Source organism: Amphiprion ocellaris, chromosome 20 (assembly GCF_022539595.1).
Source record: "Amphiprion ocellaris isolate individual 3 ecotype Okinawa chromosome 20, ASM2253959v1, whole genome shotgun sequence".
In the NCBI taxonomy this organism is placed as follows: Eukaryota; Metazoa; Chordata; class Actinopteri; family Pomacentridae; genus Amphiprion; species Amphiprion ocellaris.
Window position 1 is genome coordinate 32410031 of NC_072785.1, and position 72089 is coordinate 32482119.

The window sequence follows — 72089 nt, forward strand, 5'->3', positions numbered from 1 at the left end:
CTACGTTTCCTGAGATGAGAGAAGTTTTCAGGGTTTTTTGGAGAGCTTGGAGGTTTCTTCTCTCAGCTCCTGAAGGGCCTCCTCAGCTGTGAGATGAAGACGAAGATGAGGGTCCTGGTATTCAGATGAAGACGAAGATGAGGGTCCTGGTATTCGTGTCACTCGAGTGTTTTTCTGTGTTTCTGAAAGGAGAGCTCGTCAAACGCTGACAGCTCGGCCTCGGGGTCGCCGCCTCGCTCCGCTGTTCCTCTTTGGGCCGCGGGACGCCGCTTTGTCCACCACCACAAAGGCTGAGGAGACGCCCGGCGGGTTGTGGATTTAACCCCCAAACACCCGCTCAGCCCAGGTGGAGCTGCACATAAAGAGGCAGCAGGAGGCTTTGCAGCGAGTCAGGACTCTCAGCTGATCAGTCAGCTGTAGGAGAGCTCAGCAGAAAAATAAAGTTTACAAGGATTCACTGGGACGAGAGGGGACATTTGAGGACAACACAGAGCTGAAAACAAGAAAGAAAAGGACCACGAGATGTAAAACAACCACAAAGACATTAAAAACTGTCACAAATGTTAAAAAAAACACACTTAAAGTGACTGCAGAGAGACAAAAAGGAAGTAAACCAATCAAAAAGAGACAAAAAACAATCAAAGTGACCAAATAGGCATGAAAGACACATTAATTACACAAAATGTGATCGAAAGTGAACAAATGCAGACATTAAACAATTAAAAAGAGACCTAACTGAGACCTAAAGCTGATGTAACATAGCCAAATAGTGACCTAAAATACCCCAAAGATACTAAAATGACTAGAAATTGACATAAAACTACCAAAAAGTGATTTAAAATAGCCAGATTCAGACATAAAATTCACAAAAAGTGATCAAATAGAGATAAAACAAAAAAGTGCACATAAAGAGATGTTAAAACAACTACAAATAGACACAAAACCACCAAAAAATTATGTAAAATGACCAAATATAGGCTTAAATAACCACAGAGACTGAAAATGATCATGAAGAGATGTAAAATAACCCAAAAATTATGTAAAATTCCCACATGGAGACCTAAAACGACGAAAGGGTGACTTAAAATGACCAAATAGAAATAAAATTAGTACAAAGAGACTTAAAATTAACATAAACAGACATAAAACAATCAGTAAGTGATGTCAAATGGCCACTTAGAGACCTTCAATGACTATAAAATGATGTAAAATGACCAAATATAGACCTTCAATGACCATAAAGTGATGTAAAATGACCATAAAGTGATGTGTAATGGCCACATGCAGACCTAAACTAAACAGGAAGTGTCGGGTTGTGATCCAACTTGTGCTGTTTGTTTCCATCGTGTTCAGAATCATCCGTTGCAGGGATCTGATCGCAGATGGACGTCGTTACTCCACATTAGCAGCTCACCTGCAGACTCAAACCTCCCTCTGAACTCTGATGGACACAAAGACACAAACTCATTTCCTCCCCCAGAGCTTCCTCCTGTCGGCCAATCTGAGGCGGCGCCCGGCTGCCAGCAGAGACGCACAAAGCTGCTAATTAGAGGATGGCGATCAGTGGGTCAGTGGCACGGCAGGACACGCAAACACACATAAACACGCACCAGCAAACACCTCCTAACACCGACACACTGGGACCTGCTGAGTCTCTGCGTCCTGTTAGGGGGAGGAACAGGAAGAAAAGGTGGAATCTGCCGTTAATCTGAGCTGCAGGTCGGCGGAGGTTAAACTCTCCTGCAACTCTTTTCTTCTTCTGTCACTTTAAAGTGTCGCAGCTCCTCAGACTGACGTTAAATCACCTCGTTTCTGCTTGTAGTCAGAACGCACTGCAGTTAGAGGTGACATTAAAGAGACAAATATCAACCACTGAGACATAAAATAACCACAAATAGACATAAAGCTACCAAAAATAGACATAAAACTACCATAAATAGACATAAAAGAACCACAAATAGACATAAAACAACCTCAAATAGACACAAAACAACCACAAATAGACACAAAACAACCAAAAACTGATGTAAAAATGCCAAATATCGACCTAAAATAACCACAGAGACTTAAAATGACCGTAAACAGACATAAAATAACCACATAGACATAAAACAACCAAAAAGGATGTAAAAAAAAAAGAGTCAAATATAGACCTAAAATAACCACAAGCATACCTAAAATGACCATAAACAGACATGAAACTAAAAAGTGATGTACAGCGGGGAAAATCAGCATTTGATACACCACAGATTTTGCCAGTTTTCCCACTTGCACAGAATGGAGAGCTCTGTAGATTTTATCGTAGGTAAACTTCAACTGTGAGAGACAGAATCTAAACCAAAAAATGCAGACGATCACATTGTATGAACTTTAGTTAATTTGCATTTTATTGCATGAAATAAGTATTTGATAGAACAGAAAAATAGAACTTAATATTTGTTACAGAAACCTGTTTACAGTTTCAGAAGTCAGACGTTTCCGGTAGTTCTTGACCTGGTTTGAATGCTGCAGCAGGGATTTTAGTCCACTCTTCCATACAGAACTCCAGATCTTCCAGGCTGTTGCTGGGCAACACGGAGTTTCAGCTCCCTCCAAAGGTTCTCTACTGGGTTCAGGTCACTCCAGGATCTTCACATGCTTCTATGGAGCCACTCCTTAGTATCTCTGGCTGTTGACATGCTGGAAGACCCAGCTGCAACCCATACTCAATTTTGTTCTTGTTGAAGTGCAGGTTTTAGGCAAAATGGACCATCGGAACAACGGCCAAATGGAAACTTGTAGAATCAGGAACGAGTCGTCGGATTTTTCAGAAAAATGGCGACAGAACATTTTGGTGTTTTTTTTAGAGAGATGACTGCTAGAAAAAGTAAAACACACACAACAATTTCAAGTACAGATTTCTCTTTTTATGAGAAACAGACGGGTCTAACTTCAAGGCCGAACTCTTGGTCTGGAGCACCAACGTCCTTAGGAGCGATACCAACGATGGGCAGGCCAGATGTTTTCCATGCCTGGAAGTCAAGGACCGTCTTGGGATTGGACTCATCCTTCTTCCTCCAAACACGGCGAGTGGAGTTTCTACCAAAAAGTTCTATTTTAATCTCATCTGGCTACATGACCTCCTCCTATACCTCCTCTGGATCATCCAGATGGTCGTTTGTGAACTTCAGACATTCCTGGACATGTGCTAGCTGGAGCAGAGGACTTTAATCCATGACGGTGTAGGTTGTTACTAACGGTAACCTCTGAGACTGTGGTCCCAGCTCTCTTCAGGGCATCGGCCAGGTGTAGTTCTGGGCTGATCCCTCACCTTTCTCGTGATCACTGATGCTCCCCGAGGCCAGATCTTCCATGGAGCTCCAGACCGAGGGAGGTGGACGGTCATTTGGAGTTTCTTCCATTTTCTAACAATTGCGCCAACATCCCAGCCTGGTACAGGTCTACCATTCCGCCCCTGGTGTCCTCAGACAGCTCTCTGGTCTGGTCCATGGTGGAGAGGTTGGAGTCTGACTGCTTGGACAGGTGTCTTTTATACAGGTAAGGAGTTCAAACAGTTAATCCAGGTAGTGAGTGGAGAACAGGAGGGCTTCTTAACCCTCCTGTTGTCTTCATTTATGGGCACCAAAAAATATTGTTTCCTTGTCTGAAAAAAAAATCCAAAACTTTTGCAAAAAAATTCCCCAAATTTCTGAAAATTTGCAAAACCTTCAGGAAGAAAATTCCAATAATTCCTGAAAAGTTTCCCTTAAAAGTTTTAAGAAAAATCCCCCAAATTTGGCAAGAAAATTCTTGCAAATATTTTCAAAAAATGAGTAAAAATCTTCCAAAAAACATCCTAAAAATATCTAGTGATTCCATGTATATCAGTAAAACTTCTAATATTTTCTTAAGAACATTCACATAAAAATCAACCGAAATCCAGTGAAATTCACTGGATTTTGGTTGATTTTTATGTGAATGTTCTTAAGAAACATTTTTAACATTTCTTTTTTTTCCACCAAAAAATGTTCAAAGATTTCCCAAAAATGTTGAAAATGTGGACATCAGAAGTTTCACTGTGAAAATATATTTTTTTCCACATTTTCAAACTTTAAAACGGGTTAATTTGACCTGCAGGACGACACCAGGGTTAAAGACCAACTAACAGGTCTGAGAGGCAGAATTCCTGCTGGTTGGTGGGAGATTCAATACGTATTTCATACAACAAAGATGTGAAAATGATCAGAATCTCATGTGAAGTTACCAAACTAGCATAAATTTACAGCATCAGGTGAGTTTGTATTGTGTTCGGTTGAGTTAATTATTTCAAAGTGTGTTTAGTTGGACGTTTGCTTGATTTATTCCGTTTCTGCTACAGTTTAGTTTTTACCCGTCCAACATTATTAAGTCCCTGTTCTTTAGAAATCAAACTGGTTGAAGTAGTTTAGTTAAAGTCACAGCTTATAAGTGACATGCTGAACTATTAAAATCACAAATCAAACATTCAAACTGTCAGAATTTTATTTGTGTGGAAAAAATTACAATCAAATTAAATTTAAGTGATTTTTTTTATTTCTTTCAGCTGAGAGACAGAAAGTCTAAAACATCGAACTTTTTTACTTCGAGTAAAATGGAAGAAAAAAAAATCACTTTGACACCGAGTGTGACTTCACACACACTCTAGCACACACTAAAACACACACACACACACTCTAGCACACACACACACACACACAGTAACACACTCCGTCAGCGAACGGCAGCAATCGGCAAATCTGTCACTTTTCACCGCAGGTAGAGAAATAATACAGACTGATTAATTTAAATGAGACACTATGGAGGAGGAGGAGGCGGAGGAGGAACATCAGAAGCTTTGATTTCAGTCTGTCAGTTATTGATAATTAATCAGGATTTTATTTTGACAGCTCCAGTCTCATTTTCTCCTTTTAAAGTAATTAATAATCTAAATATAAAACTTAGAATATTATAATAATTAATTTTATATTTATTAAAGCTGGACGCTTGGATTTAAAATATAACTATTTTTTTCCCCCCGTGTCGATATTTTTATTTTTATTTACTTGGTTTTATTTTTAAATTTAAATAAACTTGCCTGATATTAAAAATTATTTTAAAGGAACTTCTTTTTCTATTTTGTAAGACCTTTAGTTTTTTCTTTTTTTTTTATAATTTATGGTATTTTTATTCCAGTTTATTTGAGTTTTATTTTATTTACTCTTTTTTTATTTTCATTTTTTAAATTCCACTTGCTTGATATTAAAAATATTTTATAGTTACTTCTTTTCCTCTTTCAGAGCACTTAAAGGTCAATATTTTTATTTAGTTTTGTGATTTTTTTTCTATTTTATTAATTGAGGAATTAATTCTTATATCTTTTATATATTGAATTATTTTTTACATTAATATTATTTTAATATTATTTTGAATACCAAAAAGTATAATTTATATGTAATTTATTGAGCACCATTATAGCACTGTTACATTACAACACTATTTAATTTTAGGATTTATTTCTATTTTTTATTATTATTGTTGTTATTGTTATGTTCTTTTTAAAATTATTTCTTTTTTTAAAATTATTTTTGGCATTTTTAAATTAATTTTTTCACCTCATTAAGGATACCAACAAATGTTATTATCATAAATATCATTTCCATAGTTTTATAAACATTGGTGTCCGTCAGTCAGTTTATTTTACTGTTTCCATCGTTTTTATCAGCTTGTGAAACATTTTAAATTCCCCTGACCTTGGGTATAATTAGCACGTTAGCCTGCATGCTAGCATGTGTTGGTTGGTTGTCATGGTGATGTTTAGTATGAAGCTCTTCTGTTAACGTGCTGACATTAGCATTTATAAACCCAACACGTCATTCTGAGATGAGGCTCAAACAGCAGAAATCTACGGTGACCCTGAGAGCTCAAAACTCACATGTAGAAGAAACGGCGGCGCTAAAAGACGGAGGACAAACCGTTAAAGAGACTCCGGCTCGGTCTGCTGGAGGTAACAAGAACTCTGGAGGCTTCATGCAGAGTTTCCACACTTTCCGGGTAAATTAGTAGCACCGCGAATGGTAATTTACAGCCAGACAAAGATGTGTTAAACTCGCTCTAATTACCGACAGAAAAGCTGCAGCAGGAAGCCTCGAAGAGCTGATGTTAATCTGTTAGAAACCAAGAGTTTAGTTCCAGAAGAACTGATGTTAATCTGGTAGAAACCAAGAGTTTAGTTCCAGAAGACCTGATGCTAATCTGTTAGAAACCAAGAATTTAGTTCCAGAAGACCTGATGTTAATCTGTTAGAAACCAAGAGTTTAGTTCCAGAAGAACTGATGTTAATCTGGTAGAAACCAAGAGTTTAGTTCCAGAAGACCTGATGCTAATCTGTTAGAAACCAAGAATTTAGTTCCAGAAGACTTGATGTTAATCTGTTAGAAACCAAGAATCTAGTTCCAAAAGACTTTAATGTATCAGCAGTTCAGTCTGTTGGTGAAACTAAGGGCTGAATTCAAGTTTACTGAAGTGGAGATGCACAGAGGTGAGTTTAGATTGAATTAGATGGAATTATGATGAGTTTAGGCCAACTTAATTCTAATTTAGTCTGGTTTAGTGAGACGTTTGTGGTCTTGAGATGCTCAGAGTTTAGTTTTAATTGAGTTCCATTGTGGTGCGATGAGTTTAGTTCAAGTTTATGCAAATTTTGTCTGGTTTAATTCGACATATATGGTTTTGAAATTCTCGAGTTGAGTTTTAATCTACTTTAGTTGAATTTAAGTTAGTTATTTATAATTGAGTGTGGTTTAATTGGATAATTGTTGAGTTTAGAGATAAGTTTAGTTAAGAATAGGCCAAGTTAATTCTAATTTTGTCCATCTTAGTTGGACATTTGTTGTGTTGAGATGCAGAAAGTTGAGTTTTATTTGACTTTGAGTTATGATGAGTTGAAGCTCAGTAAAATCTGTCTTAGTCTGCTTTAGTTGGACGTTTGTTGAGTTGAAATGTTCAGAATTGAGTGTTAATTTACTGTAGTTGACTTTCAGCTTTGTTATTTATGATTGAGTGCAATTTAACTGGATAATTGTTGGGTTTAGAGATAATTTAATCTGGTTTAGTTGGACGTTTGTTGTGTTCAGATGCAGAATTTAGAGTTTTATTTGACTTTAATTTCAGTAAAATCTAATTTAGTCTGGTTTAGTTGGACGTTTGTTGAATTGAGATACTCTGAGTTGAGTTTTGCGTTCCATTGTGATGTGATTAGTTTAGGCCAAGTTTATTCTAATTTAGTCTGGTTTAATTGGACATTTATGGTTTTGAGATGTTCAGAGTTCAGTGTTAATCTACTTTAGTTGAGTTTAAGTTAGTTATATATAATTGAATGTGGTTTAATTGGATGATTGTTGAGTTTAGAGATGAGTTTTTCTTGACTTTGGTTATGTTGAGATTAGGTCAAGTTAATTCTAATTTAGTCTGGTTTAGTTGGACGTTTGTGTTGAGGTGCAGAAATGAGAGTTTTTTTTGAGTTTGATGAGTTTAGGTCAAGTTAATTCTGATTTAGTCTGTTTTTTTGGACATTTGAGACGTAGAAAGTTGAGTTTTTATGTACTTTAGTTGAGCTCTGTTGAGTTTAAGAACCGTTATAATACTATTTTAGTTTGATTTATTTAAATATTTAAGAGCTTGAGGTGAGATTTCATTCACTTCAATTGAATTAAAGCGTGAATTAATTCTAATTTACTCTGTTTTACTTGGACATTTGTCATGTTGAGTTGCAAAATGTTTAATTTGGCATTGAGTTTTGTTGAGTTTGAGCGAAGTTAATTCTAATTTTTGTTTGTTTACTTGGACGTTTGTGGAGTTTAGATTCACGGAGATGACTCGATTTGTTGAGTTTGAGCTGAATTAATAATATTTAAATCTGTTTTAATTGGATATTTGTTGAGTTCAGATGCAGAGTTGAAGTTTAACCAACTTTAGTTGAGTTACGAAGAGTTTAAGTCAATTAGAATATTTTATGTGGAGTTGAGGTGCGGAGTTCCTTTTTAAATTTACTTCAGTTGAGTTTAGTTCAGCTGAATATTTTGGGTTTGAGTTAACTTTAGTTTATTTCATGTAAGTTGAAAATAATTTGAGCTTGAGGACTTTAATTAAATTACATTCAGTTTAAGCCAAATAAATTCAAATTTAGTTTGGTTTAGTTAGACATTTGTGGAACTGAGATGCAAAGTAGAGTTTTAATTGGCTTTAGTTGACTTTATTACAGTTTAGTTAAATTTAATTTTGCTAAATTGATTATATTTTGAGTTTGGATTGACGTTAGTTACATTTATTTGGACTGAGTTGATAAAATTTTGAGTTTGGGTTGACTTTAGTTGGTAAACTTTGAAGCTGACCAGAGTTTCAGGGACTTTGGTCCTGATGGTGCGTTCAGGAGCGTCTGGAAGTTTTAATTTCTTTGAAGCTGGGGAAGCTTCAGTCTCCGGGTCGCCTGCAGGTCAAACCTTTGTTGGCTTTCAGACTTCTGACCGTTGGTTCGACTCATCCATTGATGTGAAGTGTGAGGTCAGCTGACCGACAGGAAGTGATGATGTCACCACAGTGGCGGAGGTTAATCCTTCCGTTGACCCTAAAGGTTCCTCCGACAGCCTGAAGCCGAAACCTGCAGCTTTGACCCTCTTCAGCAGCAATCGAGCTCGAGGCCGAGTCGCCGACAGACTCAAGAGTCTCTGAGGGTCTGTGGGGGGTCGCTGACGTCTCTGAGGGCTTCTGAGGGTCTCTGAAGGTCATGAGACCTCAGTTTGTCGCTGTTTAACACGACTGACAGGAAACATCTTCACTGACTGGTCGAAGTGAGGAGAAATGAGCTCTTTTAGATCTCGTTAAGAACTCATTCACATACTTTGTTTTGTAGTGAACAATAAACAAAGTCTTCACAGAAGGACACTAAATGACCAAATTAGCCACAAAAGCACATAAAAATATGTCAAATGACAACAGGTTTCAAAATTACCACAAAAAGTCACAAAATTATCAGAACAAAACACATAAATGACAAGAAGACACTAAATGAACACAATAAGACGCTAAATTACCGCAAAAACACACTAATTTAACAAAAAATACACAAAATTACCACAAGAATACACTAAATTAACATGAATGAAGACCCTCCTTGGCATCATTCTGCTGCTGAATATGAGATACTGAATCTATACACCAGTCAGATATATCATGATAGTCTTCGGTACGAGAAGTTAGATGTTGTTTCTGTGTTGAAGGTCCTTTATTAGTCACACCAGGAGAAATTTGCACACAAAAACATGTAAAAAGTCACAAATTGACCATGGAAAGATGTAAAACTACAACAAAAAGCCACCAAATTATTAGAAGAAAGCACTAAAATGACCACAAGACACTAAATTAACTTAAATGAAGAACTTCCTTGACGTCATTCTGCTGCTGAACATGAGATACTGAAACTACACATCAGCGTAATTTTATATATATATTAGTTATATGGTAGTCTGTGGTACTAGAAGTTCAGGGTAATAGAGATGAAGGTTCCATCCTGGTCTGTTAGAACCTCATGAACCTCCTTGACATTGTTCTGCTGCTGATCTGAACATGTGACTCAGTCAGTCACATGGTTGGTGATATTAGTAGAAGAACCTGAGGTTAAACAGCTGACTTACAGTTCAGTTTAAAGGTTCCATCCTGGTCTGTTAGAACCTCATGACTCTATCTGACGTTGTTCTGCTGGTCTGACGGTAGATGGTAGTCAGTGGTTCTAGAACATATAGATGGTAGTCTGTGGTTCTAGAACATGAAGGTCTGTGGTAGTCTGTGGTTCTAGAACATGAAGCTAGATGGTAGTCTGTGGTTCTCGAACATGTAGATGGTAGTCTGTGGTTCTAGAACAGGTAGATGGTAGTCTGTGGTTCTACAACATGAAGATGGTAGTCTGTGGTTCTAAAACATGAAGATGGTAGTCTGTGGTTCTAAAACAGGTAGATGGTACTCTGTGGTTCTAGAACATGTAGATGGTAGTCTGTGGTTCTAGAACATGATGGTAGATGGTAATCTGTGGTTCTAGAACATGTAGATGGTAGTCTGTGGTTCTAGAACATGAAGGTAGATGTAGTCTGTGGTTCTAGAACATGTAGATGGTAGTCTGTGGTTCTAGAACATGAAAATGGTAGTCTGTGGTTCTAGAACATGAAAATGGTAGTCTGTGGTTCTAGAACATGAAGATGGTAGTCTGTGGTTCTAGAACATGTAGATGGTAGTTTGTGGTTCTAGAACATGAAGATGGTAGTCTGTGGTTCTAGAACATGAAGGTAGATGGTAGTCTGTGGTTCTAGAACATGAAAATGGTAGTCTGTGGTTCTAGAACATGAAGATGGTAGTCTGTGGTTCTAGAACATGTAGATGGTAGTCTGTGGTTCTAGAACAGGTAGATGGTAGTCTGTGGTTCTAGAACATGAAGATGGTAGTCTGTGGTTCTAAAACAGGTAGATGGTAGTCTGTGGTTCTAGAACATGTAGATGGTAGTCTGTGGTTCTAGAACATGATGGTAGATGGTAATCTGTGGTTCTAGAACATGTAGATGGCAGTCTGTGGTTCTAGAACATGAAGGTAGATGGTAGTCTGTGGTTCTAGAACATGAAGATGGTAGTCTGTGGTTCTAGAACATTAAGGTAGATGGTAGTCTGTGGTTCTAGAACATGAAGATGGTAGTCTGGTTCTAGAACATGTAGATGTAGTCTGTGGTTCTAGAACATGAAGGTAGATGGCAGTCTGTGGTTCTAGAACATGAAGGTAGATGTAGTCTGTGGTTCTAGAACATGAAGATGGTAGTCTGTGGTTCTAGAACATGTAGATGGTAGTCTGTGGTTCTAGAACATGAAATTAGATGGTGGTCTGTGGTTCTAGAACATGAAGGCAGATGGTAGTCTGTGGTTCTAGAACATGAAGATGGTAGTCTGTGGTTCTAGAACATGTAGATGGTAGTCTGTGGTTCTAGAACATGAAAGTAGATGGTAGTCTGTGGTTCTAGAACATGAAGATGGTAGTCTGTGGTTCTAGAACATGATGGTAGATGGTAATCTGTGGTTCTAGAACATTAAGGTAGATGCTAGTCTGGGGTTCTAGAACATGAAGATTGTAGTCTGTGGTTCTAGAACATGTAGATGTAGTCTGTGGTTCTAGAACATGAAGGTAGATGGTAGTCTGTGGTTCTAGAACATGAAGATGGTAGTCTGTGGTTCTAGAACATGAAGGTGGTAGTCTGTGGTTCTAGAACATGAAGGTAGATGGTAGTCTGTGGTTCTAGAACATGAAAGTAGATGGTGGTCTGTGGTTCTAGAACATGAAGGTAGATGGTAGTCTGTGGTTCTAGAACATGAAGATGGTAATCTGTGGTTCTAGAACATGTAGATAGTAGTCTGTGGTTCTAGAACATGAAGATGGTAGTCTGTGTTTCTAGAATATGTAGATGGTAGTCTGTGGTTCTAGAACATGAAGGTAGATGGTAGCCTGTGATTCTAGAACTTGAAGGTCTATGGTAGTCTGTGGTTCTAGAACATGAAGATGACTTCTTTGGACTCTGCGGTTGGTTCTGCGGCTGCAGATCTGATTGTGTTTCGTCGTGTTTCTGTTGCTCCTGGATGTTCTCCTTGGTGTCTCCATCCCGTCTCCTCTGATTGGATCAGCCGGATCGAGTGTCGGAGCCGAGGAACCAGTTATCCGCTGACACTGACCTTCCTCCTCCTCCTCCTCACGGCGTCTTGGTCTCCACAGCTGTCGGCGTATTAGCCATCCGCCGCCGCCGCTAACCGCCCCCCTCCCACCTCTTCCTCCATTAAAAATGAATGTGGAGGGGCTTTTAAAGTGGTGGGGGAGGCGGGGGGAGCTGCTGTTTCCACAGAAAATATTGTTATTGATCTCATCCCGTCGTTTTAGACGTAAACCGATCCGGCCTCAGATTTTTCTCCAAGTGTCTCCTTGTGGCGTCCATCATGGCAGAATCCGATCCCTCATTAGGAATCCTGGACCTGAGGGGGGAGGAGGCGGGGAGAGGGGGAGGCGCTCCATCCCACGAGAGCTCATCAGACTGTAGTCACGGCGACGAGGACGATGGAGTCGAGTTATGAAAATGAAGTGGGCGTAATTGATTGGCCCGGTAAAGTTTTTATTCCTGCTTATTGATTCTCAGGCAGCGAACAATATTGATACCAGCAGAGGAACAACTCGATATGAAGTGAAACATAAACACAACGGCACCAAGGGGAGGCGGGAGGGAGGGAGGAAACCGAGGAGGAAGGGATGGGACACGAGGACGGAGAGAGGAGCTAGAAGAGGAGGACGGACGTTAAGATGAGGACAAATCTGAGAGGAAGAGGTGGTTAAATAGAAAACGAAGCAGAGAAAGTCCCAACAACGTGACAGAGAAGCAAGAAAACAGCAAGAAAAACGGTCGTAAAGGACAGAAACCGACAACAGAAACACAAAAAGACATCAAATTGACAATAAAAACACACAAAATCACCACAAGAACAAAATACAAGGACTGGATAAAAGCAAAAAAGGGCCACAAATACACATAAACAGACACAAAATGCCAATAAAATGACACAAATTGACCACAGAAACACAACAAAACTAAATATTACAATAAAATGACCCACAAAGATGACATAAAGACACAAAGTGACACTAAAATCTGACTGGAAAAGGTGATTAAATAGAAAACGAAGCAGATAAGGTTACAAGAACACGACAGAGATTCAAGAAAACAGCAAGAAAAATGGCCAAAAAGGACACAAACCGAAAAAAAGACAAGTAACTAGTATAAAATGACAAATATTGACAATAGCATGAAAAATCACCACAAGAACAAACAAAAGGACTGTAAAAAGAAAAGAAAGGGCCACAAATACACATGAACAGACAGAAAATGCCAATAAAATGACCACAAAAACACAAGAAAACTAAATATTGCAATAAAATGACAAGAAAACAACCAAAAAGATGCAAAATGATGATAAAATCTGAGAGGAAAAGGTGATTAAATAGAAAATGAATCAGAGAAAGTTACAGCAACATGACAAAGAAGCAAGAAACATCAAGAAAAATGATCGTAAAGGACACAAACCGACCACAGAGACATAAAAAGACAAAAACGTTACTGTAAAATGACACAAATTGACAAGAAAACCACACAACAGCATGCAAACACACTTTGAAGAGTAAAATGAAAACAAAAAATGACCATGAAACACACAAAATCAACACAAGAGCACACAAAAAACACAAAAGAAACTGGGCACAAAAGAAACAAAATGGTTACAAAAGGCACAAAATAGCCACAAAAAAGATGTAATGACCTCAAAAAGAAACAAAATGAAACACAATAACCTCAAAAGGAAACAAAATGACCACAAAACTAAACTAAACAAGCATAAAAAGTAACAGAATAACTGCAAAAAGAAATAAAATGACCACAAAACTAAACTAAATAACCAAAAAAAGACACAAAGTAGCAACAAAAAGAAACTTTATGACCACAAAAAACACAAAATGAAACAAAATGGTCAAAGAACGAAACAAAATAATAACAAAAAGATAACGAATCATTTTGAGAAAGTTCACGAGTAACAAAATGACATGAAAAAGAAACAATGTAGCAACAAAAATAAACTAAATATCCACAAAAAGAAATAAAATGACCGCAATAGTAACAAAATAACCACAAAACGAAACAAAATAGTAACAAAAGAAAAAGAATGAACCAAAGCAGAAACAAAGAAACAAAATAGCCCAAAAATAAACTAAATCACCACAAAATGAAGCAGTGACAAAAAAAAACTGATTAAACACAAAAGAAACTAAACAACCACAAAAGAAACAAAATAGTAACAAAAAGAAACTTAACCACAAAATTGCAGAAAATTACCACAAAAAGAAACAAAATGATTACAAAAGATGCAAAATAGCCACAGAAAGAGATGAAATGCCATGAAAATGTAACAAACTAAACACAAAAACAGAATGACCTAAAGTAGAGACAAAATAGCAACAAAAATAAACTAAATCACCACAAGAAGCGACAAAATAAACACAAAAGAAATAAAATGACCACAAAATGAATTTTATTAATCACAAAGAACTAAACAACCACAAAAACAAACAAAATAGTAACAAAAAGAAACTTTATGACCACAAAATGGTCACATAAAGAAATAAAACAGGAACAGAAATAGAACGAGTCATTTTGTGAAAATTCATGAGCAACAAAATAACCAGAAAAAGAAACATTTGATTGATTTTTAATGTCGATTAGAAGCGTTTTATGAAGTGTAAACAGTAAAGAAATCAATATTTAAGGTCTGAGAGGAGGAAAACATTCCTTCCTGAGAGTCTCCAGATCTACTTCCGCCTCCTCTGACCTCCTCATCTTCATCCTGATCTTCATCCTCTGACCTCCTGATGTTCTCAGTAACTACCGTTTGTTTTACCGCTGACCTCACCACCGGTTGCCATGACGACGAGGCACAACAAACACTCAGAGATGTGAAAGCAAGTTGTCTAGGAGGAGGATGAAGAGGAGGAAGAGGAGGCTGTAAGGCGAGACGTAACGTGAGAGACTGAGGTGTGAGTTAATGTGTCTATTTATCCATCAGAGGCAGCGCGAGGCCATTACAGATCTGGAAGCTTCGGTTTCACGGCGCTCTGCTCGGCCAAACGGCGGTGGGTTTGATGGTTTTAGTGCCTCTCCGCTCGATGCAAATCTCATCAGCGCGTTTTAGACACGAACGCTGGGAAGCGACAAACAGAAACCGGAGAGAGGCCGCATTAACGCCGTTCAGCTCCTTCAAGAAAAGAAAAAGGAAACCAGAGGCCGAAAATATGGAGTCGGGTTTCAGCCGTTTGGAAAATATCCTCAATTTGATCAAAAATTTATAATGTGACTGAGAGAGCAGCTTGGGTTTCCTGCTGCTGCGCATTATACAGCTCCTTTAATGTGGTTAACACACTTTAACACTCTCTGCATGTGTGTGTCTGCAACATGACTCTGCACCAGCATGGAGTTAGACCAGGAGGTACACATCTACACAAACAGACACAAAACGACAACAACTCTATTAAAAATTACCCAAAAAACACAAAACGACAACAACTCTGTTTAAAATTACTAAAAAATCCTCAAAACCACAATAATTTAGTTTAAAATGACCGGAAAAACCCTCAAAACTACGGTCACATGACAGCAGTTTCAACCAACATGGCGGCTCGGCTGCAAACTTTCTCTTTTATTTCAAAAACAGTGAAAAGTATTTCTGAAACCATTTGACGCAAGAAATAATCTGTGCAGCAGATGAATCTGTCCTCGTTTTAGTTCACCAACGGCTACAACTGTCCCCAAAAACACACAAAACGACCATAAAAACACACAAAATGACATAACCCACACCATAACCACAAAATCACACAACATGAACACAAACATCCCATAAAGGGACTACAGACAGGCACACACTCACTGAACTTCCTCCATAAAGTTCAGATTTAACCGTTTAAGGAGATTTTATCGCTGAACTTCTGCAGGTTTCCTCACAAACTCTCACACTCAGCCTTCCGTGCACGGACTCAACAGCTGCAGCTCGTCGCCACGACAACCTGACATCATCACCACGGCGACAATCAATCAGTTCGTCAATTAATCAGTGGACATATTTGGTGTTTACAGCCGAGTTAGTGACAACGGCTGCTAGAGCTGTGTGTCGACGCCGACATCAGTCAGCAGATATCACACACACACAGAGGTCACTGTGTGTGTGTGTGTGTGTGTGTGTGTGTGTGTGTGTGTGTGTGTGTGTGTGTGTGTGTGTGTGTGTGTGTGTGTGTGTGTGCAGTCCGCTGTGGATCGACGACGGAGCTTCATGTTTTAGAGATGTGGTGTGTTAATAAGAGATGAGTGTTTACTGCACAGCCTAAGTGTCTTCTACCAAAACACACACACTCAAACACACACACACTCAGACACACACACACTCAGACACACACACACGCAGACACACACACACTCAGACAGACACACACACACAGATGCTGTTTACAGTTGTTTGCGCGCTGCGTTCAGGAAACGTCGGACTGCAGAACTGTGACATAAAACAACAACAGTTATACAAAATAAACACAAAGGAGCATAACGTGGCCAGAAAATGTATACAAAATGCAACCAAAAGACAGACACACAAAATAAGCACAAAGTCACAAAACATAACAACAAAAGGATGACAAACTGAGACAACATATGTAACAAATAAAACGACAAAAACACACAACTTAGAAATTAGCAAAATAAACAAATGACAACAACTTTGTTTAAAATGACCAGAAAAGCACACAATCTGACAATTTACAAAGTTTAAGTTAAATACAACAACAAAAACACACAAAATGAGCACAAAGTTACAAAACGTAGCACCAAAAGGACAAGGTAAGACAGCGTTTGTTTAAAAAAAATGTTGAAAGTTGAATGAAATGACAAAAACACACAAAGCAAAGACAGTTTAGTTTAAAGTCTCCACAAAAACACAATATGACAATTTAAAAAGGTAAATAAAACAGCGACCAAGTAACACAAAATCTAACAAAATAATAACAAATAGGTGGAAAAACACAACGTTATGCAAAATGAGCACAAAGTCACAAAACACAGCAGCAAAAGGACCACAGGGTGAGACATCCGTCCAGCAGGCAGCAGATGAAGCAGGTCATTCCAGATGTTCCTCCTCCCAGCAACACTTTCCAGCTCTTCCTGGGGGATCCCGAGGTGTTCCCAGGCCAAATGAGATATATAATCCCTCCAGAGGGTTCTGGGTCTACCCCGGGGTCTCCTTCCTTTAGAGGTGAAGAATCAGCAGCTCAACTCCGAGCTACGAGCTTCTCCCCCTATCTCTAAGGCTGAGCCCAGACACGCTACAGAGGAAGCTCATTTCAGACGCTTGTAACCATGATCTCATTCTTTCAGTCACTGGCAGGTTGAACTCCCATGACCTCCTCTGCAGCTCCCATCCACTGTTCCACGACCAGGACAGAATCCACATTGAACCTCCTGATTCTGAGGTTCAACAATCGGTCGGAGCCTTCCAGCACCTTAGAGTAAACTTTCCAGGGAGGCTGAGAAGTGTGATACCCCGGTAGTTGGAACACACTCTCTGGTCCCCCTTCTTGAAAATGGGAACCACCACCCCAGTCTGCCACTCCACAGCACCGTACGCGATGTCCACACTATAGAGACGTGTCAGCCAAGAAAGTCCAACAATGTCCAGAGCCTTGAGCATCTCAGGGTGGATCATCCACGCTTCCGAGGAGCTTCTTCACTACCTCGGCAACCTCTGACACGGATATGGATGAAGATCCCCCCGAGTCTTAGGGTCTGCCTCCTCCATGGAGGATGTGTTTACCGGGTTCAGGAGTTCCTCAAAGTGCTCTTTCCACCATCTGACAATGTCCCCATTACGGGTCAACAGTTCTCCACTCAGAATGTAAACAGCCCGAGTAAAGCCCTGCCTCCCCTTCCTGAGGTGTCGGACAGTTTGTCAGAACTTCCTTGAGGCCAACCAAAAGTCCTTCTCCATAGCCTCTCTGAACTCCTCCCACACCTGAGTTTTAGCTTCCACAGCTGCAGCTGCAGCCCTTTTGGCCGACCGGTACCCATCAGCTGCTTCAGGAGACCTCCGAGCCAACCAGGCATGAAAGGCCTCTTTCTTCAGCCTGACAGCTTCCCTCACCGCTGCTGTCCACCAGCAGGTTTTTGGGCACCAGTGACCTTCAGGCCACAGCTCCTAACAGCTGCTTCTGCAATGGAGGCTTTGAACATGGACCACTCAGACTCCATGTCCCCAACCTCCCCTGGATGCAGGAGAAACTCTTCCAGAGGTGGGAGTTGAAAACTCCACGGACAGGATCCTCCTCCAGACGTTCCCAGTTCACCCTCACAACACGTTTGGGTTTACCAGGTCTGTCCAGCAGTCTTCCATTGGATCCACCTACCACCAGGTGGTGATCAGCTGACAGCTCTGCTCCTCTCTTCACCCGAGTGTCCAAAACATCCGGCTGCAGGTCTGATGATATGAAGTCGATCATCAACCTTTGGCCTCAGGTGTTCTGGTACCAGGTACACTGATGAGAACCTTCTGCTCCAACATGGTATTTGTTATGGACAATCTATGACTAGCACAGAAGTCCAACAACAAGAGTCACCCCACTCCAAGTTTCTCCATCGTTGCCCACGTCAGCATTGAAGTCCTCCAGGAGAACTATGGATCTCCAGGCGGTCCCCCTTCCAGGAAACACCCCGAGACTCTAAGAAGGAAAGAATACTCTGAGCTGCTGTTGGTGCATAAGAACAGACAACAGTCAGAGTTTCCCCTCAGAGAGGCGACCCTATGGTTCTCCTGGGAGAACTCCAACAAAGCGCTGCTCAGCCGGGGGCTCATGAGTATTACTAAACACAGCAACAAAATGACTAAAATATGGGCTAAATTGACTGCAAAGTCATTAAAACAAACACAAAATGATGCTAAGTGTCACAATAACAGACCAGAAGTGACACAAACCGTCTTTGGGTTTTGTGCAGAAACTGATTTTTAAAGCTCTGATCTGGATGAAAGCTGCTACACAAATCAAGTTTGATTAGCTGATTGTATTTTTGTGTTTCTGTTTCATGACAGAACTTAGATTTCCCACCTTTTTGCTGCATTTGAATGTAGCAACAGATGATGTGTTGTGTACGTGGCGACACACACAGACACACACAGAGGCGTGGGTGAGGCAGTAATGTGGTTGCAGCCTGGTTAGGATTGATTTCCTGCCCGCTCGCTTTAATAAATGTCTTCCCGAGTCGTTAAAGGAAGTGAATGCATCGACCGTCTCAGTTCATCATCAGGATTTATTCATGGAGGAACTCAGGAGGAACTTCAGTCTGCTGGTCTCTCAGCTGATCTTCATCCAAACCTCCATTCATCAGGGAAAAACTGCAAAACTACAACAAACTGTCAGACTCCCAGTCAGCCGGAATCACTCACAACAGGATGCTTCTTTAAGGTTCTCAGCTGATATTCCTCAGTGCTGCAGAAAATGACCCACAAACATTGACACAAACACAACGTGATGGGAAAATATGCAATACAAAATGCATTCGATGAAAAAACATGACGTAAAAGAGGATGAAAAGTGCCACAAAGCAACCATAAAGTTGTGCAAAATTACCAGAAAAGAATCTTTAAAAGAATAATGGCCCCAAAATGTCCACTAAGTAATGAAGAACAACCTTGGACAAACCAAATGACATGAAAGGCAAACCACAAAATCGCACAAAATGACACAAAACAACCGCAAAGTTGCACAAAATGACACAAAACAACCACAGAGTTGCACAAAATGACACAAAACAACCACAGACATGCAGAAAATGACACAAAATGACACACAACCACAAACATGCAGAAAATAAAACAAAATAACCAGAAAGTTACACAAAATGACACAAAACAACCACAAAGTTGTACAAAATGACACAAAACAACCACAAAGTTGCACAAAATGACACAAAACAACCACAAACATGCACAAAATGACACACAACAACCACAAACATGCAGAAAATAACACAAAATAACGAGAAAGTTGCACAAAATGACACAAAGTTGCACAAAATGACACAAAACAACCACAAAGTTGCACAAAATGACACAAAACAACCACAAACATGCAGAAAATGACACAAAATGACACAACCAACCACAAGGTTGTACAAAATAACACAAAACAACCAGAAAGTTGCACAAAATGACACAAAGTTGCACAAAATGACACAAACAACCACAAGGTTGTTCAAAAAAACACAAAACAACCACAAAGTTGCAGAAAATAACACAAAGTTGCACAAAATGACAAAAAACCACTAGAAAGTTGCACAAAATGACATAAAACAACCAGAAAGTTACACAAAATAACACAAAGTTGCAGAAAATGACACAAAACAGCCACAAACATGCAGAAAATGACACAAAATGACACAAAACAACCAGAAAGTTGCACAAAACAACCATAATGTTGCACAAAATGACACAAAGTTACACAAAATGAGACAAAACAGCCACTAAGTTGCACACTGTGACCACACACTGACGATGCAGCAACATGTTGTGTCTCGGCTGCAGACAGGAAGTTGTGTTGTTGTTGTGCTGTTTCATCACTTAGATCGAAGCTCAGTGTGTAACTGAAGGTTGGAAATAAAAACCAGCTTCATGGTGACACACACCATCTGGGAGCAGCTGAAGGAGTGAGTGTGTGTGTGTGTGTGTGTGCGTGTGTGTGTGTGTGCGTGTGTGTGTGTGTGTGTGTGTGTGTGTGTGTGTGTGTGTGTGTGTGTGTGTGTGTGTGTGCGTGTGTGTGCGTGTGTGTCTGTCTGTGTGTGTGTGTCTGTGTCTCTGTCTCTGTGTGTGTGTGTGTGTGTGTGTGTGTGTATATATATATATAGTTGGCTGAGTAGAAGTCTGTGTTAGTTTAAATAGGCTTAATTGTTTAACAGAACATGATATGGATGTAGACATTTAGGCTATGTGTGGGATAAAACCTCTGCACAGTCAAACAGCCACTTAATATTTAGGCTACTTTACAATGTAAAACATGATCAGAATGAGGAAGCTCCATGAGATTATGCCGACTTCTTACCTGTTTTAAAAATGTTTTTATATTTCATCTTAAGCTTCTCCCCTGCAGGATTGCACCTAAATGAAATAACTTAATAATCTACTATTCAAACAGTTTTCCCCTGTAATATTATTGTGATTTAAACTTACGCATTGACCCAGGCAGCAATGTTCTCCCACACCGTCTCCCTCTCTTTTACAGCTGCAGGTGTTGCACTTCTTTCTAAAAATGTGTTCAAACTCGCTATATAAGCGCATTAAGATTTCCAATTCAAACGGTGTAGTCCTCCGCTTCCCCGTTGCCATGGTGACTCGTCGAATCGGCGCTCCATTGATACTGTCTTTTCAGAGTTGTGGTGCACGCGCTTAACTCCGGGTGAAACTAATCCGAGTTGATTAAACCAACTCAGATCAGCTGTTCTGGAACCAGAAACTCAGAGTTTTCTATCTCAGAGTAGATCAACTCAGAGTTCAGGGTTAAACTCAGAGTTTGTTGAAGCTGCTTCGTGAAACGGACCCCTGCAGCCTGTTGTTGTGTGTTTGTTTGTTTGCTGACTCTCCAGCCTGCTTTCCTGTGAGTCGATCATCACACACACAAACACTCTGTCATTTCTGCCCTCCGTCACTGTTGTTCCCGTAATTGTTGCCTAGCAACAGGTTGGTGCCCTCTGTTATTATGTTTACCGGGGATGTTTGTGGTAAACAGGGGGAGGAGGGGGGAGGACGAGGAGGTGACGGAGGACACAGGAAGTGAGGAGACGTTAAGGAGGTGAAGCGAGCGGCGAAGCGACCCGCCGCTAAAATCTATCATTATCCCAAACAGAGCGCTCGGCGGCCGGCCGGCCACGCCCCCGCCTGATCCCAGGACTCACTCTCCCATAATTCCTTTGACCCCCGGCCGGGGCTAAGTGGCATTTGCCAACCAGTTTGTGATAATTACCATGTTGAAATGCCAGCGCTGCCACAGGGCGAGCCGGGCGCCATGCTAGGGCAGCGAGCTAGCGTATGCTAATGGCTAAACAACATGATAATCCGATCAGGGTGAAGCAGAGGCTGCAGGAAATAATTAGCGGTTAGCTGCCGATGGTTAGCTCGTAGTGGCGGCTCACTGGATTACTGTAGAGGTGCTCATATTAGCCGTTAGCTTCCATTGGAAACATCTTTGGAGCCGTAATTAGCAGTTAGCATTTTTACTTCCAGGAGGCTGTAGGTTTATGAACCTCGAATGAAGACTCTTTACCTCGTTGGGAGTTTTTCTGGTTGTGTTGTGTGTCTTTGTGGTTGTTTTGTGTCTCTTTGTGGTCGTTTTGCGTCTCTTTGTGGTCATTTTGCGTCTCTTTGTGGTTGTTTTGAGTCTCTTTGTGGTCATTTTGTGTCTGTTGTTTAGCATCTCTGTGGTCGTTTTGTGTCTCTTTGTGGTTGTTTAGCACCTCTTTGTGGTCGTTTTGTGTCTTTCTGATATTATTTTGTGTCATTTCATGTCTGTTTCTGGTTGGGTTTTTTTTTGTCTCTTTGCAATCATTTTGTGTGTTTTTGTTGTTGCTTCTTTTCTCTGTGCATAAATATATTTGACTTGACCCAGAGGAAAGACATTAATCTCAGTGTGATTTGTGAAACTGTAGTTTAACAGGTAGATGATTTGTAGTAAATTACCTGCGACACACACACACACACACACACACACACACACACACACACACACACACACACACACACACACACACACACACACAGTGTAACAGGTGAGGCGGAGCAGAAGTAGGAACTCATCACTCTCAGCTGTGCAGGTGTTTGTGTCTTTCGCTCGAACTGTGGTTACCGTGGTAACAGCAGCTGGGCGAGATGAGCCGGCGTGTCTGAGCGCAGCAATGCATCCTGGGTAGACATTAGTGAGATAGAAGGTCTCCAGAAACACGAAGGTACAGTTTCCTCTGATCACACGGAAACTAAAAATATCCTCATGAGTCTCTTCCACACTTAGAGGTTGTGTTGTGTCTCTGTGGTCATTTTGTGTCTCTTTGTGGTTGTTTTGTGTATTTACTGTCGTTTAGTGTCTTTGTGGTTGTTTTGTGTCTCTTTGTGGTTGTTTTGTGTCTTAGTGGTTGTTTTGTGTTTCTTTGTGGTTGTTTTGTGTCTTAGTGGTTGTTTTCTGTTTCTTTCTCCTTGTTTTGTGTCTCTGGTTGTTTTGAGTCTTTTTGTGGTTGTATTGTGTCTCTTCGTGGTTGTTTTTTGTCTGTTTGCGGTTTTGTGTCTCTTTGTGGTCGTTTTGTGTCTCTTTGTGGTTGTTTTGTGTCTCTTTGTGGTTGTTTTTTGTCTCTGTGGTTGGTTTTTTTCTGTGGTTTCGTGTCTCTATGGTCGTTTTGTGTCTGGTAGATTTGTCTCTCTTTGTGGTTTTGTGTCACTTTGTGGTTGTTTTGTGTGTCTTATTTGTTGCTTTGTGTCACTTTGTCGTTGTTTTGTGTGTCTTATTTGTTACTTTGTGTCACTTCGTGGTCGTTTTGTGTGTCTTTGGAGTAATTTTCTGTCTTTGTGGTTGTTTTGTGTGTCGTTGATTTTGTTTTTTGCTGGTTGTTTCATGCGTTTGTAGTTAATTTTTGTTTCTTCGTCATTGTTTTTGTGTGCTTGTAGTTTCTTTGTGTCTCTTTGCCGTTGTTTTGTGTGTTTGTAGTCCATCCTCTGCAGGTGATTGTGTGTCTGTGTCTCACTGTGGCCCTTGCGGCTCCTGATTCTGTCCTTTGGTTTTCTACCTGATCACTGCGAGGTCTTATCTGTGTGATTTGTTCACCGTCACCTGGATGAGTCCTGCATCATCACACATCACAACACCACAACATCTCAACACCACAACATCACAGCACCACAACGCCGTCCTCTGTATCTTTGTGTGTCTGTGTGCGTTCAGACCTGCCCATGTGACGCATGTTCCAGGTCATGCCTAAAAAAATCGAGACAAACTCACTCTTGCTGTCATACGTGTGCGAGTGTGCAGCAGCTTTGTGTGGTTGTTGTGTGGTTGTGTGTTCTGTACCCGTCAGATAAACATGAAGTGTGTTTGTGTGCGCTGTGAGTCACTGTGTGTGTCCTCTCCATATTTATTTGATGGTGCTCCATATTTGTCGGTGTGCAGGCATGTGTGTGTGTGAATGTGAGTCACTGCAGTGTGTGTGTGTGTGTGTGTGTGTGTGTGTGTGAGAGTTTGTGAGAGAGAGAGAGAGAGAAGTGCGAGAAGTGTGAACTGAACAGAGCTGTGACCAGATGGGCTCCACAGATCAGGTTACCTGTTTATAGAGCAGCATCTGTCCACCCTGTCAATCAAACGGAGGGTGAAGAGGGTGAGGTAGAGGAGGGTGAAGAGGGTGAGGTAGAGGAGGGTGAAGAGGGTGAGGTAGAGGAGGGTGAAGAGGGTGAGGTAGAGGAGGGTGAGATAGTGGAGGGTGAGGTAGAGGAGGGTGAAGAGGGTGAGGTAGAGGAGGGTGCAATAGTGGAGGGTGAGGTAGGGGAGGGTGAGGTAGAGGAGGGTGAAGAGGGTGAGGTAAAGGAGGGTGAGATGGTGGAGGGTGAGGTAAAGGAGGGTGAGGTAGAGAAGGTAGTGGAGGGTGTGGTAGAGGAGGGTGAAGAGGGTGAGGTAAAGGAGGGTGAGATAGTGGAGGGTGAGGTAGAGGAGGGTGAGGTAGTGGAGGGTGAGGTAGAGGAGGGTGAGGTAGTGGAGGGTGAGGTAGTGGTGAGGTAGAGGAGGGTGAGATGGAGGGTGAGGTAGAGGAGGGTGAGATAGTGGAGGGTGAGATAGTGGAGGGTGAGGTAGAGGAGGGTGAGGTAGAGGATGGTGAGATGGAGGGTGAGGTAGTGGAGGGTGAGGTAGAGGAGGGAGAGGTAGATTGTGAGGTAGTGGAGGGTGAGGTAGAGGAGGGTGAGATGGAGGGTGAGGTAGTGGTGAGGTAGTGGAGGGTGAAGAGGGTGAGGTAGTGGAGGGTGAGGTAGAGGAGGGTGAGGTAGAGAAGGTAGTGGAGGGTGAGGTAGAGGAGGGAGAGGTAGAGGGTGAGGTAGTAGAGGGTGAGGTAGAGGAGGGTGAGGTAGAGGATGGTGAGATGGAGGGTGAGGTAGTGGAGGGTGAGATAGTGGAGGGTGAGGTAGAGGAGGGTGAGATGGAGGGTGAGGTAGTGGTGAGGTAGTGGAGGGTGAGGTAGAGGAGGGTGAGGTAGTGGAGGGTGAAGAAGGTGAGATAGTGGAGGGTGTGGAGGGTGAGGTAGAGGAGGGTGAGGTAGTGGTGAGGTAGTGGAGGGTGAGGTAGAGGAGGGTGAGGTAGTGGTGAGGTAGTGGAGGGTGAGGTAGAGGAGGGTGAAGAGGGTGAGGTAGAGGAGGGTGAAGAGGGTGAGGTAGAGGAGGGTGAGGTAGTGGTGAGGTAGTGGAGGGTGAGGTAGAGGAGGGTGAGGTAGTGGTGAGGTAGTGGAGGGTGAGGTAGAGGAGGGTGAAGAGGGTGAGGTAGAGGAGGGTGAAGAGGGTGAGGTAGAGGAGGGTGAAGAGGGTGAGGTAGAGGAGGGTGAAGAGGGTGAGGTAGAGGAGGGTGAGGTAGTGGTGAGGTAGTGGAGGGGGAGGTAGAGGAGGGTGAGGTAGTGGTGAGGTAGTGGAGGGTGAGGTAGAGGAGGGTGAAGAGGGTGAGGTAGAGGAGGGTGAAGAGGGTGAGGTAGAGGAGGGTGAGGTAGTGGTGAGGTAGTGGAGGGTGAGGTAGAGGAGGGTGAAGAGGGTGAGGTAGAGGAGGGTGAGGTAGTGGTGAGGTCATCAGAGGTTTTTCTGAATTTTGATTTTTAGACGCTGCAGCTCTGAGGATGAATAATTATGAGAATGCTAATATTAGCATGTAGCGTTAGCATGCTAACCTTAGGAAGCTAATGGTTCCCAGTGCTAGCAAGCTAACATTAGTATGCTAATAGCTAACACGCTAATGGCTAACATTCTCATCAAACAGTGTTTTCTGCTCGGTTCCAGACCAGGTTCACTGCAGTTCTCTGTGTGTTTTCTAGAGTCGGCTTCATTTACTATAATAATAATAATAATAATAATAATAATATAATAATAATAATAATAATAATAATAATAATAATAAAGTTAAATAATGAAAGAGGATCAGCGAGAAAACACCTAAATATAAATGTATGTTAGAAAAAAATAAATACTCATTACTAAAATACAATAAACACATTATGAAAATGAAATTAATACACATTATGAAAGTGTAATAAAATGGAAAATAAAATATATCTTATAAAATAAAATTAATACATAAAAATTTAATTGATACATATCATAAAAATAAAATAAATATATATTATGACAAGATCACTTTGAATTCTTGTAGTTTTTAGAAATGTTTATTTACATTAAACATGTTGATCAGCTGTTCTTAAAGTAAACAGGAAGTAATTTTTATTCCTTTCCTCCTCATCTGCTCTCTTTTTATTTCTCCTCCTATTTTCTCTTCCTCCTCTTCTTCTTCCTCCTCTCCATCCTCCTCTTCCTCCTTCTCTTCCTGTTCCTCCTCCTCCTCTTCCTCCTCCTCTCCGTCCTCTTCCTCCTCCTCTTCCTTCTCCTCCTCCTCCTCTCCGTCCTCTTCCTCCTCCTCTTCCTTCTCCTCCTCCTCCTCTCCGTCCTCTTCCTCCTCCTCTTCCTTCTCCTCTTCCTCCTTCTCTTCTTCCTCCTCCTCTTCCTGTTCCTCCTCCTCCTCTTCCTCCTCTTCTTCCTCCTCTTCTTCCTCCTCCTCCTCCTCTTCCTCCTCCTCTCCGTCCTCTTCCTCCTCCTCTCTGTCCTCTTCCTTCTCCTCTTCCTCCTCCTCTTCCTCCTCCTCCTCCTCTTCCTCCTCCTCTCCGTCCTCTTCCTCCTCCTCTTCCTTCTCCTCCTCCTCCTCTTCCTCCTCCTCTCCGTCCTCTTCCTCCTCCTCTTCCTTCTCCTCTTCCTCCTTCTCTTCTTCCTCTTCCTCCTCCTCTTCCTGTTCCTCCTCCTCCTCGTCTTCCTCTTCATCCTCCTCCTCCTCTTCCTCCTCCTCCTAAGAAATCGATGCAAATGTTCGCATTGATTTCCACTCTCGTTTTTTGTTGTTTTTTTTCCTCTCCTGCTCTGGAATCAATACAAATATTTTCCTCCTCCCCTGCCCCTCCCCCCACCCCCGTCCTCCCTGTTCTCCCCCGTCCTCCCCCCCAACCCCGTCCTCCCCCATCCTCCTCCCAGCTCTGTTTTCTCCTCGTCTCTTTCCGACAAATATGTTTTTTCTCCGAGATCAATGCAAATATCTTTTTCTGTCCTTTTTTCCCCTCCTCCCTTCTCCCCTCTCTCTCTCTCTCTCCCCTGTCTCTCACCTTCGCTCGCCCAGCAGCCGTCATTATGTGGCTGATTGCTGCGTTTAGCCTGGTAATTGAAATAATGAGAGAAGATTACCTCGCCACTTTTAGTCGCCTCCACAGATCCACCAATCAGCAGCCAGCAGCAGGTCGGCCGCAAGCGTGTGTGTGTGTGTGATATATGATGTGTAGATATGGATGTTTGTTGCCTATAGAAGCGTGTTTGTGTGTCTGCGGGGAATCAGGGAAATCGATGGCGCTGTGTTCCCTCAACATGACCGACACAAACAACAAACCGGCTGTCATCGTCTCCTCGTTGTTGTTTTCTTCCGCCCGATGTTGCTGCCGTTGTTGTCACTTTGTGTTATTTGGCGCCGGTTTATCTTCAAGATCGATTCAGAAGCAACAAAACCAGAACTCTTATTCGAATATTCTGACATTCATTTGCTCTTTAATAGTTTTTAAATATAGAATTTAGATTTTTTTTTGCGTACAGAGGGACATAAACAAGACATAAAATCACAAATACGAAACACAAAGTGACAAAATCGAGACAAAAAAAAACCCATCAAAAAATCATCATCTTCATCAACATCATCTCCATCATCTTCATCATCATCACCATTGTCATCATCGTCACCATCATCACCATCTTCATCATCATCACCATCTTCATCATCATCTCCATCATCATCATCGCCTCCTCCATCTGTCGTTACCCACAATCCTCCTGGTCTTCACGACTCCAGCTATCTCCATCTCCTCCCGCCGAGCACCTCCTCTTCATCCTCCCTCCTCGTCCTCCTCCTCGTCCTCCCTTCTCGTCCTCCTCCTCCTCCGGCCTGCTGAGGCCTGGACGCCTCCTCTTTGTCTCCCCCGTCCTCCCTCCTCTCCCCCGCCAGGATAAGCTTTTAGCCGCGGCAGCTAACCGCTACCAGCAGCTGTTTCAGCCAAATGCCGCCACACAACAGCGTATAATTAAGAGCTGTGGATGCAGGCGGGCAAATGCAAAGCAATTTGGGACGAGGCGAGAGGCCGGGGGAGACGGGGGAGGCGAGCGACGCTGGCTTCAAACTAATTGGGCCATATCAATTTATTTCACATTTCTGAAATGTCACGCCTTGATGTGAAGCTAAGCGGATTTGCATACGCGGCGCGGCATGTTTCTACCTCGGCAGCGCCGTGTGGAGGAAATAAACCCAGACGGGATAAATACAGGAGGAGAGAAATGCCAGAACCTTTTCCTGCAACCGCCGAGGGTGTGGCAACACTGCTGGCAACGAGACGCACAACACCACAGGAGGCAGGAAGATAAAACACAAGAGGAACTGACAATTCACTGAAGACAACTGCCAACAGAGCAACCAGAGACACGACAACTTAATGCAGCAACAAGCAACGCAACTTAGCATAAACAAGATGAAATACTCACCACAGCAACCGGAAACACAGCAACCTAATGCAGCAATGCAACTTAGCAAGAATAACAAGACAAAATACTCAACCGAACCACAAGACATGTCAACCTGCAACAGTAATGCAACTTAGCAAATAATACTAATACTCAGCACAGCAACCAGCAACACAGCAACTAGAGACACGTCAGCCTCAGTCAGCAATAAGCAATGCAACTTAACAAAAAACAAGATAAAATTCTCAACATAGCAACGAAGCAATCAGACATACATCAACCTGAGGCAGCAACGAACAATGCAACTAAGTGAAACTAAGACCAATTGGTCAACACAGCAATAAAGCAACAAAGCAAACGGCAAATAGCGATGCAAGTTCACATAAACAATGAGATGAAATACTCAACACAGCAACCAGACAATACGTCAATCAACAGCAAAGCCAAAAACAGTTGCTGAACACAACAACCAGCAACAGAGCAACCTGCATCAAAACATCTGGAAACACATCAACTTGCAGCAATAATGAGCAATACAACAACTAAAACAACTACAGATAGTCAACACGTCAACCTGTACCAACAGACGGCAATCCAACAGAAGATGTTCAACATAACAAGCAGCAACACAGCGAGAAGCAACGCAACTCAAACAAGAGTAGAAACTCAACACAGCAGCAACAAAAGCACCGGCAACACAGCAACTTACAACAAAACCAACAAGTGAGTCACAAAGTCAACTAGCAGCAACAGTGAGCAATGTAGCAGCAGCCAAAGCAACTAGACCAAATACTCAACACAGCAACCTGCAACAAAACATCTGAAAACATGTTGACCAGCAGCAGCAATGAGAAACACAACTCAGCTAAAACAGCTGGACAACCTGCAACAAAACAACTGGAAGGACATCACCAGCAGCAATGCTCCAACCGGCAACTACAGCCGGCAATATGTGCAAAAAACTGAGTAGAAATGTAACATGCCAGCAACACGTCGAGCAGCAACACGTCGACCAGCAACACGTTAACCAGCAACACGTCAACCAACCACATAGCAACCAGCCACACGCCGACCAGCAACACGTCAACCAGCAACACAGCAACCAGCCACACGTCAACCAGCAACACGTCAACCAACCACACAGCAACCAGCCACACGTCAACCAGCAACACGTCAACCAACCACACAGCAACCAGCCACACGTCGACCAGCCACACGTCAACCAGCAACATGTCGACCAGCCACACAGCGACCAGCCACACGTCGACCAGCCACACGTCAACCAGCCACACAGCGACCAGCCACACGTCAACCAGCCACACGCCGACCTGCCACACAGCGACCAGCCACACAGCGACCAGCCACATGTCGACCAGCCACACAGCAACCAGCCACACGTCAACCAACCACACAGCAACCAACCACACGTCGACCAGCCACACGCCGACCATCCACCCCTCGACCAGCAACACGCCGACCAGCCACACAGCAACCAGCCACACAGCAACCAACCACACAGCAACCAACCACACGTCGACCAGCGACACGTCGACCAGCGACACGTCAACCAACCACACAGCAACCAACCACACAGCAACCAACCACACGTTGACCAGCCACACGCCGACCATCCACCCGTCGGCCAGCAACACGCCGACCAGCAACACGCCGACCAGCAACACGCCGACCAGCAACACGTCGACCAACCACACAGCAACCAGCCACACGTCAACCAGCCACACAGCAACCAGCCACACGCCGACCAACCACACGCCGACCAACCACACGTCGACCAGCAACACGTCGACCAGCCACCCAGCAACCAATCACACAGCAACCAACCACACGCCGACCAACCACCCGTCGGCCAGCAACACGCCGACCAGCAACACGCTGACCAGCAACACGTCGACCAACCACACAGCAACCAACCACACGTCGACCAGCCACACGCCCACCAGCCACACGCCCACCAACCACACAGCAACCAACCACACATCGACCAACCACACAGCGACCAGCCACACGCCGACCAGCCGCATGCCGACCAGCAACACGCCGACCAGCAACACGTCAACCAACCACACAGCAACCAGCCACACGTCGACCAGCAACACGCCGACCAGCCACACAGCAACCAGCAACACGTCGACCAGCAACACAGCGACCAGCCACACGTCGACCAGCAACACGTCGACCAGCCACACGCCCACCAACCACACGTCAACCAACCACACGTCAACCAACCACACGGCGACCAGCCACACGCCGACCAGCCACACGTCAACCAGCAACACGTCGACCAACCACACAGCAACCAGCCACACGCCGACCAGCCACACAGCAACCAACCACACGTCAACCAACCACACGTCGACCAGCAACACGTCGACCAGCAACACAGCAACCAACCACACATTGACCAGCCACACGTAGACCAACCACAGAGCGACCAGCCACACAGCGACCAGCAATACGTCGACCAGCAACACAGCGACCAGCCACACGCCGACCAGCAACACGTCAACCAACCACACAGCAACCAGCCACACGTCGACCAGCCACACGTCGACCAGCCACACATTGACCAGCAACACGCTTACCAGCAACACGTCGACCAGCAACACGTCGACCAGCCACACAGCAACCAGCCGCACGCCGACCAGCCACACAGCAACCAACCACACGTCAACCAGCCACACGCCGACCAGCAACACGTCGACCAGCAACACGCCGACCAGCAACACGTCGACCAGCAACACGTCGACCAGCAACACAGCAACCAACCACACATTGACCAGCCACACGTAGACCAACCACAGAGCGACCAGCCACACAGCGACCAGCAATACGTCGACCAGCAACACAGCGACCAGCCACACGTCGACCAGCTACACATCAACCAACCACACAGCAACCAGCCACACGTCGACCAGCAACACGTCGACCAGCAACACAGCGACCAGCCACACGTCGACCAGCTACACATCAACCAACCACACGTCAAGCAACCAACCACACGTCGACCAGCCACACGCCGACCAGCAACACGTCGACCAGCAACACAGCGACCAGCAACACAGCGACCAGCCACACGCCGACCAGCAACACGTCGACCAGCAACACGTCGACCAGCCACACGTCGACCAGCAACACGTCGACCAGCCACACAGCGACCAGCCACACGCCGACCAGCAACACGTCGACCAGCCACACGTCGACCAGCAACACAGCGACCAGCCACACGCCGACCAGCAACACGTCGACCAGCCACACGCCGACCAGCAACACGTCGACCAGCCACACGTCGACCAGCAACACAGCGACCAGCCACACGCCGACCAGCAACACGTCGACCAGCCACACGTCGACCAGCAACACAGCGACCAGCCACACGCCGACCAGCAACATGTCGACCAGCAACACGTCGACCAGCAACACGTCGACCAGCAACACGTCGACCAGCAACACAGCGACCAGCAACACAGCGACCAGCCACACAGCAACCAGCAACACATCAACCAGCAGCAATTTTTGATGCATTTGTGTATTTTTGCGTTGCCTCCTGCAGACTTATCTTCCTCCAGATTGCAGCAATCGTTGCTGTCAGGCAGCGTGTTTGTTTTCTGTTTCTGTCTCACTTTTATTCTTTTCCTCCTTTATTTCCTCCTTTTCCTCTTTTACCCTCACCTTCATCACCTCCTCTTCCTCCTTCACCCTCACCTTCATCACCTCTTCCTCCCCCCTTCCCCTCCTGTTGATGCTTTTCCAGTTCAGACCAATTAGAAGTGTTTATTTCTCAAGAGCTGAAAGTTCATCTCCTTCTTTTCCGCCCAATTGCTTTCTCTCTCCACACACACTGTAACACACACACTCTCTCCCTCTCACGTGCGCGCACACACACACTTTGGACATGTTTAGTTTTGCTATTTGAAGTCATTACCACAGGAGTGTTTAGCAAACAGCAGCTAAGAGCAGTTTGACATTTGACTCTGACAGACCTCCTCTGTCTTTGTCTTCCAGGAATGTGTCTGTGTGTGTGTGTGTGTGTCATGGATAGAAAGTGAAAAAGTTGTGTGTTTGCGTGTCTTTGTGTGTTGGATCATGTATCGAGCTCTCAGGGCAAAACTTGGCTCAAAGAGACAAAAGAGCGAGAGAGGTCAACAGCAGTGCTCTCTCTCTTTACATTCCTCTGTGTGTGTGTGTGTGTGTGTGTGTGTGTGTGTGTGTGTGTGTGTGTGTGTGTGCGTGCGTGCGTGCGTGCGTGCGTGCGTGCGTGCGTCCGCACAACAAATATTGCAGCCAGCAATAAAACTGCAACAAACACTTTAACCAACAGCAACAACTACAACTTGGCTACAACTATAAATGATAACATGCTCAAGACAGCAACCAGATACAGCAACTACACAAGAGCTCAGCACAGCAAGCAGCAACACAACAAGTGATGCAACTCAGCAAAAACGACAACAGAAAACACTCAACACAGCAACCTGGAACACAACAAAAAATAACGCAACACACACACAAGAGGAAACACTGAACGCAACATGAAGCAACACAACAATTAAAGCAACCTTGCAGCAACGAATAGAGAATCTGCTCAGGACAACAACAAGAAATGCAATGAACAGCAGCTAGACAAGAGACTCAGCAACACAACAAGTAATGCAACCAATGGCAACTAGAGCTTAAAGACAACAACCAGCAATGCAACATCAAACATTGCAACTAATGTCAACTAGACAACAACCAGCAACACAAGTAAAGGAACTTCACAAAAACAACAGTAAACCTTCAACAAGAAACAAAATAACCAGAAGCAACTGGAGAAGATCCTCAGTGCAACAACAAGCAACGCAACAAACTACAATTAGACAAGAGACTCATGCAGCAACTTGAAACACAACAAAAAATAAAGCAACTTGGCAAAAACAAGAGAGGAAACACTAAACACAACAACAATTAATGCAGCTTGACAGCAACAAATAGAGAATCTGATCAAGACAGCAACCAGCAACGCAACCAGTGACAACTAGACAAGAGATTTAACACAGCAACACAACAACAATAATGCAATTTGACCACAACAAATCAATAATTTGCTGAAAGACAGCAACCAGCAATGCAACCAATGACAACTAAACGAGGCTTAACACGGAAACCAGCAACAAATTGTGTGATAACATCAAAAGAATTAAAGAATCTCAGTATGACAACTTGCCATAAAACAGCTAAAAACACGTCAAGCAGCAACGCAACAACAAATGATGCAACTCTGCAGCATGTAAACAAACAGAAGCACATTAAATTCTGTGTTATAGTTTTTTATTTCCTTGTCATTAAGCTGAATTCTGGGTTTATTTCTCCGTTACAGATTTAAAAAATCTGCGCGTTTTAACCTTTTTAATTGGATCTTATTTTGAAACTCCCGTGTTTCTATAAATAAACAGATTTGTTCAGTTCCTGTGGCAGTTTGGTCCTTTAAATGATGAAAAACATCCACTCATGAGTTATAGAACAATTACCTGACAGCCTTCTGCTTGTTATTTTTTTATTTTTTTACATTTATCAAACAAAGACGTGGAACATAATGGCCCGCGCTCCATGAAGCAATCAGGATAATAATACAGTAATAATAAGAAAAAAAAGAAAATAAAGCACTCAGACGGAGAACTCACCTCTGCACACCTGCTCGCCATTGTTTTTTATGCAAAGTGTCTCATCTACATATCACATGACCTTCTGATTATAACTGTTATTTATATGATAAAGTGAAGTGTGTGTTCTCGCTGTTAGTGGCTTCGTCAAATCTCCTCCACGTCGAGTGTTGCTCTTAATATTTCCTCTGGGGGAACTCTTTAATGTCTCACAATACCGCTGATTAAATGTACACGCATGTAGGCATGTGGAGCCCTGGCGTATACTAATGCAACATGTGATTGTGACAACATGTTTGCTGCTGACGGCGGAGTGAGAGTCGATACCCAGCGGTAAAAACGGTCGAATTTATGTCCTGCTTTCAAATCAAAACGTCGGTAAAAGCACACAGGTGTTAACAAAAGAGAACACTCTCAGTAATAGTGGTTATATTTAGTAAGTTCTTCATGAGCTGACGGCTAATTTAATCTGTTTTATTGTACAGAAACTGCTTTGTGTTTCATAAGCCCAGTGTAAAGTCTTAGTTTGCTGCAGCTGTCAGATGAATTTAATGGAGTCAAACTACAAATTAGCATTAAATTAGTGATTAGTAAAGTGTTAGAATACCAAAACCTCTGCAGATTAAACTTCTAAATCATGAAAGCCTGAGTGGTGGCAAGTTAGTGGGCAGAGAGTGGTCACTTATATCAATACTTTATTGTTTTTGTGGTTGCTGGGCAAGAAATAATCTGCTAAAAGTAAAAAAAAAAAAAAAAAAAAATCCTCAAGAAAGACCAGAACCACCAGGTCCAGAACGAGAATCCTTAGTCAAGATCAGCATCCATGGACTATGAAGTGTTATATCAGGACCAAAAATTCTGGAGTCAGTGCTAAAAACATCTCCATTAAGGACTAAAATGTCCTAAGTCAAGACAAAAATGTACAAAAACCAGAGTAGCCAAAGTCAGTTCTGAAATTTCAGAAGCAAAAAACCCTAAAACGAGATTAAGCGCCAAGTCAGAACCAGAACATCCCCACACAGGACTGAAAAGTCCCAAGTCAGGACCAAAGGATCTCAAATCAACACTAAAAGTTCCAAAGACTAAAACATCCCAAATTAATATCAAGATTCACATAGTGTCCAAAGTCTCAAGTCAAGAGCACAATCGACCAACGTCAGGACTTAATGGTCCTAAATCAAGACAAAGAGATCTGTCATTAAGACCAGGTTCCTTGTCAGAACCACAAAGTCATAACTAAACACCAAAACGGTCCAAGTACAAAATGTTGAATAATAATAATCTCCACCAAATCAAAACAACACAGCTTCCGGTCGGTTCTACAAAGTTCCAAGTCATGACCAAAATTAATAACAGACCTCAACAAGTCAGGAGGGAAAACGTCCAAAGTCATAACTGTGAAGTCAAAGATCAGGACCCAGGACTAGAAGGTCTCAAGTCAGGACAAAAGGTATTAGGTCAAGAGCCAGTTTCATGTTAGGTCAAAGAATCCCAAGTGAGAATCCCAAAGTCAAGACCAGAATGTTCCAAGATCTGACAATCTGAGGTCGGACCTAAAAGATTCAAAGTCAAGAAGAAAATGTCCCAAATCAAGACCAGGTTCCTTGTCAGGACCACAAAATCATAAGTCAAGATCAAAAGGTTCCCAGGGCAAGATGTCCCAAATCAAAACCAAAGCCAAGTCAAGAAATAAAAGTTTTAGGTGAGTTCTAAAAAGTTCCAAAGTCAAGACTAAGATGTCCAAAATTAAGACCAGAGCTCACAAAAACAGGACAAAAAAGTCCAAAATCAGAACTATGAAATCAAAGATCGGGATCCAGGACTATAAAGTCTCAAGTCAGGATCAAAAGGTCCTAAATCAAGACCAAGTTCCTTGTCAGGACTACAAAATCATAAGTCAAGATCAAAAAGTTCCAAGGATGAAACATCTAAAATCAAAACCAAATCCAAGTCAGGTTTAAAAAATCCTCAGTCAAGACCAAGTTCCAAGTCAGTTCCACAAAATCTGTCGTCAGAACCAAGTGCCAAACCAAGACCAAGTCCCAAATCAGGACTTCAAAGTCCCAAGCCAGGACCAAAATTTCCAAGGACAAGATGTCCAAAATCAAAACCTCCACCAAGTCAAGAAAAAAGTTTTAGGTCAGTTCTAAAAAGTTCCAAGTCAAGACTAAAATATCCTAAATTAAGTCCAGAGCTCACAAAGGCAAGTGGAAAGATGTCGAAAGTCAGAACAATGAAGTCAAAGATCAGGACCCAGGACTAGAAAATCCCAAGTCAGGACCAAAAGGTACCAAATCAAGAGCCAGTTTCCTGTCAAGGAATCACAAAACCAAGACCGGAATGTTGCAAGATCTGACAATCTCAGGTTAGAACTAAAAGATTCTAGGTGGGAAAAAATAGTCCCAAATAAAGACCAAGTTCCTTTCAGGACCACAAAATCACAAGTCAAGATCAAAAAGTTCCAAGGACAAAATGTCTCAAGACCAGAACCCAACAAGTCAGGACAAGAAATCCTCAGTCTAGATAAAGTCCAAGTCAAGTCCAAAAGGTCCAGAATCAAGACCATGTTACAAGTTTTGTATCATCCAAAAGATTCCAGACAAAACGTCCAAAATAAAGACGAGGGGTCACAAGCTGAGACAGAAAGTCCAAAGTCAGGACCAACTAGAAATCAGTTCCATAAAATCACAGGTCAAGAGTTTGAAAATGACCCAAAAATCCCAGATTAACTTTTTTACCTTGACTGTAGCTGAACTTCAAAGACCTTCGAAGGTAATCAGAGTACTGACCTCTGAGTACTTCCTGTACTAGTTGTACTTTCATAATAAGTCTCCTGAAACTCTTAAATATCACTTTAATACTAACATAATTTAATAGAACATGTCAGTGCTTATATGTACAACAGGAAACAGGAAGTAGTCTGGTGAATGAAAACAGAACTGAGGATAGTTGATGTTCTTTTGTTCTAGTTAATAATAGAAACAGTTTTAAAGGTAGAATGTGTTCGAGGACGGTGAACAGTGTTTGTGTGTCTCCAGTGTTGTAGCTGCTGTGTACGTCTTTGTGTGTTGATCCTGTGAATCTCCAGTTGTTAACCACTGTCTTTGAAGTGCGGCTAGAAAGCTGAGCCTAGCATTAGCGCTTCGACTCGCCCCGAGGCCCGACACTAATATGTGAAACGAACAATACGGCCTTTACATCCATCCAGCCAGCCGTCAGTCAGCGTGGGAGGAAGCCGATCCGATCCGTGTGATACCTGGACACGCACACATTAGTGTTCCGTGTTCTGACATCCAGGTAATAATACACAGAATACAGGCGGACACGGAGACACGCAAACGTCCCATTCACACACACAGATCACACACGTGTTGGACCCGTTAGCGTGTTCTGTGTTTGCTAACGTGTTAGCATGTTCAATGTTAGCTAGTGGGACAAAAATCACAGAAATACCCAGTAATTGTTCATTGTGTTGTTTGCTGCTCTGTGCTGAGTCAGTTTCAATGAATTTAGAATCATTTTAGAAAAACTTTGTAATTTTGGAAAAGTTTTGTGTCCATTTCAGCAAATTTTAACTAATTTTGGGCACATTTAAAGTCATTTTGGACTAATTTTAATCAGTTTGTTTATATTTTGGACATATTGTAAGTAATTGTGGACATTTTAGAACTCCTTTTGGGCTGTTATTTTGGATTTATTTTGAGTAATTTTAGAAAAACCTGGTAACCTGGGCAAGTTTTGTGTTTGTGTGACCAAATTTATTTTGGGTACATTTAATGTCAGATTTTTTTATTTATTTGATTTTTTTTTACTAATTTTGACTAATTTGGGGAATATTTTTGACATATTTTGGTAAATTTTGTGGACATTTTAAAACTACTTTTGTTTAAAAGTAGTTTGATGTTATTTATATATAATGTTAGAAGAACTTGGTAATTTTGGACACGTTTTGTTTCCATTTGGCCAAATTTTAACTTATTTTAGTACATTTAGAGTCAAGTTGGACAAATTTTAAGGAATTTTAGAATAAATTAGGGTTTTTTTAAACTGATTTTAATTCAGTTTGTTAATATTTTGGAAATATTTAAAATAATAATAGATATTTCTGAACCCATTTTGGACAGATTTTGATTCATTTTGGAAACATTTTATGTTATTTTGAACAAGTTTTCAGTAATTTTAGAAAAAGAAGTTTTGGACAGTCATTTTGATCAATTTTGTGTCATTTTGCACATATTTCAAGTGATTGTCAACATTTTAAAACTACTTTTAAACAGATTTTAGATCAGTTTAATGTAAGCATGACAAATGTTTCAAAAACTTGCTAATTTTGGAAGTTTTGTGTTTGTTCGGCCAAATTTTAACTAATTTTGGACACATTTGAGTCATCTTGAACTAATTTTGTGTAATTTTAGAATAAATTTGGTGTTTTTTGACTAATTTTAAGTTAATTTGTTAATATTAAATCAATTTGACACATTTTTAGAAATGTCACATTTTTTAAAAAATAATTTTGGATGAGTTTTGAGTCATTTTGGAAAATTGGGGAATTTTTGTCCTTTTTTAAAAAAATTTGAATCATTTTGAACAGTTTTGAGTCACTGTTTTGAGTCACTAGTCGCTGTTTTCAGTTTTTCATGGATGTTTTCAGGTTTCTTTTGTTTTTGTCACTGTTGTCAGTCATTTTTGACTGATTTCAGTTGGTTTTTAGTGTTTTATGTGTTTATTCATTTACAGTCACTGTCGTCGGTTGTTTTTGTTGCTATTTTCAATTGTTGTCAGGAGCTGTACTTCTGTAGTTTTCAGATGTTGTTTTTGATTGTTTTCAGTAATTTTCAGTCATATTCAGTTACTGTTTTCAGCCACTGTGTTTAATTGGTTTCATTGCTGTTTCCAGTCATTTTCATTCAGTATTTTTTTTGTTTCCGTCACTTTTTCATTTGCAGTTTTTAGTTTCTGCCATTGTTTTCAGTCAGTTTTAGTTCCTCTTTAATTCTGAGAGTATTTTCAGAGTGAAGTTACATTTCCACACGTCTTCATTAACCCTCCTGTTGTCCTCATTTACGGGCACCAAGGAACATTGTTTCCTTGTCAAAAAAAAAAAATCCAAAATTCAGCAAAAAAAATTCCTCAAATTTATGAAAATTTGCCTAACCTTAAGGAAGAAAATTCCAATAATTCCTTAAAAGTTGTATTTTAAAAATCCCCCAAATTTGGCAAGAAAATTCTTGTAAATGTTTTCAAAAAATGAGTAAAAATCTTCCAAAACAATCCTTAAAATATCTGAAATGATATATATATATATATATATATATATATATATATATATATATATATATATATATATATATATATCAGTAAAACTTCTCATATTTTCTTTAAGAACATTCACATAAATTTGGTTGTGTTTTTTGTGAATGTTCTTAAAGAAACATTTTTAGCATTTCTTGTTTTCCACCAAAAAATGCTCAAAAATTTCCCAAAAATGTTGAAAATGTGGAGATCAGAAGTTTCTCTGTAAAAATACATTATTTTTTCCACATTTTCAAGCTTTAAAACATGTCAGTTTGACCTGCAGGACAACACGAGGGTTAAATATAACAACGGGTTCTTTGGGTTTTTTTTTTTAGAAAGTCGGATCATGTGGGAACTGTTTTCAGATTTATCAGATTTTATCTAAAATGACTCATTTATTATATTTTGGGCTTAAATCTGGTCTCAAGCCAGAAGCTCACCTTAAACTGACACTGTGAACACCTACAAGCCCACACTCATCTTTACAAATTCCATCTCCTGACACACACACACACACGCACACACACACACCTGCCAGGACGGATCGGGTTCAGGTCTTCAGAAAGTCGACATGTCGGCTCATTTCTTCTCCTCCCTCAAATTTACCCTCCATCTCCTTTGTTGTCTAACTTTCTTCTCTGTGAAAAGACTGGAGCCCACACAAACATGACAGCCGACACACACACACACACACACACACACACACACACACACACACACACACACACACACACACACACACACACACACACACACACACACACACACACACACACACACACACACACTCTGAGTCGGTGTTCGGTGTCACCTGAGTCGCTGTAATTACGCCCAGGGTGCTAATAGCGTTTCTCTCACCTCTCTGAGAGGTTTGTGTGCAGCGGAGGGGTGAGGCGGGCGGGGAGATAATGGACTCGCTGTTGTTCGCCTTTCAGCTTCTTTGTCGCTCGTTGGTCAGCTGAACTTCTTCTTTTTTTTGTTTCCCGAAGACCTCGGAGGGAAAGCAGATGTAGGTGTGGTGGGTGTAAGGCTGTCAGAGTTCCATCAGGTAACATCCAGGAGAACACAGATGGTCTGACAGCACCTCATCCAGAACCTCCAACACCTGAAACCTCACATCAGACTCTCATAGTCTTCTATACGTTAAACTGCTGCAGGAGAAACGCTTCAGCTTCTACAAGCAGCTTTATTCATCAACTCCTTGTCTGCCGAACTAAAATATTACACGTGGAAGTAGATTCACAGTAGAGAGATTCGCTGGTCCACAGTGCAAAAATGCAAAATACATATTGTTCTTCAAGTACTTATGTAGCAGAAAGAAACGCAAATATCAAATGAAAACTACAACTGAAAGCAATGTCTGAAAACAGCAGAAAAAACAAATAAAAACGACTGACAGAAATCAGCAACTAAAACAGCAGCAAAAACGTCTGAAAACAGTGACTAAAAACAAGTATAAACAACTAAAAACAGTGACTAAAAACAACTGAAAACAACTAAAAACTGACTGAAAACAAGTAAAAATATCTAAAAACAGTGATAAAAACTTCTGAAAACCACAGCAACAGAAATCAGCAGCTAAAAATAACAAAAACAGCTAAAAAATAGTGACTGAAAATGATTGAAAACAGTGACATGAATAACTGACAACAGTGACTAAAAACTGATGAAAACAACCAGAAACGGTGATTAAAAATGACTGAAGATAACGACTTAACTGACAGAAAACTGACTAAAACTAGCAGCAAAAATGACAAAATAAATACTTCTGTGTCCACACATTACAAACCAATCAAAGCCACAACAGACACACACAGCTTTGGCGTTTCCGTGGCAGCAGGTTGAAGTCTAACAGCTGAAAACTGGTTTGAGCTCCGAATTCATAAAGTTTCTGTCAAACCAAGAAGATGAAGTTTCAGACGAGGAAGTCGACACGGATCTGTTGACGGAAACACACAACACACACACACACACACACACACACACACACACAAAGCTCTCATTCATAAAGAGAAACCCTTTCTCTTCTTCCATTTGTTGAGAAAATAACTCACCTGGAATCACAAGATGTAACACACATCAATACAGAAACACACAACTACACAGCTATAGACAACTGTACACAACACATAACAACACAACTATATATCAATACGACTACACAACTACACAACACATAATGGCACAACTACACACACATCAATACAGAAACACAACTACACGTCAGTACAACTACACACATCGTCTCCTCCCTCCTTATCTCCTCCCTCCTTTCCTCCTTCCTCGTCTGCTCCCTCCTTGTCTCCTCTCCTTGTCTCCTCCCTCCTCGTCTCCTCTCCTTGTGTCCTCCCTCCTCATCTCCTCCCTCCTCATCTCCTCTCCTTGTGTCCTCCCTCCTCGTCTCCTCCCTCCTCATCTCCTCTCCTTGTTTCCTCCCTCCTCATCCCCTCCCTCATCGTCTCCTCTCCTTGTCTCCACCCTCGTCTCTTCCATTCTCATCTCCTCCCTCCTTGTTTCCTCCCTCCATCTTTCTTCCTTCCTCGTCTCCTACCTCCTCGTCTTCTCCCTACTTATGTCCTCCCTCCTTTCCTCCTCCTTCCTCGTCTCCTCCCTCCTTGTTTCCTCCCTCCTTCTTTCCTCCTTCCTCGTCTCCTCCCTCCTGTCTTTCCTGTGAGCTTTGACCTCCCAGTCAGGGTGTGTTTGTTTTGTTGGCCAGCGCTGCCGTGTTGTTGTTGTTTTTTCACTCCTCTGACGCTGCGACACGGTCATGAAATCTGAGAAATTAATCAGAGCTTTTGTTCTTCGTGTCAGGAACACAGGGAGTGTGTTTGTGTGTTTTAGTGTGTGTGTGTTTTAATGTGTTTTAGTGTGTGTTTTAGAGTGTGTGTTTGTTTCCACACTATCAGCTTTCTGTCTGTTTGGTTTTGTTTATACTGTGTTTTCCTGTTGCTCAGGACAACAAAACAGACTCCCTTTGTTTGTTTGTTTGTGTCTGTGAGTGTGTGTGTGTGTGTGTTGCCCTCGGTGCAGTGCAAGTGTTTCTCTTTTGTAAACAAACTCGAGTCGCTGCAATAAAACAAACAAACCTCAGAGAAGAATCAGAAACTTTTACTTCAGAGTATTTCTGTACTGCAGTCGAGCATTTATATTGTAGTAGTCATTTTTGTGGTTGTTTTGTGTCTCTTTGAGGTTATTTTGTGTCTCTCTGTGGTCATTTTATGTTTTTTTAGTCGTTTTTTGTATATTTAATGTATCGTTGCGTTTGTGTTTTCTGTCTCTTTGTAGTTATTTTTGTCTTTTTGTGGTCGTTTTGCTTCTTCTAGTTGTGTTGCATTTTGCTGGTTTTAGTCTGCATCTCCGTCTGTGTGTTTCATGTTTCATTCAGGTTGTGTTTCTCCGTTTGTGTGTTTCTGCAGCAGAACCGATGATCCGGTTACACAAACCTGTAACTCCACCTGGACTGTTTACATATTTCCCCTCACTAAGGACATGTGTGTTGTTGTTCCTGCGGCCACAACAAAACAAACGCTCCCATTCCTCCGCCCTGAGACTCACCTGTGTGTGTCTGTGTGAGTCTGTGTGTGTCTGTGCGTGTTGACAGTGTGTGTCGGTGTGTGTTGATAGGTGTGTGTGGGAGTCTCCTCCCCCTCGGGGCGACATCATCACCTGTAGAGCGGCTGTCAGGTTGAAGAGGAGCGCTTGTTTTGTTGAACCGAAGAAAGGAAACAGTGAAAACATACACATGTACTTAGAGCCGCAAGTATGTAAACAAGCTGCAGACACACACACACACACTAAGACACACACTGGAACTACTACACAACCATCACACACACACACACACACACACACACACACACACACTAAGACACACTAAAACACACACTGGAACTACTACACAACCATCACACACACACACACACTAAGACACACTAAAACACACACTGGAACTACTACACAACCATCACACACACACACACTAAGACACACTAAAACACACACACACTAAAACACACACTAGAACTATTACACGACCATCACACACTGAAAAACAAACACACACTAAAACACATTAAAACACACACACTAAAAAACACACAGACACACACACGTGCACAAAGTGGAGCTACTACACAACCATTACACAAAAAACAAACTAAAAAAACACAGACACACACTAAAACACACACACACAGACACACATTCCCTCCAGTACCTTTTAAGGTGAGTCCAGCCCTGATCATTTTACCTGCTGCTCTCTTCAACTCATTTGTCCTCCCCTTCCTCCCCCTCCATCATTAACAGCTAATGTTACTCCCCCCTCCTCCCCCTCCATCTGCAGCTCCTCCCCCTCCTACCTGTCCACAGGTATGTGTTCCCCCAGCACTTCATTACAAAATGTCCATGCAGTTAGCTTAGCACAAACAATGGGAGTGAAAGGAAACTGTTAGCCTCAGATTAAACCTCTTTTGTGTCTCTTTGTGCCTGTTTTGTGTTTCTTTGTGGCTGTTTTGTGTCTCTTTGTGCCTGTTTTGTGTCTCTTTGTGGCTGTTTTGTGTCTCTTTGTGGCTGTTTTGTATCTCTTTGTGGTTGTTTTGCGTCTCTTTGTGGCCGTTTTGTGTCTCTTTGTGGTTGTTTTCATCCCTTTGTGGCTGTTTTGTGTCTCTTTGTGGTATTCTTGTTTTTTACAGTAATTTCTTTATATTTCTTTTAGTTCCACTGTAAAAACAAACAGTAAAAAACACTTTTTCCATATTTAGTCGGTTAGTCTGATCTAATCTATAAATCATGAGTCCTTTCTTCATCCTGTCTGCTGTTTCTGAATGATGTATTTATATTTCTGTGTGTTTCATCTCCTGTTTCCTCTAAAACAGTGTGTGATACGCTGCAGCAGAAATTAACCGGCCTCCTGCTTCGGATAAATAAACCTCTGGCAGCTTTCCTGCGATGCCTTCAGGTGCTCTCAGGTTATTAATGGTCCAGACTCGGGGCTGTAACCTCCGGCTTCACCTCGGCTCTGTAAACAGCAGCATGGTGGGAAAGTTGGGTCCATCCGTCTCACTTCCTGTCAGGTAAGATGAGACGAGGCGGCTGATCGATGGCTGCCAACCGCAGGAACACCAGCGGTCCTGCTGCTGCTCCACACCCGTATCTATAATAAAACAGAATTAACAGCAGTCTGTAATTCAGTTTGATGTGGGTGTTGGGTTTATAAAGAACCAGATGGAAGAAGAACTCACTGATTTAAGTCTGTACGTAACACAACAACTGTAAAGAGTTATTCAGATTATAACCAGTAATCTTTGAGCAGTAAAGCAGCTGAAAACTGTTTAGAATCGACTGATTCTGTCTCTGAGCTCAGTTTGTGTCTCTTTGTTGTCAATTTGTGGCTATTTTTTATTTAATTGGGGTAATTTTATGTGTCTTTGTGCCCTTTTTACTTCTGTTTGTGTTCATTTTGTGTCCCTTTTTTTTGGTTTGTATGTCTTTGTTGCTGTTTGCATCTCTGTGTTCGTTTTGTATCTTTTTGTGGTTGTTTTCTCTTTCTTCAGCTGTTTTTCATTGTGTTTTAGTTGTCTCTCTGTCCTTGTTGCTGTTTTGCATCTTTTGTTGCCGTAGTCTGCTTTGACTACTTTTGTGTTCCTTTTTTTGTTGGTTTGTGTGTCTTTGTGGTTGTTTTGTGTCTTTCTTCGGCTATTTACCGTGTAGCTATGTCTACAACATGGTTTTATCTAGAGTTAGCATTAATTTCTGTTCTTTTTGCATCTCTTTGTATTTGTTTTGAGTGTTTTTTGCGGCTTTGTTGTTGTTTTTGCATCGGTTTATGTTCATTTTGTGTCCCTTTTTTGTTTGTGTGTCTGTGCGTTTTCTGTGTCTTTTTTCAGCTGTTTTCCATCTACTTGTGCTTTTGGGTGTCTTACAGATGGTTTTATCTTTGCACAGAGTTAGCATTAATTTATATCCATTTTGCATCTTTTTGTATTCCTTCTCTTTTTGGTCTTTTTCTCTGTTTTAGTTGTTTTTTCTCCTCGTTGCTGTTTTGCATCTCTTGGTCTTTGTTTTGAGTAGTTTCATGTGTCTCTGATGTAATTTTTTCAGTTTGACGTGGTGTTGGTTAGTTTGGAGCCAGTTCCAGGTAAATGTTCAGTTAAACGATAAATCATCTCCGCCAGGTCGGACCAGTCCAAAGTTGTAGAAATGCGGGGGTGTTCAGGTGGTCTGTTCCTCCAGAAATAACAGATGAATCCTGAAAGGCTGCTTTCTTGATTGTCCAACCAGTTAAACTTTTGATGACCGCTGCATCAGAGTTTTATGATGGTTTACAGGGTGAAGCTACAGAAAGTCCTTCAGAGATCCAACGATGGTTGCGTCCTCCTCTCTATAAATAGATCAGATTCATCACAGACTGACAATGTGACATCTTAAATTCAATTTTATTCCTATAGCGCCAATTACAGGTGAAATTGTCTCAAGACGTTTTACAGAACCCATATGCCTGAACCTATGCATGAGTGAAGCCTTCTCTGGTCTCTGTAGTATTAAGCAGTAAGAGGTTCCACCTGGTGGAACAACCAGCTGATCTACATTTACTGACATGCACGACCTTCTCCTTTTACCTTATCAGTTAATATGTTTTTAATTTGTGACATTATTAATGGCAATTAATTTATTTATTCGTCATTAGCATCTTTAGTGTCTATATTTATTGTTGTTCAAAAACAAAAACTGAGTAAAAAAAAGCAAAACTGAAGCTACAATTTAAACCTTGAAGTACTAAACGTTCTTGGAATTATTCTAATGTAGTATTTTCTGTAGTCATTTTCTACGTTTTAATCCACAGTGTCTCTCTGAACTCACTCAGGTCTTCCACTAGCACTCAGCTAACCGTTGGGATGTGTTGGTTCTTTTTGGGTTTTGATAACCTTTGAGTAAATTTCATGCAAAAATTCACTGACAATCAAAAGCCATGCTAACGTGCTAAACCTGAATAGCAAGTCGTCCTCCCAGTTTAAGGAAATCGACATTGTGTGTTTCTTGGTGTAACAAGACTTTTGGATCAGTTTCTGTTTTGCTCTGGGCCTGGGGTTTGGTTCTGGGTCTTGGGTTTGGTTCTGGGCTTTGGTCCACACCGGCCCAGTTCTTCCTGTCCCCACGGTTCCAGCTCTGACTTGTCTGGGCTCAGACTGAACCTCCAGGTATTTGTGTTTCGGGTCACGTTCCAGTCAGACCCACCAGGTGCTGAGGATTAGTGTCGCCAAACTCTCTGTACCTTGAAGAGCAGCCGGAGCTTATCACCACAACAGACTATTAGAGGCTTGGCCTGAATGTTGGCGTTAGCGGAGGTCCGTGTTGTCATGTAAACCGGGTCTGTTAGATCCAGTCTGCGATGAGTTGGGACAAAAACACGTCCACCGTGTCCTGGTTCACTCCTGAATTTAGGACTTAAAATTCTTTTTTTCTGAGGTTTGAACCACAGCTGTGGACGTTGTACTGGACTAGAGACTGACTTTGGTGATTTAACTTGTTTTGTTGTGACTGATCTGGTTGGAAAAGACTCAAGACTCAGAACTTAGACTTTAGTTCCTGATTTACTGGAGATTTTTGCAAAGAAAAATATCTGCAAAACCTTAGAGATGGAAGTAACGACTTACATGTACTTGGGTTATTGTGACTTCCAGTATGAAAACTGCTTTTACTTTCATTAGTCTGTTTATTTTTTGATATTTTATCTCCCTACAGTTTAAATTCTGCTGTTAGTGTGAATAAAGTCTCTAAATGCTAAAAAAATGATGTCACTTCCTGCTGTAATACAGGAAGTCAGTTGTTAATTCGAAGCCACAATATTGGATAAGTAAAAAATAAATCAGTTTTTTAGCTCTGAAGCTACATTTTTAGCAAGATACATGTCAGTCCTGGATCATAACTTCTAGATGTGGCAGAATTATGTTCATGTTTGCAAACTCTCCTTCTGGTTTTGTGGAGGTTCAGAACAGATTTTAACCCAGTCCAGTAAAAAAATAACCTTTATTTAGCCATAGAGAAATCCAGTTATATTTAGCTCTTCAAAAACTTCGGACGAAAGGCGTGTTTGGAGTCAAGATTTAGGATTTTTCAGGACTTCATGAAGTTATTATTAGTGCATTTTGCGTAATTTAGCAGAAGACATTCTGGACAAATTTGAGTAATTTAGGTTTCTACACATTTCTGAAAGGTTTTTAGTTATTTTGGACAATCTTTATCTTCTTTTAGACATATTTTGGACAGATTTCCAGTCTTTGTCTGGTCAAACTTTAACCCATCAGATTCTACTGATGTTAGAGCCTCAACAGTTGGAGAAATGTGGACCAAAGACTGTATTTTAGTAGAAACATGGATCCATCCATAGATAGACACTTACAGGAACTTTATGGAGACACTAGACCAGCCTGGATTGGAGATTTTGCTTTTCTTTTCCATTTTCCAAAGCCGGTAATTAAAACTGTGAGTTTCGAGTCAAGATTAGTTTTTTTCAGAGAAGAAGCTTCCATGTGGTTTTTTTTTCCATAAAAGTGACCTGGAAGTTCACATCAGTCTTCACACCAGACCTGCTGAACTCTGATGATTGTTTAAAGTAGAAACTTAGTCAGTAGAAAATCCGTCTGTGCTCTTTCTGAGTGTTTTCATTCAACAGTGAGTCTCTGTTTTGACTCTGTGTGTTTGTTGGATGGAAACACTGAGTTTACGTTAATGTGTGTGTTTGTCTGTGTGTCTGCTTCTTCTTCACGTCCACAAACTGACGGTCATGTTGTGTTATCAGTCCTTCAGACAGAAATATGCTGCTGCACCATCTCAGATTCACTTCACTTATTTGTTATTTGGGACCCATAACTAAGTTGTGTTAAATATTTTGAGATTTTCAGACTTGAATTTTTATATTTTCACCCAAATCAACATCTTACCTAGAACCCACTTTTAGAGTTCAGTACCTCTAGAAATAAAACTCCAACAGCCCTGAAATGTGGTGAGAAAGAAGAATAATTTCATCAGATCAGAATGATTGAATGGATCCAGCAGAAGACACAGTTTTAACTAATTAATTTAATTTTTGGATCTTGGGAATAGAAAAAAAATGCTCAATTTAAAGTATCTATACTTATACTGGAACATCCAGTAGGGAAAAATCAGACTCATATGTTGTTAAATTTCAACATGATGCAGCTTCTGGCATCTAACAACATCTAGACCTCTGTGAACACCTAGACCTCTATGAACATCTAGACCTGTATGAACACCAACATCTAGAGCTCTATGAACATCTAGACCTCTATGAACACCAACATCGAGACCTCTATGAACATCTAGACCTCTGTGAACACCTAGACCTCTATGAACATCTAGACCTGTATGAACACCAACATCTAGAGCTCTTTGAACATCTAGACCTCTATGAACACCAACATCGAGACCTCTATGAACATGTAGACCTCTATGAACATCTAGACCTCTATGAACATCTAGACCTGTATGAACACCAACATCTAGAGCTCTATGAACATCTAGACCTCTATGAACACCAACATCGAGACCTCTATGAACATCTAGACCTCTGTGAACACCTAAACCTCTATGAACATCTAGACCTGTATGAACACCAACATCTAGAGCTCTTTGAACATCTAGACCTCTATGAACACCAACATCGAGACCTCTATGAACATGTAGACCTCTATGAACATCTAGACCTCTATGAACATCTTGACCTCTACGAACACCAACACCTAGACCTCTATGAACATCTAGACCTGTATGAACATCAACATCTAGAGCTCTATGAACATCTAGACCTCTATGAACACCTAAACCTCTATGAACATCTAGACCTGTATGAACATCAACATCTAGAGCTCTATGACATCTAGACCTCTATGAACACCTAGACCTCTATGAACATCTAGACCTGTATGAACACCAACATCTAGAGCTCTATGAACATCTAGACCTCTATGAACACCAACATCGAGACCTCTATGAACATCTAGACCTCTGTGAACACCTAGACCTCTATGAACATCTAGACCTGTATGAACACCAACATCTAGAGCTCTTTGAACATCTAGACCTCTATGAACACCAACATCGAGACCTCTATGAACATGTAGACCTCTATGAACATCTAGACCTCTATGAACATCTAGACCTGTATGAACACCAACATCTAGAGCTCTATGAACATCTAGACCTCTATGAACACCAACATCGAGACCTCTATGAACATCTAGACCTCTGTGAACACCTAGACCTCTATGAACATCTAGACCTGTATGAACACCAACATCTAGAGCTCTTTGAACATCTAGACCTCTATGAACACCAACATCGAGACCTCTATGAACATGTAGACCTCTATGAACATCTAGACCTCTATGAACATCTAGACCTCTACGAACACCAACACCTAGACCTCTATGAACATCTAGACCTGTATGAACATCAACATCTAGAGCTCTATGAACATCTAGACCTCTATGAACACCTAGACCTCTATGAACATCTAGACCTGTATGAACATCAACATCTAGAGCTCTATGACATCTAGACCTCTGTGAACACCTAGACCTCTATGAACATCTAGACCTGTATGAACACCAACATCTAGAGCTCTATGAACACCTAGACCTCTATGAACACCAACATCGAGACCTCTATGAACACCTAGACCTCTATGAACATCTAGACCTGTATGAACATCTAGACCTCTATGAACATCTAGACCTCTATGAACACCTAGACCTCTATGAACATCTAGACCTGTATGAACATCTAGATCTCTATGAACATCTAGACCTCTATGAACACCAACACCTAGACCTCTATGAACATCTAGACCTCTATGAACATCAACATCGAGAGCTCTATGAACATCTAGACCTCTATGAACACCTAGACCTCTATGAACATCCAGACCTCTATGAACATCTAGACCTCTATGAACATCCAGACCTCTATGAACATCTAGACCTGTATGAACACCAACATCTAGAGCTCTATGAACATCTAGACCTCTATGAACACAAACACCTAGACCTCTATGAACATCTAGACCTCTATGAACACCAACATCTAGACCTCTATGAACATCTAGACCTCTATGAACATCTAGACCTCTATGAACACCAACATCTAGACCTCTATGAACATCTAGACCTGTATGAACACCTAGACCTCTATGAACATCCAGACCTCTATGAACATCTAGACCTGTATGAACACCAACATCTAGAGCTCTATGAACATCTAGACCTCTATGAACATCTAGACCTGTATGAACACCTAGACCTGTATGAACACCTAGACCCTAGACATCTCAAGATGTTTTGGACAGATTTCAAGTTACTACGGACTATTTCACTTAATTTTTTTAAAGTTTCAAGACATTTTTTTAAATTTGGAGAAATTTTGGACACATTTCCATTTATTCTGGGCAATCATCTTCTTTTGGGCACATTTTGAGTAATCTTTGATAAGACATTCTGGACAAATTGGAGTAATTTAAATCAGGTTTCTAGTGATGATGAACAGGTTTCTACATATTTTTGAAAGATTTAGATTTTTTTGAACAATCTTTCTCTTCTTTTTGACAAATCTTGGACAGATTTCCAGTCTTTGTCTGGTCAAACTTTAACCCATCAGGTTCTACTGATGTTAGAGCCTCAACAGTTGGAGAAATGTGGACCAAAGACTAGATTTTAGTAGAAATATGGATCCATCCATAGATAAACACTTACAGGAACTTTATGGAGACACTAGACCAGCCTGGATTGGAGATTTTGCTTTTTTTCCCCCATTTTCAAAAGCTGATAATTAAACTGTGTCCTCTGCTGTATCCATTCAGTCATTCTGCTCTAATTCTGTCTGTTCTCACCGCATTTCTTGGTGTTTTGTCATTTTCAAGAGCCAGTAATTAATCATTACTGTCATTCTGGACACTTTTCAGGTTGTTTTGTGCAGATTTCAAGGAATTCTGCGCAATTTTTGTGTGATATTGGATATAAGTTAAGACATTTTGGACAAGTTTTAAGGAATTGTTCAGCAAGTTCAGACTCCTTGTGGACAGATTTAAAGGCATTTTTGACAGGTTTCAAGTCAAAGTTGGAGAAAAAAAACAAAACCTTGGGTTGACATACATCTATATATACACACATCAAGTTATTCAGTCGTTTGTCTATTGATAACCTGAGTTCTCACCAAATTTCATGTTTGTAGGAGTTTTATTTCTGGAGATATTCAACCCCTAAAGTGATTCCCAGGTTTAGTTTGGAGGGTGGAAATTAATCAATCCCATGTCTGTAAATAGTAGAAATCCTCAAACTGTTTTAGTGTGTAGTTTGGGGTCTTGGTTTGTAGTTTTGGCTCTTGGTTTGTAGTTTTTGGTCTTAGTTTGTAGTTTTGGGTCTTGGTTTGTACTTTTGGGTCTTAGTTTGTAGTGATTTTTGAGGCGTTGTGTGCAGGAATTCAGCTGCTGGTGTTGCCAGGTGTCTGCAGTTGTTCCTCTGTCGTCAAGTTCCTCTTCACCTCTTTAAAAGCAAACAAAGAACTCACAACAGCCTCACACTGGCTGAGGAGGCTGAACAAGACGCCAAGCGCAGAGGAGGGGGACTTTTAGCCCAGAGGTCGGAAGTCAGGGGCCCTTAAACCAACACTCTGGTCCTCTAAAGCTCACAGCAATTACCTCTCAGACACTCTGTGAGGCAGAAAAGACTTGATTCAGCAGCGGCACCAATTAATGCTGCTGTCGACGCTGAAAGAAGGAGGCCACGGACACAATCACGCTCACTTATTGAGGGGCCCTGGACCCTCGATCGCTTTCTCACCCGAAGGCTGGGAGAAAAGGCCGGCGAGGACGGATTCAGAGTGCAAATTAACTCTTTTTCCCTGTTTTTTTTCCCCTCCGTCGGCGTCTTTTCAGCCGGATAATGAGGCTGTCTTTACGCGGCCGATCAGCCACACAATGCCACACATCCACACCACATGACATGCCTCATGACACACCTCATGACACGCCACATGACACGCCACATGACACGCCAGCATCACCTTGGCTGTCAGTAATTGGCTGCTCTGCATCGACGAGGCCGGTTGTTTTAACGACGACGACGACGTGTTGCTGCTGCTCAGGAAGATGGAGGCAGAATCTGAAAATCATCTCAGATTTATTTACTAATATTTATCACTTCTGGCTTTTACTGATGCTTCTCCAGTTTTAGGTAAATTTGTGAATTCAGGACTTTTGGGATTTCGTGGTTTTCTTGTTTTGAGGTTAATGATCCATCAGTTAAAAAAAAAAAAATCAAAAATCACCTAAAAGTGATGAAAAATGACCACAAAACAACCAAAAATCTAAAATAAAAAGTGACCACAAAAAGACACAAAACAACCAAAAAAAGATTTTAAAAAATTAACACAAAAAGACACAAAACAACTGTAGACTCACAAAATGACCAAAAGTCATCACAAAGTGACAAAAAATGACCACATAAAAACACAAAACAACCAAAAAGTGATTAAAAAATGACCACAAAAAGACACAAAACAACCATAGGCACACAAAACAACCAAAAAATGACCACAAAAAGACACAAAACAGCTTTAGACACAAACGACCAAAAATTACACAAAATGACAAAAAATGACCTCATAAAAACACAAAACAACCAAAAAGTGATTAAAAAATAACCACAAAAAGACACAAAACAACTGTAGATGCACAAAATGATCAAAAATCACCACGAAGTGACAAAAAATCACCACATAAAGACACAAAACAACCAAAAAGTGATTTGAAAAATGACCAAAAAAGACACAAACAACTATAGGCACACAAAAAACACAACAAAACCAAAAAATTAGCACAAAAAGACACAAAACAACTTTAGACTCACAAAATGACCATAAATCACCACAGGGTGACAAAAAATGACCACATAGATACACAAAACAACCACAAAATGATTTTAAAAAATTACCACAAAATGACTGTCATGAGAGCAGATAAAGAGAAAGATGAGCATAAAGAGACAAAACTGTAAAGAGATTAAAATTATTGTTCCAGAATAGATAATAATAATAATAATAATAATAGTAGTAGTTTACATATTATTAAAATTGTACTCTGGTGAAATACAATATATAACTCAATTTTATGGTACAGGAAAAAAGTAAGATTTTTGTCATTTCTGACAACATTTGTGTAATTCTGGACAAATTTTCTGCAATTTTGGATTATTTTCAAGTCATTTTCAACTGATTTTGGACGATTTTTAAACCATCTTGGACAAATTTAGTGTCATCCTGCTCAGTTTCAGTCATTCTGAATCATTTTTAATCATTTGAGAGAATTTCAGAGTGATTTTGGATCAGTCATTTTAGACTATTTTCATGTCATTCTGAACTAATTTTCGTGGTTGTAGATCATTTATTGAAACTTCTGTAATTCTGGATCATTTTGAATCATTTTGGATCCTTGTTGAAGCATCTTGGACAATCAGGAAGCAGTAAAGTATTACAGAAATTATACAGAACTCAGTTTGGATGTTTTTGGTGGGTTAGATGCTTCTAAAACCTTGAAAACTCTATGATTTTTTTTGTCTCCTGACTTTTGGTCTCAGTCGAGTCAGTCGATTCTTCACTGTTGCACCAAAGATTTCAGAATTTTTTAGTTTTTAAAGCATCAGGTTTCTGCAAAGATGTTATTTTTGACTTTTTTTTTTTAAGATGAGTAGTTCGAGGACTGACGGGAAATTTCTCTGATTGTGGATTTTTATAAAGAAAATTTTAACGTTGGCTTGTTTTCATATTAACACTGTATATGAGATTTCTTGGACGCTTTGTGGTCATTTTGTGTGTCTGCAGTTGTTTTGTGTCTGTTTGTGGTCATTTTTTATTACTTTGTGGTCACTTTTTGGACTTTTTTTGGTTATTTTGTGGTTTTATGTTTCTACAGTTGTTTTTTGTCTTTCTGTGGCCTTTTTTGCTACTTTGTGGTCACTTTGGAGTTTTTGGGTCGTTTTGTGTGTCTTCAGTTGTTTTGTGTCTTTTTCTGGTCATTTTTTGTTGTCACGTTTTGATGATTTTTGGTCATTTTGTTGTCGTTTTGTGTGTCTACAGTTGTTTTGTGTCTTGTGTTCATTTTTTATCACATTTTGGTGATTTTTGGAAATTTTATGGTTGTTTTGTGTTTCTACAGTTGTTTTTTTTTTCTTTTTGTGTTCATTTTTTATCGCTTAATGGTGATTTTTGGTCCTTTTGTGTGTCTACAGTTGCTTTTTTTTGTCTTTCGTGGTCATTTTTTGTCACTTTTTGGTGATTTTTGGAAGTATTTTGGTCGTTTTGTGGTTGTTTTGTTTGTCTACATTTGCTTTGTGTCTTTTGTGGTAATTTCTTGTCACGGTTTGGTGGTTTTTGGTGGTTTTGGGTTTGTACAATTGTCTTTTTGTGTCTTTTTTTGGTCATTTTTTCTCCCTTTGTGGTGATTTTTTGTCATCTTGTCGTCGTTTTGCGTGTTCAAACCAGAGAAATGTGTCATTTTAATTCTTATGACGATGTGTTTGGTTGTGTTTGCCAAGATCTGCACAAGTTTCACCTGGAGTTTAATAAAAGCTGCAACACAGCTTTTTATTAAACTCCAGGTTTAATCTGTGCAGATCTTTGCGTCCAGAGCCTGTTGAAGTTCAGACTACAGCTCGGTTTCCTGGCCTTTCTTGGAGGAATGTTTCCCGTCTGGCAGCTTGTTGTTGTTGTGAGGTTTCCTGGAGGAGGTCAGGCTGATAAATGGTCATCTAATGAGCTGACCAATGGGCTGCTGACGGAGCAGAGGGATCTGCTGGAACCGATCCGCTGAGTGAATCGCCGACGGTCCGGCCCTAAACACTGCAGCCGATAGATCAGACGAGCTGAAGTCTGACTCCAAACACTCACAGCTCGCAGGGATCAGCCGGAGGTCGAACGTTTGCTGCTCCAAACTTTACACCGCCGGCAATTAGAGGCGCAGAAGAAGAAGAGTGATTACCAACAGACAGACGAGTGCGTCTCATTTAGATGTGGTGATTAAAGTTCATCAGTAAATATTAAGACCAATCTATCAGCGGGGTTCAGCCTGACAACACACATGTTCTGGGAAAACGTGCAGCTCAGAGAGAACAGGAAATATTTCAGCGCTTACATGGAGCTGCAGCAGGATGACAGAAATATTTAACATGTTCACATGATTCTGAACATAAAAAAAATGAAAATCTGATTTTTGCTGTTTTAAATACAGTAAAAGAGTTAAATTTTACATTGACAAACTGTCAAAGAACTGTAAAAATACAGATTATTCCTGTGGAAATTCATTTCATTTACATATTAACTGTAAAAAAAAAAAGTAATAATAATGAAATCATGAAATTAATATTTAAAGTAATTTTAAAAATAATATTTTTATTTTTTTAAATAATGAAAAATTGATGGTAATAACGAAAGTAATTTGAAAAGAATATTATTTTCATTATTATTGTTTTATTATAATATTTTCATATTCTCATCAATATTTACATATTGATTGTAAAAAGATTCAAAATTGAATTAATGAAATTAATTAATAAATAATAATTTTTTGTCATGAATTTTGACATAAACAATAATAATAATTTTAAAATATATTATTAAATTAATGATGAAATTAATAAAAAGTAGTTTCATTTTTCAGAATCATGAAAAAATAAAGAATGAAATTAATTTAAAAAAAACATGTTTTTCCATTAGTTTTTAAAGAAAAATCATTAATATTTATATATTGACTGTAAAATAATAATAATGAAAAAATGAAATTAATCATCGTACTGTAAAAGAACATTATAATAACTGTAAAAATACAGATTTTTGATGTGATTACATTGCGATTATTATTTTTATTGGGTTTTTTTCTACAGTCAGTATCTTTATATGTTTTTCTGTGATTTTCCCTGAAATTTAACAAAATGAGAAAGAAATCTGTTTAATAACTAATTATAATAATAATAGAAGAAAAATATATTTACTATCTTTTAATGTTTAAAATACATAATTTGCCTTTAATTAATGACAAATATCTGTAAAATAACTCAACTTTTTGCTGATTTGAATCCAAAAAAAATTGGATTTGGACAAAATAAATAATTTTCTGATTAAACAACGAAAAGGAATAAATTACCATTTACAGAATTACAGTTGGACATTATAGAGACTTTTTCTTACAGTCAACATGTAAATGAGTCTTTTTTTGCCAATGATTTTGCTATTTATTTGTAATAATAAAATTACCCAGAGAATGTAGATTGACGCCTTCTAATGAAATTATTTTCAACCAACAAACTGCACGGACTGAAAGGAATTCATTTTAACTAATCAGGAATGTTAGAACTAGAATGTATTCTGAGTTTAATGTACAGAAAATGTTAAGTTCATGCAACATTGTTCTTATTATTATAACAACAATTATTACTATTATTATTATTTCAACCAAGAACCGGTTTAGTGACAACAATATGACTTCAGTCAGATTGCTTCCTTCTAGCAGCTTTTCATTAAGCTTTACGTGTGTGTGTGTGTGTGTGTGTGTGTGTGTGTGTGTGTGTGTGTGTGTGTGTGTGTGTGTGTGTGTGTGTGTGTGTGTGTGTGTGTGTGTGTGTGTGTGTGTGTGTGTGTGTGTGTGTGTGTGTGTCATATCCGTGCACTCTTTACCCACGTGCTCATTTACACAGACGAGCTTTGACATATATACTGTATATATTCATGGTTTCACACGTTTATGTATGCACAGACACACAACTGCACTCTAGTGTGTGTGTGTGTGTGTGTGTCAGTATGAAAATGTGGGTAAATATCAGAGGGAATAGTCGTATCACACACACCCTTGGGGGCGGGGTGACAGTGTGTGTCGGCAGTGTTAATATATTCGTGTGTGTGTGGGTTCAAATTTACACTTCGGGTTCACTCACAGATCCGAGGAAACACAAAGCTTTTAATTTAGCACTTCCACTGCGTCCCGGTCGATGTTCTTTGCAGGGTTCTGGTCCTGGTTCTGCTCTGGTTCTGGAGGGTTTGATAATCGTGTCAGAGAGCTGTTAGCGCCGAGGTTAGCCGTGATCATGAGATCTTTATGTGGTGGTTGTGAGAAGAGGAAAACGTGACTAACGGTCGTCTTCCTGATTTAATTTGCTGCCCGGTCGGAGTCTGAAACGCCTCGATGTTCTGGCTGAAGTTAATGTTTCTTCTGCTCCATGGTCCAGCGATCGGCTGTAAATCAGAAACCAAAAGCAGGACGTTCTCACTGACAGGTAGTTTTTGACTAATCTAGATAGAATAGTCTGACTGCTCTTTGTAATTGTGCTATAGGGGGAAATTATCTAACGTTTTTGTAGCAGATTGATGAGGTGCAGTCAGACCATTCTGTACTGCAGTCGGGTTTCCTCATCATTTTACAGTACAGAATGGTCTGACTGCTCCTTGTAATTAATGTGCTATAGGGGGAAATTATCTAACGTTTTTGTAGCAGATTGATGAGGTGCAGTCAGACCATTCTGTACTGCAGTCAGGTTTACTCATCATTTTACAGTACAGAATGGTCTGACTGCTCCTTTTAATTAATGTGCTATAAGGGGGAAATTAACGTTTTTGTAGCAGATTGATGAGGTGCAGTCAGACCATTCTGTACTGCAGTCAGGTTTCCTTATCATTTTGCAGTACAGAATGGTCTGACTGCACCTTTTAAAAATAAATCTACAGTATAGAATGGTCTGACTGCATTTTTTTTGATAATTTTGAAGTATAGAATGGTCTGACTGCACCTTGCAATTATTGAGCAATAGGAGGAAAACAATCAGACTCTTTTGTAGCACAATGTTGACGTGCAGTCAGACTGGTCTCCTTATCATTCCGCATTACAGAATGATCTGATTGCCTATTATCATGATGCTGCAGAACCAAATTCTAGATCTGCACATCGCCATCACTCTGCAGTAGCGATTGGTCTGACTGCTCCTTATCTTCATGTAGCAGTTCAGGATTGTCTTACTGCACCCCCTCATTATTTGGCGGTGCAAAATGGTTTGACTGCACCTTTTAAATTCTACAGTATGAAATGGTCTGACTGCACCTTTCCATTATTCTGCTCTGGGGAGAAAAAACTTCTATTTTCTGTATTTTTTCAAACCAATCACAATAGTTTTTTTTGTGTTAAGCGAACAACGCAGTGATGTTGATTCAAAAATGACAGTTTCTTCTTTAGCTGGGTATTAAAAATAATCTCAAATACTGCAAACATCTCATGATCTACTAAAAGTACTACTACTACTACAGACTTATACCAGCAGAACCTACCTGAGAATCTGTGTTTCTGAGTTTTCTTCAGACTTCATCCATCAGTGCAAACTGGTGATTTCAGAAGATTTGATTTTCTAAAACATAAACATGAAAACTTTTGCTCGTCTGTCAAATTGAGCTAAATTCAGTAAGATTTAGAAGTTTCTCGGTTTTCCGCTTTGTGCCACTTTTTATTAATAACCTCCGTTAACACACAGAAGTCATGATGGGAGATTATTTTTACGTGACATTGCACTCCCTCTCCCCTTTTTGCTTCCTTATATTTTTATATCTCCTCCTCCTCCCCAGGATTCTTTTAAAACCTGACACTGTCAAACATCACTTCTCCTCTGGTGACGGATGAATCCTGATGTTTTGATTGACAGCTGTCACAGCAGATGGCTCCGACCAATCAGAATCCTCTCAGTATTAAACGGTGTTGTCACCTCAGATCGTGTGTGTCGGGCGGCCATGATGTTTCCTTCAACAAGAGTTAACATCAGCAGAACATGTGGAAGCTCTGCAGCCGATGTGCTGAGTGCAAAAGAAGAACGTCATGCATGTCAGGAAAATGACCATAGATTAGCTGTAGTTCCTGGTTGTCAGAATACGATACGTCTTTATTAATCCCACAGTCAGGAAATTTGCACAGATTCTTTCATGAGTAGAAACACTGAGAGAGGAGTATTTTAATTGCACAAATTTATAAGAAGAAAAAAAGCAATATTACACAGATTCTAGTACATGTAGATGGGGAAACATCTTCCTGTTTAATACTGTACAAATCAGAGGAGGCAAGCAGAGAGCATTGTGGGAGTTTAGCTAGCAAAAGGCACCATGACAAAGACTTTTGTGGTAGTTAATGCCTGGTCAGAGCTTTTGTTTCAAAAGATGAGCTAATGATGCACTACCACTGTCACTACGGAGTAGTAAACAATAATTTAACCCACTGTAGCGACCATGAAAAATGACATCATATTTATGGGAGTTTAGCAAGCAACAGGCACCATGACAAAGACTTCTGTAGTTGTTAGTGATCTCCGACCAGAGTTAATGTGTACAAGATAAAATGGGATCAACTAGAGCAGAGTTCTTGTATCTCAGTGACAGATTGGACTCTGAAATCATGAGTCTGTAGACTAAAACAGAAACATGAGCACAGGATGTTAATATTAATGATAATTAAGAAAATAGCTCAAAACTAGCATCATAGCCACAGATCATGCTCTCCTGTGTAGACGTGGATGGGTTGAGGTTCCTGATCAATTAAAGAACGTCTTGATAGGCCCAGTCCTGATCTCTGGGATCAGATCTGACGCCCCTCGTGTGACTGTGAACATGATCTGTTTGTTCTAATTTGTTCTTCAGCAGATCTTTGGAACTCAAATAAACAAAGAATCACGACTTTCGCCTGAGATCCGACTTAGAATCCCATCATTGTGTGGCGTCTGTTTCGCTCTCATCCACGTCTCCTGCAAACATCTCCACTTAACTCGCCCTGACAGCTCCGCCTCCCGTCCCGCTGCTGTTGCTATTGTCCTAACGCTCACAAGCCAATTTCAGCAAACCCAGTTAACAGCCGGCAGAACTTAGAGGAGCAGATAGACTGACAGCTCTCTGACAAAAGCCACACCGGAGAAATTCCCCCGCCGCTAATATCTGCTGTCAGCCTGGACGCATCTAAAATGCAGCTAATGTGTCACCCCGCCGCCGCCGCCACCACCTTGCTCCAGCTGGCACAGAGGAAAGAATGATATGAATACTCTAAGAATAACAAAGCAGAGGAGGAGAAAATCTGCTCTCTAATGGCGTCGGCAAATAGCGAAACATATTCAGGCTGACAAAAGGGGCTTCTGTGTGACGGGATGTTCAATCTTCCCAGGTGTCAGTGCCTTCACACGGGAGGGGAATGGGTGCCAGACGGAGACACATCCAAAGCCCACAGGTGCATCCTAAGTAGGCGTCATGTTGCAGAGCTGATAGCAGTCTGATGGCGCTGATGGTGATGATGATGATGATGATGATGATGATGATGGTGATGGTGATGGTGCCGCTATTTGGTCTTGATGGGACGCCGTTTTTGCCGCCACACAAACAGTTTATGTCGCTGCTTTCACTGTTTGGCGGCGACGCTGAGAGCAAAGCTGGGAAAACAAAAGGGGAGTTGTGTGGCGGCGGCAGGCGCAGGAAGTGGCTGCAGCTTCCTGTCGCAGTTTAATGTCACATTTACTGACTGTGGTGGTGATCGGGTGCAGTTTGTTCAGAATGTTCATCTGACAGCCGCTCAGACATGACCTGAAGGGTCAAAGCGTCCTCGAACAGGTGACGCTGAACGCCAACGCAGAGATTTTCATCTGCACTTCTGAGAAAAGTTCATTTACCATCTGACTTCTGGAAGACGGATGAAAGTAGAAGGTTCAGAAGAAGTTGGAGGCCGACTGAAGCTTTTAGACGTAGCACCAACAATGTGAAACCAACCACAGATCAGTCATTACCTCAGTAGAACTGCCAGTATTTCATCTCACTGTCTTATAGATTACTGCATTTCTTCTGTTGTCTTTTATGTTGTGTAGATCCTCAGTCATCCAGGTCATAGTGATGATAGGAGCTTCAGTAGAAACCAACCGGACTGGAGGTGCAAGAATCTACCAGACAAAATGTTGGACTAAACTAAGGTTAAAACACCTGAAAATATTGGACTAAACCACGGTTAAAACACCTGAAAATATTGGACTAAACCAAGGCTAAAACGCTTGAAAATGTTGGACCCTTTCAGAAAATCAAGGAAAAGTTTAGCCCAATATTTGCAGGTGTTTTAACTTCGGTTTAGTCCAGTATTTTCTTCAAAATTTACGCTTTCCAGTATTATTGTTAGTATTGTTATTGTTATTATTTAGATTTTTTGGTCTAGAAAAAAAATTCCACTTATAAATTTTCATAATCATATATATATATATGAAAATTTATTTTTATATATATATATATATATATATATATATATATATATATATATATATATATATATATATATATATGAAATTACGTACAGATATTTATAAAAAATAATAGTATAAAAATAATAGTAAATAATAATCATAGAACAAGTTGCACCCAGGTGGATTATTAAACTTTTGATCAATCAAGTAAAACTCAACAGCAAATACAAATGAATAATTCCAGTTTTCCTTGTCAGTGTTTGATATTTAATGAATCTACGTTACCGAACACAATCTGAAGTCCAGACGTCTTGATCCAGGATGGAACTGTTTCTGTTTCTGTTTCTGGATCTGGTTGGTTTGTTTTTTATCAGCTTCATGCAGAAAAACAAGAAAACAACAAGAAAACAACACGTCGACATGAAACAAACGAATCAGAACCGTCCTGTATCATCAGCACCGTGGTAACCACGGCAACCGCCTCCCATCCTGCATCCTGTCTCTACCTACTGGGCTACCTGTGTGTGTGTGTGTGTTTGTGTTCTAGTGTGTGTGTGTGTTTTAGTGTGTGTGTTAGTGTGTGTGTGTGTGTGTGTGTGTGTGTGTGTGTGTGTGTGTGTGTGTGTGTGTGTGTGTGTGTGTGTGTGTGTGTGTTCTAGTGTGTGTGTGTGTGTGTGTGTTAGTGTGTGTGGTTTAGTGTGTGTGTGTGTGTGTATGTGTGTCTGTGTGTGTACATAAGCTGTGTGTCAGTGTATACATTTAGTGTGCATATCAATGTGTGTTAGTGTGTGTGTATCAGTGTGTGTAGCTGTAATTAGATATGTGATTGTGTTTATTTAGCTCCGTTTTAAAGAGCACGTTCATTAGTTTGTAGGTGTGTGTGTAAATAAGCAGAGTAAATGTGTATACATTTTTTTACGTGTTTGTGTATATTAATGTGTGTACATCTGTGTGTGTGTGTGTGTGAATGTGTGATTGTGTGTTTATTTAGCTCAGTTTTAAAGATCATGCTCATTTATCTGCAAGTGTGTGTGTGTGTGTGTGTGTGTGTGTGTGTGTGTGTGTGTGTGTGTGTGTGTGTGTGTGTGTGTGTGTGTGTGTGTGTGTGAGACCCCCGTATCCGTTGGCTGCTGTCGGCCTGGAGATGGTTGCCGTGGTAACCGGGGACCGCGATGATGGAGGGGAGAGAGACATGAGTTGATTGGCATCTCTCTCTCACCCTCACCTCTTTCCTCCTCACCCCCTCCTCCCCCTCCTCTCCTGCTGTTTAATAATCTCCATTTACTGCTGAGACTCATTGATCTGACAGATGAAAACAGAGCAGCTCTCTCTCCCTGTTGTTTCCTACCTCTCTCACCCCCTCTCCCCCTCTTCCTCCCCCTTTTCTTCCTCCATCCTTCACTCTCTCTTGTTTCCAAATCAAATCGTTTTTATTGATGTAAGTGTTGCATTATTTCCAAAGCTGTTTGTTAAGTCTTTCTGTGCATTTATCTGCAGCTCTGAGTCATTTCACCAGCGAGCCACAGAAACCCATCAGGTGTTGTTTTCAGTCCTAACCCGGGTTAGTGAGTTAGTCCAGTTTGTTTTTCTGCTTTGGCCCTGGTTTGGTTCAGTAACATCTAATGTTTTAACACCTAATGGTCCAATATTCTCCAGTCATTCAACCCCAGTTTGCTCCATTGTTGTGTGCTGATTTTCTCCTGTTTTTTGTCAAAAACAGCTAAGGTTTTATCTTGGTTTAGTCCAATATTTTCAGGTGTTTTAGCCTTGGTTTAGTCCAATATTTTCAGGTGTTTTAGCCTTGGTTTAGTCCAATATTTTCAGGTGTTTTACTGTTGGTTTAGTCCAATATTTTCAGGTGTGTTAACCTTGGTTTAGTCCAATATTCGCTAGTGTTTTAATCTTGGTTTAGTCCAATATTTTCAGGTGTTTTAACCTTGGTTTAGTCCAATATTCACTAGTGTTTTAACCTTGGTTTAGTCCAACATTTTCAGGTGTATTAACATTGGTTTAGTCCAATATTTTCAGGCGTTTTAGCCTTGGTTTACTGCAGTATTTTCAGGTGTTTTACTCTTGGTTTAGTCCAATATTTTCAGGTGTTTTAACCTTGGTTTAGTCCAATATTTTCAGGTGTTTTAGCCGTGGTTTAGTCCAATATTTTCAGGTGTTTTAGCCTTGGATTAGTCCAGTATTTTCAGGTGTTTTAACCTTGGTTTAGTCCAATATTTTCAGGTGTTTTAGCCTTGGTTTAGTCCAGTATTTTCAGGTGTTTTACTCTTGGTTTAGTCCAATATTTTCAGGTGTTTTACTCTTGGTTTAGTCCAATATTTTCAGGTGTTTTAACTGTAGCTTAGTCCAGTATTCGTTAGTGTTTTATCCTTGGTTTAGTCCAACATTTTCAGGTGTATTTACCTTGGTTTAGTTCAATATTTTAAAGTGTTTTAACCTTGGCTTGCTCCAGTCATCTCTGGTGTTTCTGCCCTGTTTCAGTTCCAGTATTCTGTGTTTTTTTAAACCTGGGTTTAGTCCAGTATTCTCTGATGTTGTACCCTTGGTTTGGTTCAGCATTCTTTGGTGTTTTGACCTGGGTTAAGTCCAGTGTTCTTTGGTATTTTCACTTTGATTTGGTCCGGTATTCTCTGGTGTTAAAGTCCTGGCTTGGTCCAGTATTGGGCTAAAAAGTCTGATATTCTCTGTTGGTTTTGGCCCAGTTTAATCCCGTCCTCTCTGGTGTTTCTGCCCTGGTTTGGTCCAGTATTCTGTGTGGTTTTGACCTTGATTCAGTCCAGTGTTCTCAGGTACTTTAACCTTAGTTTGGTCCAATATTTTCTGATTCTAGTCCTGGTTTAGTCCAGTGTTCCTGGATGTTTTAGGACCAACATATTCTGGTTTTGGATCCTGGATTGTGTCCAGTATTTTCTAGTGTTTTGACATTGGTTTAGTTCAGTGTGTTTTGGTGTTTTAACCTCAGTTTGATCCAGTGTTCTCTGGTGTTTGTCCTTTGGTTTAGTCCAGTGTTTTCTGATGATCTGACTTTTGTTTAGTCCAGTATTCTTTGGTGGTTTTAGCCCAGTTCTGTCCAGTGTCCTCTGGCATTTTAACCTTAGCTTGGTCCAATATTTGAGCCCTTATATGGTTCAGTATTCTCTGGTGTTTTAACCCTGGTTTAGTCCAGTATTCTTGGTGTCTCAGTCCTGGTTTGGCCCAATATTTCATGTTTTTTAATCTCGGTTTAGTCCAGCGTTCTGCTGTTTTCAGTAGGTGTTTTGACTTTGGTTAAACCTCAATATATTCCGCTTTAGTCCAGTATCATGCCGTGCTTGTGTCCAGTGTTTCCTGTTTCCATCAGCCTGATTTAACTCTGATTGAACCGATCCGTGAAATGTTGGAAAATCGTGTTTTCACCATAAATAAAGTGATTATTTCCAGCTTATTAAGCCTCTCTAAAAAGTTCCTGCTGAATTTGTTCTTTCATCCATCCCTCTGGTCCGTCCACATCCTCCCAGCAGTCACCGCTCGACAACCGCCCACCACACAAACACACACAAACACATATAATTTCTTCCACCACATCAACACCGTCTTGTCTGGGTCTTTGTGTGAAAATCTCTCTCTGTGTAACAAAAGCATGTTGTCTAAACACACACACAAACACACACAGCAGCGGTGTGTGTGTGTTTGTGTACATGCTGTTGTTTTTGTTGTTGTTTTCCAGAGGTATCACGGGAAAACAGCAGCGACAGGAAGGAGGGATGAGGGACGGACAGCGACGAGAGAGCAACGAAGGATGAGCTCACGGGGGGAGATGGAGGTTGCACACAGACACACACAGACACAAAGAGACACACAAACAACAGTGGCAAGATTTAATACGCCGGTGAGGGTATTGAGGGGGGTGGAGGTGTGGTTTGGGTGGGTGGGAAACGCCGCTGCCTCCGGTGAATTAGATCATCAACCACATCCCAGGACGCTGACACACACACACACACACACACACACACACACACACACACACACACACACACACACACACACACACACACACACACACACACACACACACACACAAAGACACACACAGAGTTATTAGGTGGAGCAGGTACAGCTGGGACTCAGGTTTAAAGACACACCACCTGGTCTGATGGTAGTCTGACAGTGATTAACACACACACTCACTCACACACACACACACACACACTCACTCACACACACACGCACACACACACACAAAGCCACAGATGCGAGGACGCACTGCAGCTCCACACAATGATTCACAGAAATCACATGTTCGAATCTCCTCCTGCGACGCCACAGACGGACGTTTGTTGTTCGACTGTTCCTCTGACGGATCACTGTGACAGGAAATAAAGGAACAATCGGACGTTTTGTCAAAGCCCCTCGTTCTCCGCCGTCTCCAGATTTGGAGGAGAAAATGATATTGTTGATAATCTCATTATCGTGTCGTCTGTTGGAGCTTTTCTGAGTTCCCTCTACTTAACCATCCTGTTGTCCTCATTTATGGGCACCAAAAAATAGTTTCCTTGTCTGAAAAAAAATCCAAAAATTCAGCAAAAAAATTCCACAAATTTCTGAAAATTTGCAAAATCTTCAGGAAGAAAATTCCAATAATTCCTTAAAAGTTTCCCTTAAAAGTCTTTTTTTTTTTTAATTCCCCAAATTTGGCAAGAAAATTCTTGTAAAAATTTTCAAAAAATCTGTAAAAATCTTCCCAAAAAATCCTAAAAATACCTAAAGTGATTCCATATATATCAGTAAAACTTCTAATATTTTCTTTAAGAACATTCACATAAAAATCAACCAAAATCCAGTGAATTTCACTGGATTTTGGTTGATTTTTATGTGAATTTTCTTAAGAAACTTTTTTAACATTTCTTTTTTTCCACCAAAAAAAATGTTGAAAGATTTCCCAAAAATGTTGAAAATGTGAACATCAGAAGTTTCACTGTGAAAATATTTATTTTTTCACATTTTCAAACTTTAAACCGAGTCAATTTGACCCGCAGGACAACACGAGGGTTAATGTTAATAGAACTTCTCGTTAAAGACAACGCTTTGAATCTTCCAGCGATAGCTTACAGATCTTTTGGAGAGCTGCATTTAAAGTTGGGTTGTATGATGCTTCTAAATTTGTAGCTGATAAGCTGCTAATAATTCAGAGATTTATGATTCAGATGTTAGTTTGGGTTCATGAGCAACTAGTTCCACATACAGGGGGTCCTCGACTTACATTAGAATTCCGTTCCTACAGCGCGACGTAACGCGATTTTCACCATAAGTCGGAACTCACATACATAGTTTTATTCTACCTAATTTCACTTCCATGGAGACGGCTTTCCTTTTCTTTGAAGCATCAAAAGAGTTTGACTTGTGCTTGGAGGGCAAAAAGTTTCCAAAAAAACAACACAAATGACAGAAAGTGAATGTAGCACAATCCACTGTGTCGTACAACCGGCAAATGTAAACAAAGCCGTCTTCCTTGTATAGCGCCGCACGACAACGTATTGCCAGCTAGTTCCTGCGCAAATTTTTTTTAACATCTCGAACGATGTACGTCGGAATGATGCAACAAGACTTTCTTAATAAATTTCTGGGAGACAAAAAGCTGTAGGTCGAGGATGTCATAAACCGAGGACCTGCTGTATAAATATAAGGAAATGTAAAGTTTCTGAAAGTTGTGTGAAGCTCTCTGTTGTTTTCCTCTTTGGTTGGTCCAGTATTATTTGGAGTTTTAGCCCTGGTTTGGTCCAAGGTTAATTTGTTTTTGGTCCTGTTTTATGGCTTTTTAGACCTGGATTAGTCCAGTGTTTCTTTCTGTTTTGGTTCTGGTCAGTTCTGCTATTTGGTGGTGTTTCTGTTCTAGTTTGTTCCAGTATTTGCTGCCATTTTTGCCTCATTTTAGACAAATATCAGGTTGTTTTTAGCCCTAATGTGATCTAGAGTTCATTGGTCTTCTGTTTTTGGCCAGTTTGGTCAGTTATCCCCTTGCTTTTAACCCTGGTCTGGTTCAGTATTCTTTGTTCTGTGTTTTAGCCCTATTTTATTCTAATCTTAATTTGTGTTTTAGCCCTGTTTTGGCCCAAAGTTTACTTGGTTTTTAGCCAGAGTTTAGTCTATTACTCTCTGGCTTTGTAGCTTGAGTTTGCTCAAGTGTTTGCTAAGGTTTTTGCCTGATTTGGTCCAGTCTTCTTTGGTTTGTTAGCCTCATTTTAGTCAAATTTTAATTTGTGTTTTAGCCTTGTTTTGGTTGGAAGTTCATCTGTGTTTTAGCCCTAGTTTGGTCCAGTATTCTTTAGTGTTTTAGCTTGATTTGATCTACTGTTCTTTGAGGTTTTAGCCTGATTAGGTCCAGTATTCTTTGGTGGTTTAGTCTGATTTGGTCCAGTATTCTTTTGTGCTTTGGCCTGATTAGGTCCAGTATTCTTTAGTGGTTTAGTCTGATTTTGTCCAGTATTCTTTAGTGCTTTGGCCTGATTAGGTCCAGTATTCTTTGGTGGTTTAGTCTGATTTTGTCCAGTATTCTTTAGTGCTTTGGCCTGATTAGGTCCAGTATTCTTTAGTGGTTTAGTCTGATTTTGTCCAGTATTCTTTAGTGCTTTGGCCTGATTAGGTCCAGTATTTTTTAGTGCTTTGGCCTGATTAGGTCCAGTATTCTTTAGTTGTTTTAGTCTGGTTATAGTCAGTATTTCTGCTGTGAAGTTGAGGCAGCAGAGTGTTTTCTGTCAGAAGCCAGCACATGTTTCTGTTTTTACAGAACCGACTGTCAGTGATGTTAAATATTCGTCACCAAACAGAAACACAAACAGACTTTGTTCCGTGTGTGAAATCTGGTTTGGTTTGATATTTCTAAAGAAGTCAAACAGAGTAATTTAATCCTGCAGCTCCGTTTACTGCTGGAAGATCTGGTTAGTGAAGAACTTCAGGAATTCTTCATCTGAAAAACAACCTTCCGACCAATCAGGCTTCAGAGAGAAAACACCGTACATAACTAGAATCAGGAAGGTTTAACCTGATATGATGTTAGACAATAAACCCCTTTATGTCTGAGTGTTTGTCTAGACTTAAAGAACCTTTGACAAGAAACCAAAATACTGCAAAAGGCAAACGTAAAAATAAGGAAAAAAATTGTCAAATGAAAACCTAATTTAACAATAACGTCACACGGCACTCCTATAAATAAACACATAAATGTCCAAAAAGAGTCTAAAAATGTCCAACAGTCCAATAAACTTTCCAACATTTTACACACAGATTCATCCCAAGTGTGTCACGATCAAAAACACGTCATTAGATTTATTATTAAGAACAAGTGTCACTGTTTAGGAAGGCTAAACTTCAACGTTTCTCGAGGAGTCCCTCAAGGTTCCGTACTGGGTCCTCTGGAATTTAAAATTCTGGTTTCACAATATTAGATCGTAATATGTCCAATGCTAAGCTCTGCTAATCAAAGTGAGGCAGGTTTATTTGTTAAGTGCATTTCATAAACAGAGGCAAGAAAAAGTGTATGAAAATGTTGAAATTCTGATTAAAAGAACAAAACAATTGCAGATAAGGTATTAAATTAATAGACAGACAGAAAGGTTTGATCCATAAATGATAGAAAAAGTGCTACAAGTATTAAAAGCCTAGCTTTAAAAATGACTAAACCAAACTAACACCAACTGCTTTAGGGTCATTCCTGAACTGGTGGATATTTGGGCTTCAAAATGCTTGAAAAATAAACCTTCTCTTTTACAGTTTTATGCTTCATATTGATCAATAATAGGTACTGATTGGCTCAGCTTCTTATTCCATGTTTTCTGTGTTGTTTGCTAACCCTACTCTAATCCATGCTAATGTGATCTTTTTCTCAGCAGTAGAAGCTAGATATTTAGCTGCTGTTACTGCTGACCAAGAGGACAAACTGACTGATGGAAAACAGTCCAAAGAATTAGTCTGATCCTGATCATATGAGGTAGAGTGAGACATTCAATCAAGGCTGACGATGGCATGAAAATATGAAAAATAGAAAAGAGAACATAGCTTTGCTCTACACATTCTGTAGGACAACTTTGATGATGTTAATGACAAAAACGAGACACAAAATGACAAAAACAAGACAAAAAAGCAACAATACGAGACATAAAACGACAGAATTAATGATAATTATTTGAACTGGACTTTTCACACGTGCTAATCAGGTTTTTTCCTCAAAATATGACATATTCTAGATCACGTGAGATAATTCAAATGCTAAATTCTGTCTGTTTCTAAAGCCTGATTTGTCTTATTATAGATCGTGTAACACTCCATTATTTTTTATTATTCAAGGGGAGCATCATCACTTTTATAGGTTACTGGGTCCTCTGAAACTTTAAATGACCAAATTACTACATTGTCAGAAATAAAACTGAACTTATACTCACTGGAGCACCAGTATGTGGAAAATACTCACCAATAAATGTAGTATTTCCTCCTGTTTGTTTGCTTAAATCTACAATTTGTATCTGTTTTATTTCCTCTACACTTAGAACACTAACATCTGTACATTCTTTACATCAGGCATTTTCCATTTTATGTTTTTCTTATTGTTTATTTTATTTATTACACATTTTTGCTTAGTTTGGTTCAGTTGGTTTGTTCTAGTTTGGATCAGTTGGTTTGTTCCAGTTTGGCTCAGTTGGTTTTTTCCAGTTTGGATCAGTTGGTTTGTTCCAGTCAGTTGGTTTGTTCCAGTTTGGATCAGTTGGTTTGTTCTAGTTTGGATCAGTTGGTTTGTTCCAGTTTGGATCAGTTGGTTTGTTCCAGTCAGTTGGTTTGTTCCAGTTTGGATCAGTTGGTTTGTTCTAGTTTGGATCAGTTGGTTTGTTCCAGTTTGGATCAGTTGGTTTGTTCTAGTTTGGATCAGTTGGTTTGTTCCAGTTTGGATCAGTTGGTTTTTTCCAGTTTGGATCAGTTGATTTGTTCCAGTCAGTTGGTTTGTTCCAGTCAGTTGGTTTGTTCCAGTTTGGATCAGTTGGTTTGTTCTAGTTTGGATCAGTTGGTTTGTTCCAGTTTGGATCAGTTGGTTTGTTCTAGTTTGGATCAGTTGGTTTGTTCCAGTTTGGATCAGTTGGTTTTTTCCAGTTTGGATCAGTTGGTTTGTTCCAGTCAGTTGGTTTGTTCCAGTTTGGATCAGTTGGTTTGTTCTAGTTTGGATCAGTTGGTTTGTTCCAGTTTGGATCAGTTGGTTTGTTCCAGTCAGTTGGTTTGTTCCAGTTTGGATCAGTTGGTTTGTTCTAGTTTGGATCAGTTGGTTTGTTCCAGTTTGGATCAGTTGGTTTGTTCTAGTTTGGATCCATAGGTTTGTTCCAGTTTGGATCAGTTGGTTTGCTCCAGTCAGTTGGTTTGTTCTAGTTTGGATCAGTTGGTTTGGTCCAGTCATTTGGTTTGTTCCAGTCATTTGGTTTGTTCTAGTCAGTTGGTTTGTCCCAGTCTGGATCAGTTGGTTTGTTCCAGTCAGTTGGTTTGTCCCAGTCTGGATCAGTTGGTTTGTTTCTTATTGTTTGTTTTTATTCACTGCACATTATTTATGTGTATTTGTGGTGGAATAAACTGGACTCTTTGTGCTATAATGACCACATTCCCCCTCTGGGATTAATAAACTCTTTCTGTTCTGATTCCTAAGCATTGTTTTAAATGAAGCTAAATATCGGTGAGTTTTTACAATAATTTAAATCGGCCTCAGATCTGAGAGACACAACACTCAGAGACTGATGTCGGTTTTTGGCTCATTTTTTATGATTTGTTGACAAAAAGAACAATATCTCAAATTTAAACTGACCAAAGAGAAAATACACACATTGTTGTTGGATATTTGGAGAAAGGAAAAACTAGGTGTCAAGTCCAGACAGAAAGAGCGAAACAGGAAGTAAACAAAGAGACGGAGACACAAACAGTGACAGACTGTCGGAGAGTCGCTGAATTCCCCCGATCACAGACACACTAACACAAACACACAAAGCTGACACAAAGAAACAGTGACACGATGTTTAATAGGAGTTAGAGACGAACCCCAGAGACGGCAGCGCTGAGGGGATTCAGAGTCTTTGTGTCTGTAAACTCAGGGAGGCTGTTGGGAAAACAGAAAGACAAACACACAAACACACACACAGACACACACACAGTGCAACAGACTAGGAAGGCCGGAACAGACACATTAAAGGTACAAACGTAGTGAGAAATCTGGACGCTGTGTTTGTTTGAGGAACTTTTTTGTTGTTACACTGTGAATGTTGTGAGTCGTGTTCCTGGTGCCGCTGTTGTGTATTGCATTGTGTTAAACCTCGTGTTACATCACCTTTTTTCACATCGTTTCTGCGATGTGTTCCGATGTTGCGTTATCTTGC

The 72089-nt window shown here is 40.6% G+C and overlaps 1 protein-coding gene across 1 annotated transcript; it reads left to right on the forward strand.

Annotated features, from left to right (window-relative positions):
• The first annotated feature begins 29407 nt into the window (after positions 1 to 29407).
• Positions 29408 to 55289, forward strand: LOC129347771 (involucrin-like). Its single transcript, XM_055005982.1, has 3 exons — positions 29408 to 31429; positions 31488 to 32004; positions 55093 to 55289. The coding sequence occupies exons 1-3, from the start codon at positions 29408 to 29410 to the stop codon at positions 55287 to 55289; spliced, it is 2736 nt and encodes a 911-aa protein (XP_054861957.1).
• Positions 55290 to 72089: the final 16800 nt, after the last annotated feature.

What these genes read in the sequence shown, in the direction of transcription:
- LOC129347771 (XM_055005982.1), top strand. Translation starts at nt 29,408, where the DNA reads ATGTGCAAAAAACTGAGTAGAAATGTAACATGCCAGCAACACGTCGAG. An exon ending in AACACAGCGACCAGCCACAC is followed by an intron (nt 31,430 to 31,487) that starts GTCGACCAGCTA and finishes CACGTCGACCAG; the next exon opens with CCACACGCCGACCAGCAACA. An exon ending in GCAATTTTTGATGCATTTGT is followed by an intron (nt 32,005 to 55,092) that starts GTATTTTTGCGT and finishes TAATCTGTGCAG; the next exon opens with ATCTTTGCGTCCAGAGCCTG.